The sequence below is a fragment of the Urocitellus parryii genome, chromosome X, assembly GCF_045843805.1.
Source record: "Urocitellus parryii isolate mUroPar1 chromosome X, mUroPar1.hap1, whole genome shotgun sequence".
Taxonomy (NCBI): Eukaryota; Metazoa; Chordata; class Mammalia; order Rodentia; family Sciuridae; genus Urocitellus; species Urocitellus parryii.
In genome coordinates, this window is record NC_135547.1 from 101,079,402 (window position 1) to 101,149,364 (window position 69,963).

Here is a 69,963-nt window from a genome sequence, read left to right on the forward strand (position 1 = left end):
ACTGAGCCACATCCCCAGCCCTTTTCATTTTTTATTTAGCTAAATTACTTAGGGCCTCGATAAATTGCTTAGGACTTCCCTAAATTGCAGAGGTTGGCTTTGAATTTGTAATCCTCCTTCCTCAGCTTCTCAAGCTGCTGGGATTACTGGTGTGCACCACCATGCCTGGCAAGAGCTCATTTGCTTTTTAACCAGGGCATACCACTCACTTGCAGAATACAGTGCAATTTCTTTATCCATTCTCCTGTTAATGTAGAAGAGATCTTCAAGTTCTTATTATTTTAATTCTGTCCAAATTTTAAAGTTTGGGCATGCCTATAATCCCAGTAACTCAGGAGGCTGAAGCAAGCAGATCACAAGTTCAAGGTCAGCCTCAATTTAGCAAGGCCCTAAGCAACTTAGCGAGACACTGATCAAAATAATTAAAAAAAACTGGAATATTTCAAATTTAAAACTCCATGGTTATGGGCTGGGAGTGTAACTCAATGATACAGTGCTTTCGTAGCATGCATGAGGCCCTGGCTTCAATCCCCAGCTCTGGCCGTTGTATATACTGGAATTTTCAATGCAATATACTTAGCCACTATGTAATCAAGGAATTTAAAGACAGAGCAACTCATTCCAAGTAGACCATTTAACAAACCTGATCCAAAATTTAAGTAGGCATCTCCAGTTTCTTCGTTTCACAGGGCCACGGGGGAAGTAGGCAACTGAGTTTCTTTTTCTCAAAATGTATTTTTAAATGTACAAGTGGCAAGTAAAATTTGTTGATTATTTTCTCCAAAGGAAAAAAAATGCAAAAACTCATTTTCTAAAGGCTATCTTCCCGTTCACTTCTTTGTGAGTTGGACATGAACTCAGTAAAGCAACAGGGACATTGGCCCCAGCAGAACTGAATGAAGCAAGTAGTTGATAACACAGATGTCTAAGTGTGATGGTTTAGCCATGGATGATGCAGAACTCCCAACTGGAAAACAGGATGATCAGTTATAGCTCTGCAGACCCTCAACAGCTAGATCTGGATTAACTGCCATATCAATAAAGTGTCCTGGTGTTTTTCTGCCAATACAAATACATGCAATACCACTGGGTGATCTTTAGACAGCTTGAATTTTTCTTCTCAGCCAACATAAGGGTATCTGAGATTTGCTCTAATATCTCTTAGGAAGGACAAATGTGATTCATTCCTCATGACCTGACTTATCTCCATGTGACCCTGAAGAGCAATGTTTAGCTTTTCCCACAAACGTGGGTGGGTTAGTGAATTTTATTGTTACATAACTGGAAATTACATATCTTAAAAGAGGAAGCGACATTTAGCAATCAAGTGATCTAACATAATGGAAAACTTAGTGATTACTTAATATTCTAAGGTAATTTTAAGATTTATAAAGACCCTTTGAGCTTGCTTTTTTTGCATAATTCAAGTTTGCTATCTTTGGAGTGGTCTCCTTGGAAGGATAAAGTTTCTCAATATAATACTTTGGACTTTTTTCCAAAAGACAGATAAACGCAGTCTTATCTGTTGTTAGTTTTCAGAATAAGATCCAGAAAATAAACCCAGAGTGGCCTCTGCTCATGTGCTCACTTTCCTAGTACTTCCTTTTATCTACATAGTGGTATATTGGGGATTTCGGTTTTTCTTATGGTTTGAAATTGATAATTCCTTGAAAATTGCTAGCACAAGTAGCAATAATTAACTGGAATACCCAATTGCTTAGAGTATTTCATTCCCCAACCACCATCACAAGATAGCAAAGACAATAGTTTTAAAAGACTCTCAGGCCATCTGGTGGATTATTATCCCTCTTATTAGAAATCTCTAGTGGTCAGATTTCCTATCCTTTGTCAGCAATTTGTGTTTTGCCCAACATCAATTATAGCTGAGAAATTCTATCCTCTTATGATTTGGCTTCTTACGGATGCAAATTCTCTCTCTCTCTCATACACACACACACACACACACACACACACACACACACACACACCACTGAACAATAATTGGCCATTTCCTGAAAGACAGAAATAGTTTACACATAAAATAAATATAATAACAAGTAAATTTAAAGTGAATCACTAGAACCTTCTTTTCTCTAAGCAACATAATTATACTTCTTGATAGATTCTCCCTTACCTGGAGAGTCAAAATTAGCGTGAATCAGGTTATTCAGTGTTTCTAAACTAAGATACCAAGACATTTGGTCTATGCCACCACTGTTATCCAGTGCATAGTTTGTACCTAGTATAATAACTTTGAGAATATTCTTGGTTACTTATACCTTATCTAATCTGCTAGTGGAGTATAAAGAACAGGGATGTTGTTGTCCGAACTTAGTTTTCTTATCAATAAAATTGTGACAAAATGCTACCTAGAGGTGTTGCTGAGGGATTAAATGAAATGAAGTGTGTATAAAATATCTGGCATAGTGGGAGGTGTTCACTCAACATTTGCTATTCCTATGATTGCTCATTGTTTGAGGTAATGTCCTTTCCCTCTATGGCAGCACCCATGGACTCCCTCGGGAAGCCACATCCGCAGGCCTCTACATTTCCTAGATAGTGAGGATCATATGGGGGGCTCATTTAGAACAGAACCATGAGTTCACACGTCCATAGTCGAACTTGATGACATTTAATTGTGAAGTTAGAACATGAAAGACCAGTGGAAATTGAAAAAAGAGGTCATACTGGGGCTCCTATGTCTTCCAAATTCTGTCCACAATGGGAAGTGACACTCCCTCATACCAGTACTATGGGGATTGTTGGGACATTGACACAAAACTTAGACCTCAGTTTCCCCTCCCCAATCTATACACTATGCAACATCTGGTATGTTATCTACTGAAACATAAGAGACTCTTCACCCTACCAGGGCGGAGAAAATCCCTGCTAGCTGTATTCACCCTTTAGTACCAATTTCAATAACACAGACACAGGGAGAGCTCATTATTTTTAATGGTTAACAACAGTTTTAATAGTTCATCCTGGGAACTATCTCCCAGCTCCTCTCTCCGAAAGAAATCTATTCACATGCAATGCCTGCAAGAATTCAAATTTCATAAACACAATATTGCAAAAGCAGAATTAAGAAAAGCCTTCATAACCTTGAGATTAAAAACAATGCTTCATTATTCTCTCAGCATGTGTTACTTAATGCTAAATACTAAACACTAAAAAAAGCTGTACTGGCAAGCTGATCACTGATGGCTGGGAACTTGGGAGAAGAATAGAGAAGGAAGCTCTTATAATGATAAGCACTTTTACATTCATTTTTCATCTCATAACCAGAATAACACAGGGCAGATCTATTTTGCTAACTGTGTTGTTGTCAAAGGTAGAAAACTCCAGAAAAATATTCTCAGAGCAATGACTGGAGCTGGTTTTACTTCTGACATCTAAGTTAGAAGGAACCAGTATGAGCAGTGCCTTTAAAACTGAGGTTTCTCTTCCTGCTCACACTTTGGTTTGAAAGCACTGCAACTATGCACGCAGTACCAGAGCCATAATAATAGTATAATAAATGTGTTGAACTTATACCTAGGCTGCTGGATTGAACTTTCTTCCAGTGGAAACCTTCTGTACACTTCTTAGAGGCAACATTCACACATCCAGGAAGGCCTTATTTATCACAACTGGCCCTCAATGCCCTGAAATCCTGGGGGACCAAAGGAACAGTAGCACTACAACGAACAACTTTCTTACTTAGTTCATTCCAGTCTCCTGAATATGCCCACTTGGCATCAAAATTTGTGACCAGAGTTTAAAAGATTCAATATCATATGTAATCAACATAAGATAAACCTATGTATGCCTCCTTCATTATATTCATTATATGCAAAATTAAGAAATCTGGGGTAGTTGGCTATGGTGGTGCAGGCCTGTAATTCCAGGGACTTGGGAGGCTGAGGAAGGAGGATCTCAAGTTTGAGGCCAGCCTCATCAACTTAGCAAAACCCTGTCTCAAAATAAAAAATAAGAACTGGGGATGTAGCTCAGTGATAGAGCACCCCTGGGTTCAATCCCCAGTATCAAAAGAAAGAAAAGAAAAGAAATCTGGTGTAAGAAGTGACCAATGTGAAATCAGCTGCCCCTTCTGTTTTTTGTTTTGTTTTTTGTTTGTTGTTGTTTTGTTTTGTTTTTTGTTTTTCTCATTCACCTGTTCTCTTCCTTACCCTTAAGGAATTCTTTTTTCCCCTCCCCCTGCTTTTTTCTCTCTCTTCCTCATTACCAAAGCTATATATAGTTCTAAATATCTGCAGCCCCAGGAAGTGGGGTAAATAAAGCAGTTTTTAGTTCCCAGAAATGGGAGCAGTTCTTTAAAAAGGCTCTGGTCTTACTAACAGTGATTTGGATCCTCTTTCTTGAACTCATGGATATCCAGAACATTCTATTGGATGTGAATTCAATATCAACACAGTTAACTGGGGATTTTAGTTTGTAGGAAGAGGAAAAGAAAGAAGAAGAGGAGGAGGAGGAGGAGGAGAAGGAGGGGGAGGAGGAGATGATGATGATACAATAAAAATAAACCATTAGTCACACACATAAGATCCACTGGGGTGTGTGTGTGTGTGTGTGTGTGTGTGTGTGTGTGTGTGTGTAAAAGTAAAACAAGGAGTGGACTGTATTTAAGCTAGATGCACATTATTAAATACATATTTGTCACAAATTTCAAGTTTGAAATTGACGAAGATTGACTGGAGGAGAATATTGCTATAAGTAAATCAGTGTGCTCTTCTTTCATAGGATAGGAACCAGAACTAGAGAAGCCAGGTTGAGTAAAGGCAAGAGACCAGTTCTCTGCCTCCGTTTCTCATTCCTTGCTTCAAATAGTAGCCTAAGGAACTCTCCAGGCCATTTACTGGTTAGTATCCTTAGTCTGTTCTCTACCCTCAGGAGAACCAGCATCCTTTGCTCCATAAGAGTAACAAAAGTTATTTCCTTAGGGAATTCTGTGTAAGTCCTTCTATTAGTTCTACTCTGACATTACCCGGTTCTTAATGTTTTTTCATTCATTTATTCATTCAACAAACTCTTCTTGAGTATCCACTCTCTGCCAAGCACCATGGCAAATGCTAAATAGTTGATTAACTTCAATCTCTGCAATATTCATTTGTAGGTTGAATCTCTGACTCAATTAGGCTGCTGTGTTGGAAAGCTGGAATATGCTGAGATGTCAAAACTGTCACTAGGAAGTATTAAATCACTCTCAGCATATCTCATTCCCCAGCTAACTGGAAAATTTTCAATATGGCAATATTGATTTTTTTTAAAAAGATGACTCAAAAGGGAAAGGATTGGTTTTCTGTTTCTTTGGAAGAGTCTAAAAACTGATTTTTGAGGCAGCCTGGTGTTGTGGGAAGGTTACCAAATTTGTAGTCAGATGGCCTAGACCCAGTCTCTGCAGATGGATGAGGAGAAAAGGCACTCTTCACTGGCTCCCCTGGTCCATAATCCTAAGGAACCTATTGAACCCTTTCAAGGCCCCATTGTTTTAGCCTAAAAATGAGTCAGGTATCATTGTCCCACCTCCTTCTGACAATATGGGAAGAAAGAGATGAAATAATGTTTGTAAAAGTAGTTTGCAAACCCTAAAGCGCCATAAAAATGTAACTTCTCACTCGCAAACAAGCATTGATATTCCTTTCATGGAATTCATTACATTATAGTTTCTTTTCCTCTTTTTTTTTTTTTTTTAAAGGAGGGAGCTTACATCCAACCAACATTATTTGGGCATTTGATCCAGAATAACCTATATTTTTTTCCTCATGGAAGAGTTAGAAGTTTTCCTTGTTGAAAATGAAATGCACTCCCCGAGGGCCAGAGTCAGAGTTGGAGATGCACTGTTTGTTGAGGGTTTTAGCCAAGGCTTCAGGACCACAGAGGAACACGCCTATTCTGGTACTTTTGGGGAAAGAAGGAAAAAAAAAAACAGTTTCAGACTTTGGAATAAGATGGACTATAAAGCAGGTGGGGGATTTCCTATCAATCTGAGGCCTCAGGGCTAAATCCTCTCTGCTCCTTTGTCTTTTCTACAAATGACAAGAGTTGGGCTGGGGTTGTGGCTCAGTAGTAGAGTGCTTGCCTAGCATGTGTGAGGCCCTGGGTTTAATCCTCAGCACCACATATAAATAAATAAAAAATAAAAGATCCATTGACAACTAAAATATATATTCATATATAACAAATGGCAAGAGTTCAGATTACTCTGCAGGTTGGAGACTCAGCCCTGCTTGTGGGGACAGCTGGATATTTCAAAAGGCAGTTGACTTCCCTAGAGAATGAATTCTAAGAAGTGTTTTTGGAAACTTCTACCATAGAGAAAATGGTGGTTAATTTGTGAGTCTGTGAGTTACTTCCTTTCAGGGCTCTGGGCCCCAAAACCCTTTCTGGCACCTTGAAATCAAGAGCAAACCATGTTTAGGTACCCCAACTCTGACAGGTTGGTGTATCTCCTCCCTCAAAGAATTTAAGGCTTTGCTCTTCAATGGTAGTTCCACATCAATAGTTTTTTTTTTTTTTTTTTTTTTTTGTACCAGGGATTGAACCCAGGGATGCTTAACTACTGAGCCCCATCCCCAGCCCTGTTTTGTATTTTATTTAGAGACAGGGTCTCACTGAGTTGCTTAGGGCCTCACTAAGTTGCTGAGGCTGGCTTTGAATTCTCGATCCTCCTGCCTCAGCCTCCCAAACTGCTGGGATTAAGGCATGTGCCCAGCTCTGGCATTGGCATTTTAAGAATGCAGATTTTTTTTTAATATTGTTTTTTTAGTTGTACGCAGACACAATACCTTTATTTTATTTATTTATTTTTATGTGGTGCTGAGGATCAAACTCAGTGCCTCACACATGTTAGGCGAGTGCTCTACCACTGAATCACAACCCCAGCCCCCCCAGAACCTGCACTTTAAAAATATAACCAGTTGAATTGTATGCTCATAATAGTGTAAGAAGCAATGATGGCATGTATATATTTATGGCCAGCTCTTGAGTTTTTCATGTGTTCAAGCAAGATGGGAGCTCTCAAGGTCTCGTGATGGGTAAAGCTTTAGTGAGGGCAGAAAGAACCTTGGGACAGCAATCAACTTACAATTTTAGATTCAGAAGCTACAATTGAAGAGGGCATGGTAGTAGCACGTGCCTGTAATCCCAGGGGAGAGGAGGAGGGAGAGGAGGAGAGAGAGGAGGGGGGAGAGGAGGGGGAGAGGAGGAGGGAGATGAGGAGGGAGAGGAGGAGGGAGGAGAAGCAGCAGCAACTATAACTGAAAGTGAAGAGTGCAGTGTCTCCTTAATTATAAGTGTAAATTATATGAATATTTAAAAGAAGTGGATACACTAGTGAGATTTAGGTAACAGAAACAAAACAAAACCATGACCCTGCTTGGGATAGGCAGTTAAGAAAGTCTGAGGGAGGGACCTGAGATTCTTATTTTCTATAACCCCCCAGGTAAGTTTGCTGTGATTTAAAGTTTCCCTCCTAAAGTCAAAGATATTAGGAATTTTCAGTTAGACATGAATTCAACCCCAGTATAGTAACATGGGTATCTTAGTTTCTAGAATATAGAAATGTAGGCATGCTTGGGAGCCACTGCTAAAGTAGATGAAAAGCCTCAAGAACACCCTGATGAGCCGGGCATGGTGGCACATGCCTGTAATCCCAGCTACTGGGGAGGCTGAGGCAGGAGGAATACAAATTTGAGGCCAGCCTCACCAATGTAGCAAGACCCTGTCTCAAAATAAAAAAGAAATGGGGTGTAGCTCAGTTGTAAAGCACCCCCCAGTATCAAAGGGAAAGGAAGGGGAGGGGAAAGGAGGGGAGGGGAGGGGAGGGGAGGGGGAAAGTGAAATGAACAGCCTGGTAGGGGGGTTCCTTACTTAGGATGTTGACTCGCAATTGTCTTGAACTCATTATCCCAGTTGGGCCGTCCATACAAAGTCTTTTGCTTCAAGCCTGTAATCACATCTTTCTCCTCATCATGGTGCACAGCAAAGTGATTGGCCTGCAGCAAAGGACATGAATTCAGGAAAAAGAAGCATGCTGTGACACACACACACAGGTACAGTTGCATAACCCAAGGCACCAAACTGGAGGCTAGATGAAAAACAAAGATAAACAAACTGGATTCTCTCTAGCAATTTCCCCTCCAGAAGGGGAGACCTTGAAGTATAAATATAAATAATATAATATGTAGAATCGGCTGTGATGAGTGCCAGGAAGAGACGCAGCATCCTAATGAGAACAAAGAAGGAAGGTCTAGAATGGGAGGCTAAGGGAAGGTTGAAGGCCAATAGCATTTGGGTCAGGCATTGAAGTGTGGGTACTGTCTCACTGTCTTTCTCTGGGTCTCTGACTCTGTCTCTGTCTTTCTCTCTCTCTCTGTCTCTCTCTCTGTCTCTCTCTCTCTCTGTCTCTCTCTCTCTCTCTCTCTGTGTGTGTGTGTGTGTGTGTGTGTGTGTACACCAGGAATTGAACTCAGGGGTGCTGAGGCTGGCTTCAAACTTGCAATCCTTCTGCCTCAGCCTCCCGAGTTGCTGGGATTATAGGCGTGCACTCCCCCCACACACTGTTTTACTCTTTCCTTTGTTTGAGCTTCTCTCCTCACCCTATGTACTCCACTCATTTGGGAGAATCACTAAGAACTGACATATTCACTGACTAAAATATAGTAATATTTCCATAACTTAACAGGACATCAAATCAAACCTGAAGCTGGGCTGTGTGCACATGCTCTTTTCGTGCTACTGTTCTAGGGAGCCTCAGCTTGAACAACAGGTATTTTTCATAAAACTGGCTAAAATTAAATGTATTTTTAAAATAAATCAGATATTAAATTCACCAGGCAGGGGATGGATGATGAGGATGGAGGGGATTTAGAAAGAGAGTCGCAGACAGATGCAGTGGTGCACACCTGTAATCCAACCTGCTCCAGGAAGCTGAGGCAGGAAGATCACAAGCTTGAGACCGGTCTGGGGAATTCAGTGAGAGCCCGTCTCAAAATTTAAAAAATGAAAAAGGGCTGATGATGTAGCTCATTGGTACAGCACTCATTGGTACACCCTGGCTCCCCAGTACTGCAAAAATAAGTGAATAGTAAAATGGTACAAACAATTTTAAAAAGAAAGGAAAATCAAAAGGTGGTCACTTTTTTTCATAATGCTATGGGACCAGTTTTCCAAAGCAAAATAATTTTTTTTTTCAATGCACATAAGTTTCCTATTTTAAAAAAATGTGTCTGGCTTTTTTAAATTGTAAAACTGTTATTGCTGGGCATGGTGGGGCACGCCTATAATCCCAGCTACTCGGGAGGCTGAGGCAGGAGGATCACAAGTTCAAAGGCCAGCCTCAGCAACTTAGCACGGCCCTAAGCAACTCAGTGAGACTCTGTCTCAAAAATGAAGAATTTTAAAAATAGCTAGTGATGTGACTCAGTGATAAAGCATCCCTGGGTTCACTTCCTGGTACCTAAATAAATAAAATAGCAAAACTGTAAAACAATTTATAAATCATAGATTTTTCCCCTGGGTTTCATTTTTGTCAAAGGGGTTTTACTGTTTTGTTTTTAAATTGCAGAAGTGGTATCTTTTTTTAAAAAAAAAAATTTTTAGTTGTAGTTGGACACAATACCCCTACTCCATTCATTTCTATGTAGTGCTGAGGATCGAACCCAGGGCCTCACACATGCTAGGCGAGTGCTCTACCACTGAGCCACAACTCCAGCCCCCAAAAATGGTATCTTAAAACTGCTTTTTCTGAAGCATCAGTTGTCATGGTCATGTGTCCCTGGATCTACATTTACTACAAGACTCTTCTAAGACTTGGAGAATCTATGATAGGCAATAATTTAAAAATTCAAATTAGCTGGACATGGTGGTGCTCACCTATAATCCCAGTGGCTCAAGAGGCTGAGGCAGGAAGATCACAAGTTCAAAAGCCAGCCTCTGCAACTTATTGAGGCCCTAAACAACTTAGTGAGACTCTGTCTCAAAATTTAAAATAAAAAGGCCTGGGGATGTGGCTCTGGCCAAGCATCCCTGGGTTCAATCCCCAGTACCAAAACAAAACAAAACCCAAATGAAATGGCACTCTTGACAGTAACAGGATGTAAGTGAAAGATGCCCAGGGTTGAGGAGCCAATGCCTAGCTAGAGCCAGCTGCTGTGCTCCAAATATGTCTCCTCCAAAATTTCAGGTGTCTCTAATGTTATAGCATTAAGAGGTAGGACCTCTAAGAGGTGATTGGGTCGAGAGGGCTCCTCCCTCATGAATGAGATTAAGAACCTTATAAGAGGCTTCATGTACTGTTGCAGGAGCTTGTCAATTGTAAGATGTTTACAGTGCCAAATCTCCTTGGGGGGCCTGGGGAGGTGGGAAAAATCACCCCCAGCTGAGAACTACTGGCTGATTTTATTATAGTGGCCTCTGAACAGTATTGAAAGCACACTTTCATTTGAAATACACACACACACACACACACACACACACGCACCACACATGTCTCACCTTCTTTAGCTATATAGGTTTATTTACTATTAATAATCATAAACTACTGGTAGTCACTAAGCATGCAGGCTCTGGAACATTCTGACTGTGCCACTTACTTGCCAGGTGCCTTTAGGCAAATGACTTAATCTATTCTGGGCCTTGGTTCTTCATCAGTAAAATGTGGATAATAATAGTAGCGATCTCATAGGGTTGTTGACAGCATAAAATTAGACAATCTGTCTAAACTTTAACCACAGTACCTGGTGTGCAGTTCAGTCTCTCTCTGTGTCTATAGGGGATTGGTTCTAAACCCCTCCTGCTTAGATACCCAAATCTGTGGTACTCAAATATTTTATATAAAATGGTGTAGTATTTGCATAGAAGTAGCACTTGGATCCAAGTTTGAGGCCAGTCTGGGCAAATTAGTGAGACCCTATCTCAAAAGTAAATAAAAAGGGTTGGGGATGTAGCTCAGTGGTAGAGGGTTCCTGGGTTCAACTCCCAGTACTGGAAAAATAAAAATAAGTCTATGCACATCCTCCCAATATACTTTAAATGATCTCTAGATTACTAATATTACCTAAAATAGTGTAAATGCTATGTACGTGTTGCATGCACACTGTATTATTTAGGGAACAATGACAAGAAAAAAAGCCTGTACATGTTGAAAACAGATCCAAGTTTTTTTCCAAATATTTATTATCAGTGGTTGGTTCAATCCACAGATGTAGAACCGATTCATAAGGAGGGCTGACTGCATATAGTTAACAACTATAAACATATCAAGTATGCATATTAAGTCATATGCATAAACATATGAATTAAAGGAACACAAACACATTTTTTCCTCATTGTCCCCTGGCAAATTTTGTGTCTGGTTTTGGACTCCCAGATGGGAGCATTGCATTAATAATGTCAAGGGCTTGGCCTTTATTCCCTCTTAGAATCCTTAGCTTTGAATCTAGTCTCAACAGTCTACCAGGTGGCGATGCTGAGTTAGAGTGAATGGGCTAGATCATTAGAATCCATTGACCATTCTTGGGGAAAAAAATAGTACACAGGACACACCAGTAACCAAGGGAAAGTGGGTAAGCCCTGGACACTAAAGGAAGGACTTGAGACCTGGATCTTTATCCTCACCTGAGACTCATCCCAGCCAGTGAGGTAGATGTTGTAACTGAGGAAATCAGCATTGTTCCTCTCCTGCATCTGGGACTCCAGCAGCTGCAGCAGGTCTGCAAACCACTCAAAAGCATGCGTATCCCGGCACAGCCAGTAGAAGTAGATCTGGAAAAGGACGGATCCCAGAGCAGATTGTATTGGCATGGGTTCCCGCAGCATGAACACATGCATTGCTACTATCCCCCTAATTTTTTTTCCTGATGCTCAGAATGCCTAGCAACAGGTTTTCAGCAAGCTCTGGACATTTCATAGGCTCTGGCAGGGCAGTAAATAACTAACTTGGCCTCAGAAATACGTAGTTAAGCTGGGTGCAGTGGTGCCTGCCTTTAATCTCATCGGCTCAGGAGGCTGAGGCAGGAGGATCTCGAGTTCAAAGCCAGCCTCAGCAAAAGCGAGGTGGTAAGAAACTTAGTAAGACCCTGTCTCTAAATAAAATATAAAATAGGGCTGGGGATGGGGCTCAGTGGTTGAGTGTCCCTGAGTTCAATCCCCAGTACCTGCCCCCCACAAAAAGAAAGGAAAATAAAAGAAAGAAAGAAATACATAGTTCAAAGTAAAAACAAGTCTCTAGTCCATCTATTGTCCATCTTGGGCTGGTTACTTCTTCTCCCCCAGAAGCCTTGACATCCCTTGTAGCTCCTCTCAGAAAGACATGAGGAAAGTAGACTAGCAGGAAAAAATAAATAGTTTTACCCATTCCTCCTCCACATAGAAAAGAGGTGAAGGGGAAGAATTCTAAACACAAAACCAAACAAAAAAATAACTATATAACATAAAAAAGTCAAGGTAGGCTCAATGTACCCTTCAGAATTTATCTTTATAGTTACTAGAGTGACTCAGCATTTATTGAGGATGTCCTTCATCAGGTAATTTACATGTAACACTCCCCTGGGAATTTATCCTGAGGAGACATCCATTAGAAACAAAAAGTTTCAGGTCTCCTGCCCTCAGCCTGCAAAAAAAAAAAAAAAAAAGTGTTAAAGGCCTAAAAAATTGATTCTATCTCAATATATAATCCCAGATGGACGAAAAATTAGTCTGCATCTTCCCAATGGAATAGGAGGGAATCGTTAAAAATCAACATGATGAAGTCTTAGAAAACATTATGATGTCTCTGAAAAATGTTTTCTGTGTTTTAAAAATCAGGATATGAAATTGTACATAGTTGAAATTTGCCAATTTCCAAAAATATGTAAGCCTGTAAAAAGAATATTACAAAAGAAGATAGACATCCACATTTACTATCATTTTTATTCAAACCTTATTTAAAAGGTTTGTCTCATGTATGACTATAAAGCCCTAAGAAAAAGGGGGGAGACATGGTGGCTCACACTTGTAACCCCAGCAGCCAGGAGGCTGAGGACAGAGGATCACAAATTCAAGGCCAGCCTCAGCAACTTAGGGAGGCCCTAGCAACTTATTGAGACCCTGTCTCAAAATTAAAGGGCTGGGGGTGGAGGCTGGGGATATGGCTCAGTGATGAAGTGTCCCTGGGTTCAATCCTTGGTACCAAAAAAAGGGGGGTTTGCATTGATGTAAATCAATTAATTTTAATCGCACTTTCATCCTCAAAAGTGAGGAATAAATGAAATGATTTTTGTGGGGGGTACGAGGCATTGAACTCAGGGGCACTTGACCACTGAGCCCCATCCCCAGCCCTATTTTGTATTTTATTTAGAGACAGGGTCTCACTGAGTTGCTTAGGGCCTCACTAAGTTGCTGAGGCTGGCTTTGAACTTGCCGTCCTCCTGCCTTTGCCTCATGAGCCGCTGGGATTACAGGTGCCCACCACTGCAACCAGCTGGAATGATTTTTAATAAACTCTTCTAAGACACACACAGAAAAAAAAAGAACATATACAAGAGGATGGAGGTATAGGTCAGTGGTGGAACACTTGCCTAGCCTGCACAGGCCCTGGGTTCAATCCCCAGCAGAAGGAGGAGGACTAGGAAGAAGAGGAGGAGAAGGAGGAGGAGAAAAAAGAGAAAGGGAAGGAGGAGGGTTAGGGCTGTAAATATTTCTTTCCCAAGTTTCTTTATTGGGAACATCCAGTAATGCTATATAAATACTGTATTAAATTACTTTGACCAATAGACCTGCTTCTAGAGAGCACATTTAACTTATCATATAGTCTAAGCCTGGGTCTCTGGAACCACGAAAGCTTTTCTTTACTTTCCATGTTCCCTGCCCACCTTGCCCTGAAGGGGATTTCACACTTCATTTGGCAATGAATGGCCACCCTAGGCCCTCTAAAACATGAAGGAACTTACCTTTTTGAGCCTCAGATTGGTGGCATTATTGCAGTATTTGTACCAGACCGACTTGAGAATGGATGCGAAGGGCGTGACCCCAATCCCTGCTCCCACCAACATCACCACCTCATAGCTGAACACGTCTTCACTGGCTGTACCGAAGGGTCCATCAACGGCTATCCTGAATGGGAGTGGAGAGGAGGTAGTTAAGGGATGTCCTGCTTTTCACAGTAAGATGGAGCTCTCATTCTACTGCAGATGTACAATATGGCAATTCCAACTGGGGCCATGTATCTATGACGCACTTTCTTCCATGAAATGATTAACAAGTAAACAACTTAGTGCAAACATTGGGGTTGAAAATAAGAAGAGGAATTTTAGCTAACTGAAAACATGGTAACTCACCACGGCTTTATTTTCACCTTCCCATCCTCCTTTCCTTCTTTTACACACACACACACACAAAAAAAAAAAAAAAAAAAACCAAAAACAACAACAACAACAAAAAAAAAAAACACATGCACACACATCTCTGTCTCTTGCCAGGACATCCTGCACTTGAAATTCCTACTTTTATTACACACTGATGTGAGAATTTTCTAATATTATAACATCCTATAGATTTGCTATTCCCACTTCTCTTTTGTCTATTGATTGAGCTATTCAACAAACTTTTCTTCAGCATCTGTTAAGCACCTGATACTATGTTAGGCATGTGGGGAGAGTGATGTAAAATCAATAATGCCTGGCATTTTCTCTCAAATAAATGGTGCTGATTAAAATTTAAGAATATTTTTGGCCAGGCACAGTGGCTCAGTGACTCAGGAGGCTGAAACGGGAGGATTGCAAGTTCAAGGCCAGCCTCAGCAACTTGGTGAGACCCTGTATCAAAATAAAAAATAAAAAGGGGGGCTGAGGTTGTGGCTCAGTGCTAGAGTGCTCGGGTTCAATCCTCAGCACCACATAAAAATAAATAAAATAAAGGTATTGTGTCCAAATGCAACTAAAAAAAAATACTTTTTAAAAATAAAATAAAAAGGGCTGGGAATATAGCTCAGTAGTAAAGTGCCCCTGAGTTCAATCCCTATATAATAATAATAATAATTATTATTATTATTATGATAATTTTGATACATTACAGCTCAGTTTGTAACTTGGTATTAACGAACTTAAAGGAATTTGAAAATATTTATTACTAATTTATTACTAATATTTGGTCCAAATATTTTTAATTTCACATAAATACATTAAAAATATGCATAAGCATACCACACACATGCAATGGGGAACACAGGGCTCGGTATATTCTTAGGACCTCTGTGTTTTGTCAGAGACTCAGGAGATAGCATAGTGAATGTGGGGGAAGAGGAGCTGTTGAATGCCATTTTCCTTGAACACCTATACCTTTGTAATATGTGCCTTGTACTCACTTAGGTAGTTTCCAGGCATCTTGAAACTCCTGCTTATCACAGCCACAAGCATTGAATAGTCCCTCTGTCCAGTCCCCAACGATGCGGATGTGGATGCTAAAGAAGTCTTCCTCAGGGGCAGAGGTCAGTGTGAAAGGGTGCCACTCCAGCTTGGACACCTTGGGGCACTTGACAAAAATGTACTGGCCCACCTCCATCTTGAATCCCTTCTTCTTCATCTGTAGCTCGATGGTTTTGAAAGGGTGAGTGACCACCTATGGAACAAAACATGTCTCTGTTAGTGACACTTTTCCCAAATATTTGCCCTTTCCGTGTCCATATGGATAAAAGGCTGAGCTAAGATGTTCCATCCAGGTCTCTACTTCAGGGCCAACATGGAAGGTTCTCTAATTGGTCACTCGGAATTGTCCTCAGCTGTAGCCCATAGCCAAAGATAGACTGCCAAAGGGATACAAAGATCTGGTTGTTTCTCCCAGATTTGGGACAACTCCAAGGGACCATCTCAACTCCAGCACCCCTTGTAGGATCAACTGAGGCCACAGTTGCCAGTATGTTGTAAGTCAGGGTCACCGTTTCCCTCTCCCCAATTCCATCTTTTGTACTTTCTTTACAGATGCAGTTCCTGAGAACACATCCCTATAAACTTTCTGCACACAATTCTCTGTCTCAGAGTCTTTACCAAGGAATCCAGCCTAAGTCATCAGCCTATTCTGATTTTCTCTCTCTCTCAGAAGTCAAGGAAGGTACAAAAAAAATAGGGGAGAAAAGGTGATAGTTTCCTGCTCAGCCTTCCTATCTCCCCAGGGGATGAGAGAGGGCCTTGAGAACTGGACAGAAGCAGATTCCACAGGCCATTATATACCAACACCCCCCAAAACCAAGTTAACTCTACTATCTGAACTTACCATGAATCACACCTGGAACCTGTCCTATTCCATGCAATACATTTTCCCTACTTGGGAAATACATGAGTCATCTCTCCCCAAGCCAGTTCCTTCCCATCCACCGCCATCTTCATTCTGCATATACCCAAATGTTCCTAACAGCTTAACTTATAATAGCAAAAAATGGAAACAATCCAGATGTCCATCAACTAGTAAGTAGATAACTATTTTTTTAAAAATAGAACACAATAAAGAGCCATGCAGAAAGTAACATGCTGTTTTTTGTCAAAGACCTATCTACACTCCCATGTTCATTGCAGCACTATTCCCAATAGCCAAGATACGGAATCAACCTAAGTTCCATCAACAGATGAATGGATAAAGAAAACATGGTACATACATACAATGGGAACCTATTCAGCCATATAAAGGAGAAAATCCTGTCATTTATAACAACATGGATCAATCTAGAGGATATTATGTTAAGTGAAATAAGCTAAACACAGAAAGACAAATACCACATGATTTCATGCATATGTAGAATCTAAAAAAGTTGATCTCTTGATCTCGTACAAGTTGGGAGTAGAATGGTGGGTACCAGAGGATGGAGTAAGTAGTGGGGAGGGAGAAATGGGCAAAGGTTGGTTAACAGATACTAAATCACAGAGAGGAGAAATAAGGCCAGACACAGTGGCGCAAGCCTGTAATCCCAGTGACTTGGGAAGCTGAGGCAGGATAACAGTTTGAGCCCAGTTTCAGTAGTTTAGCAAAACCCACCCTGTCTCAAAATAAAATAAAAGTGCTGGAGATGTAGCTCAATGGTAGAGTTCCCCTGGGTTTCATCTCTAGTACTACAAACAAACAAAAAAGCACAAATAAGTTCTGATGGTGACCATGAGTAACAATAATATACATTTCAAATTGCTAAAAGAGAGAATTTTTCTTTTTTCTCTGTGTGTGTGTGTTTTTTTTTTTGTGTGTGTGTGTGTGTGTGTGTAAATAGGGATTGAACCCAGGGTACTCTATCACTGAACTACATACTCCCAACCCTTTTTATTTATTTATTTTTTTATTTTGAGACAGAGTCTCACTAATTTGCTTAGGGCCTCACTAATTTGCCCAGTCTGGCCTCAAACTTGAGATCTTCTTGCCTCAGCCTTCTGAGTGGCTGATATTACAGTCATGTGTCACCATGCCCAACTAGAAGAGAGGATTTTGAATTTTCTCACCACAATAAAATGATACATGTTTGAAGTGAAGTATATTCTAATTACACTGATTTGATCATTACACAAAGTATAATATATCAAAACACTACATTTTACCTTCTAAATATGTACAATTATGTGTCACTTAAAAATAAAATTAAAATTAAAAAAAGAAAGAGTAATATACTGTTTCTTTCATGATTCCTAAAATACCTAAAAGAACTTCATGCTATACAACTAAAGATAAATCAAGGGTCATCAAAGGAAAGTAAAATCAATGGAAACAAAATAGTAAGTTTTTAATGTTATCTGATATTTCTGGGCTTTTCTTTTCATGGGTAAAGAGTTGTGGGAGAGTAGGAAATTCTTTTAATAAAAATTGTTGGTTGGCCCAGGTGTGGTGGCACATGCCTGTAATCCCAGTAACTCAGGAGGCTGAGGCAGGAGGATCACAGAGTCAAGGCCAGCCTGGGTAACTTAGCAAGACCCTGTCCCAAAATGAAAATTTAAATAAAACTTTTTTTAAAGGGCTGGGAATGTGGTTCTGTGGTAGAGTATCCCTGGGTTCAATCCCCAGTACCCATGCCATTCCCCACAAAAAGTTGGCTGGAGGCATAGCTCAGTGGTAAAGCATGTGTTTAGCATGTGTGGCCCTAGATTTTGTCCCCAATACCACACAAAGAATTGTCAAACATTTCCAAAGCTTGTGATTTAAATACATCTTATATGATATGGTTGTATCCAACTTCCCTTCTGCTTCAAAATACAGAGTTGGAAAGAATCATTTCAAATCCAGAAAATTATGTTGAAAATTGTTTGCCATGTCATCATTTTGTGTGAAGAAAAAATTTTTTGCCATATTGCAATTTTGCCATCACAGGCACAAATAGGATTTAACTAAGTAAGATACACTAGTGGACAGCATTCTCATTGAAGTATTTTGAGATAACACCTTGTTTCTTGTATTTGTTGGTCTGAGAAGAAAATGAATATCAATTTTCTTTACAGGAAAACAAGTTTTCCTTACAAGGATGGTTAAGAGACATATTTGTCAGGTTCACTCAGTTTTGTCCAGTAAGGGAAATTTTGTGGCAGCTTCTTTTGCTGATCTATGGGGTTTTTCTTATAATACAATATAAATAGCAAAAAAGGAGAACCGTTTGGTTTCCTATATTGCGAGACTTCCAATGCCAACAGGACTGGCTTTACTATGACCCTTCATAGACATCAAATGAAAAAAGTTTGGACAAAGGACAGAAGGAATGTGTATGTTTTGCAAAGATGACCCCATAGCAGGTCTTTGGTAAATACTTGTTGAGTTGAACTAAATTTCATTTGATAAGAATGATCTTGTGTAATGTTTCTGGAAATTGTAACAAGGAGTTTCCATTTATATTTAGTTAGCTGAATGTTTATCTATGGGGAAAAAAACCCATAGAAGAGTTTGTGGGGGAAAGCCCCTCTAGGCTTGGGGTTAGGAGACCAGATTTAAAGTGCAGCTTAATTAATTACTAACTTGCTTGAGACTTTGGGCACTTTGATATTCTGTAATTACATATAAAACACAGAAGAGGCAAAAATGACCCAAGAAATTATTTCAGCCTCAGTCAGACCTACCCTTGGTTCCTTAGTTCTTTTGTCATCTGAAAATTTTAAGACTCACTTCATTTCATTCTTCATTTTTAACTACCCAAATAATGCATCTTCTAGTGTCTCCAGTTAAAGGCCCAACCATTTGATGAATGGGCTAAGTACACTGAAGTAAACTATAGGTTTCCTCTCTGCTTTAAATTCATCAGAAGAAACTGGGGCAAAACGAACTGGGCAAAAGATAACTCATAGAGAGAGACAAAAGGAACTTGGGTAGAATTGTCCAATATAATCAGACACTGAGTACTAGTAATTCTTAACCCAACCAATACCTTGGTGATGACAACCTTCTGCTGAGATCGCCAAAACCGGACCAACCGCTCACAGAGATACAGGAACATGGGACCCACTATCCATTTCCAAGTCTGTAATCAGAGCAAAAATGAAAATGAGATATGTGAAAGAATAAAGCTAATAAAAGATTCAGAGAGAGAAAAAAATTTACAAGTCAGATTAATCTTCCTAGGATTGGCTAAACGTAGGATAAATAAATCTCTACAGCAGAATGTATGAAACATATCTGAAGTTTTGATATACTGTTGAACCTGTAAAAATGAATATTCTCACCAGACTTGGTGGTGCATGCCCACGATCCCAGCTACTCAGGAAACTGAGTCAGGAGGATGGAAAGCTCAAGGCCCCACTCAGCAACTTAGCGAGATGCTGTCTCAAAAAAAAAAAAAAAAACCTAAAAATGGCTGGGGATGTGGCTCAGTGGTAAAGCGCCTGTGGGTTCAATCCCGGGTACAAAAAAAATCTCCTTAGCCACATTGGAGAAATGTATCTATAGAATGAAACTTTCTAAGGAGGAACTACCCACAAGAATGAGATTTCCTCCTTCCTTCTCAGTGTCACAACTGCAGTTGCAATAACCCTACAGTAAAGCAAGGCTGGTTTCAGAATTAACATTTCTCTAAAGGATAACATTTCAACAACCCAATATTTTTATGCAACAGTGCAATTGCTTTCTCTCAGCCATGTAGTTAGGGAATAATCTTTTGCAAGATGACAAATTTTATGCAAGAGATTAGCTGTTTCTTCAATATCCTGATAAACTAGGAGCTGTGCAATGCACTTGCTGAATAGGAACAAACCCAAAGGTTTCTAGAATTCTCTAAATACCTTTCTGGTCAGATTATGCAGTGTTTCAGTATACTGGAATTATTCTATAGTATTGTTGGCTATATAAAAACATTTAGGCTAAGCAGATCTACCCTGAGACTCAGCTACTTGGATTCCCAGTTTAATAAAGTAGCAAAAAATTTTAGAATGCAATATCATCTGAAATATGACTTTCCAGAATGATTTCAAAGAGGAAAAAAAATCAGGGAATGCATCCCCTCCAATAGCTTCATATATGATCTTCCATTAAATTATTTGCTTATGAAAATTTGTTCCAGGTGAGAGCATGTTCCCATATTCAGACAAAGTTGGACAATATTTGCACCAGAGGTCAGGAATGTTCTGCTGCTAGTCTTCATTTTCATGAGACAGGTATTTAAAACAGTCTTGAGTCATCCATCTATTTCTTGGGTGCCAACACGGGGTGCCATTGAGTGGAACCAGGTTTGGGCATTGCTTTTAATAGCCCCAGAAAACCAGAAGCTCCTTTGAAGCAGATGTCTGCTAAGGTAGTAGTACTATGACTCTAGCTGTCATCGAGGAAATGTGCCTTCCCCAGCCCCTAAGAAGCCTGGCAATATGGTTCCCTTTTTATCCTTTCTATTGATGTTTGAATGTGGTGTGGGCAGTGCACTGATGTGTTTTGTTAATGAACAAAGATGCTCAAGGATAAGACTTCATAGCATGCTGCATCTGGGGGAAGGGTATTCCTATGCTAAGAGAGTAGGAAAAAGGGAGAAAATGGGATGCAAAATATGCTTTTATGTCATACTGTGTATAAGAAAAAAATAATAATCCTATCCAGAATCCCTTGTACAAATGATGATTCTTGTCCAGTTTTATAGCAATGGTGTTTTAATCAACTTTTTGCCACTGTGACCATAATATCTGACAAGAACAACTTGTAAGAGGGAAAGTTTATTTGGGCTCAAGGTTCCAGAGGTTTAGTACGTGGTCAACCAAGTCCATTGCTACAGAACATCATGGCAGAAGGGTATGGCAGAGGGAAGCTGTTCACCTCGTGGTGGTCAGGAAGCAGAAAGAGGAGAGAGTAGGGGCCACAGGGAAAAGGAACCATTCCAGACACACTCCATGACCCACCTCCTCCTGTCACACCCCACCCCCGCACCTACAGTTACCACCCCGTCAGTCCATTCAAAGTAGAACAGAGGGATTAGGTTGCAGCTCTCATAATCTAATCATTCCATCTCATGATTCTGTATTAACACAGGAGCACTGGGAAGACACCTCATATCCAAACCATAATAAATGGCTAGCACAAGAACCAATAAAGTATACTGTCTGTCAATGAGGGGAAAGATAGAAAAATTACAAGTCCCTCTTCTCACTTTATGGAGCAGAGATTTTGAGGAAACACGAAGAGGAGCCCTTCAGAACTCCTTATATAAAAAGGAAGTATTTTTTACCCTCAGTCACCAGTACCACACTCTTGCTCCGTCACATGGTGCCATTGGGTGTTTGTGTGAACCTAGCTTTCCAGCCTCCTTCAGGCCTGAAAGACTGGACCTCCTAATCCCTAAAGGCATTGCAGGGTGTCACATCATCAATTTTCTTCCCAGTTCTGAAAGCCTTATAGAAAGTCTTATTTCCTGGTATCTGAAGAGGCCTCTAGCTGCTTATAAGGGATTTATCAGCTCAGGATGGAATCCTTAACAGTCCTGGTGAAAAGCACTAACTGCTGTTTTTGTGGTCTTCACATCCAAAAGAAAAGAGATGGAACTTCTTGAACCCATAATCTTTTTTTGTTTCTTTGTTTTGGGTACTGGGAATTAAACCCAGGGCCCTTAACCACTGAGCCACATCCCCAGGCCTTTTTATTTTTTATTTTGAGACAGGGTCTTGCTATGTTGTTTAGTGCCTTACTAAGATATTGAGACTGGTCTTGAACCTGGTGATCCTCCTACCTCAGCCTTCTAAATCTCTGGGATTATAGGTGTGCCCCACCAGGTGCATGGCACCAAACAACAATTTTAAAACGCTACTTTGTCAAGTTTTCTTTCAGGACATTGATAACAGATAAATGCAAAAAAAAATTCTTTCAAGAAAGAAATTCTGTAAAATGACAAAATCATAGAATTTGGAGGGAAATGGATGGCATTAGAGCAGATTATGCTAAGTGAAGCTAGTCAATCTTTAAAAAACAAATACCAAATGACTCCTTTGATATAAGGGGAGTCAACAAGGACAGGGTAGGGACGAAGAGCTTGAGAAGAAGATTAACATTAAACAGGGATGAGAGGTGGGAGGGAAAGGGAGTGAGAAGGGGAATCGCATGGAAATGGAAGGAGACCCTCAGGGTTATATAAAACGACATATAAGAGGAAAGGAGGGGTAAGACAAGATAATACAAATGGAAGAAAGGATTTACAGTAGAAGGGGTAGAGAGAGAAAAGGGGAGGGGAGGGGAGGGGAGGGGGGATAGTAGAGAGTAGGACAGACAGCAGAATACATCAGACACGAGAAAGGCAATATGTCAATCAATGGAAGGGTAACTGATGTGATACAGCAATCTGTATACGGGGTAAAAGCGGGAGTTCATAATCCACGTGAATCAACCGTGTAATATGATGTATTAAGAACTATGTAATGTTTTGAACGACCAACAATAAATAATAAAAAAAAAACCATAAAAAAAGAAAGAATTCTAGCCAATAAATATAGTAGAGAAAACTAGATTTGACATCCTAGAAGTTCTGTGACATTTGTAACAGACAACTCTATGACATTTGTGCACATCTTAGACATAGTTTAAAGACTGACAGTAATAAAACTTTAATAGCAACAATGAGTTGTACATACCATAGGAGGATTCCCAGCGAAGTCCGGAACTGGGCAGCCTGGTTTTCCCCACTGTGTGAAATTGTCTTTACATGAATTTTTCCCAGTGTAATTCAAACTCTTGTCAGTCTCTCCACGTACAATCCGTCTAGAAGAAAAACATGCAACTAATTCATTTAGTAGCAAGAAATTAAGCTATCTGTGTTTTTAAATTCTGGGTTTTGAGGTTTTTTTTTTCTTTTTTATTTCTTTCAGTGCTGGGGATTGAACCCAGGGCCCCCCTTGCACTAGGCAATGAATATGTCCCCAGCCAGATATTCTGCATATTTTAAGTACCCCTAACATGGGTCCTGTAGTTTTTACTTAAAAGCTGTATCTTCTCATCACCCCCGAAATAGATTAGAAGAAAGAAAATACGCAATTTTTCCTTTTTTTTTTTTTTTTACATTATGTATTGAACCCAGGCATGCTCTACTACTGAGTCACATCCCGAGCCCTTTTAATTTTTTATTTTGAGATAGGGTCTTGCTAAGTTGCTGAGACTGTCCTTGAACTTGTGATCCTTCTTCCTCAGCCTCCCAAGTCTCTGGGATTAAGTCATACACCACCACATAACAGCAAAATATGTGATCCTAAGCAATGGGAAAAAAAGTGTTCAATGGCACAAAGAATGTCTGCATTTACCGTAGAGAGCAGATCTTGGATCATCAATATGAGTTTTCTTAAGGGGAGAATATGTGCTTCTGCCTTGAGATTATTTTCATTTACAAAAAATAGAAACCAAAAAACTTCAAATCTACAGGGTGGCTACTAGCCTAAACAGTGCCTTTGTGTATATTAGAAAAAAAGGCTCCCCTTCTGTGAGGGCAGTCCTGCAGGCAAAGGGATTAGCCAGCTACCTTGCCTCTCTTTGGTTGGGCACCCTTGTGTAGTGGACAACCTATTCAGTCATACATAGTGGCCCTGAGACTTAGCAGAAGTACTTTATTTGTGGGTACAAAAATCATATAACTGCCTGTAATCCCAGCAGCTTGGGAGGCTAAGGTAGGAGGATTGCAAGTTCATGACCAGCTCCTGCATCTTAGAGAGGCCTTAAGCAATTTAGTGAGGGCCTAAGCAATTTAGCAAGGCTCTGTCTCAAAATCAAAAATATGTGGCTCTGGCTGGGGATGTGGCTCAAGCGGTAGCGCGCTCGCCTGGCGTGCGTGCGGCCCGGGTTCGATCCTCAGCACCACATACAAAGGAAGATGTTGTGTCCGCCGAGAACTAAGAAAAAATAAATAAATGTTAAAATTGTCTCTCTCTCTCTCTCTGTCCCCCTCTCTCTCTCACTCTCTCTTTAAAAAAAAAAAAATATGTGGCTCAGTGGTTAAGCCCCTGGGTTCCATCCCCAGTACCAAAATAAATAAATTAATAGTCAATTGTTTTTGGAGAGTTGAGAGGTTTTTTGTTTTGTTTTGTTCTGCTTTATTTTTTGTTCTATGGATTTCTCAGTGCTTAGAAAGAGTTTATCAAGGATCAGAGTGAGGAAGTGGGTTAAGAATGCATGCAGAGGTTGCTCAAGGGTGCTTCTCCCCACCCTTCCCCTTTTCACACTTAAGTCTTGGCCACAGCTAGACTGACTTGGCTCTGGGCAGACTGTTTGAGTATCTACCTCCCCCACTCCTACTTTCCTGGAACTCTGTAGCCACCAGGGAACTTCCCTGGGCCTGCCTTGGCAAGCAGGTGGCGTGAAACAGTAGAAAAGGAAGCCTGGTATTAAAGAGGGTTCCTCCCGAGCAAGCTCTGTATCTCCATGAGGGTGTTCATCACAGTTCCCTTTAAGCCGCTATTATTCTAGGCCATTTACCAGCCAAGGTGGCCTGGCCTACATATTTTTTTTCTGCTTCCACATTTTTTATTGGTGCATTTTTAGTTGTATAAAATGATGGGATTCACACAAGCACAGAGTATAGCAATATAACTTGGCCCACACCCCTCCCCAGCACTTCCCCCTCCCTCCCCACGCCCCCCTTTTGATACCTTTCCTCTACTGCTCTCCCTTTGATTTTCATGAGATCCCTGCCCTTCACCTTTGTTTTCCTTTTTCCTCTCTAGCTTCCACATAGGAGAGCAAACATGTGACCCTGGACCTTTGGAATTTGGCTTATTTTGTTTAAAATAAAGGCTTCCATTTCTATCCATTTTCCTGCAAATGACAATTTCATTTTTTCTTAATGGATGAATAAAACTCCATTGTGTACCTATACCACGTTTTCTGTGTCCATTCATCCATTGATGGACACCTAGGCTGTTTCCATATTTTGGCTATTGTGAATTGTGTTGCAATAAGCATGGGTATGCATGCATCACGAGAGTATGATGACTTTAGTTCTTTTAGACAAATACCAAAGAGCATATAGCTAGGTCCTATGGTGGTTCCATGCCTAGTCTTTTGAGCAACCTCCACACTGACTTCCATAATGGTTATACCAATTTACAATCTCACCAACAGTGTTAAAGAGTTCCCTTTTCTCTATATCCTCTTCAATATTTATTACTATTTGTACTCTTGATGACAGCCATTCTGACTGATATGAGATTAAAATCTCAGTGTAGTTTTGATTTGCATTTCCCTAATTTGTATTTTTTCTTTTGAAAAATGTCTGTTTATTAATTGTTTTTTTTGGTGTTAAGTGTTTTTAATTATATATATATATATATATATATATATATATATATATATATATATCCTAACAGAAGAGTAGCTAGCAAAAATTTATCTTTTTGATCCTCAGATTCCTTGTCTACAATTACCATTCCCCAGAAATGGGGATAGTGAGAACAATTATTCATTTGGGGGGGATTAAAAGAAACATTTCATGCCAAATTCTTAGCATAGAGCCTGATAGAGAACAAATGTTCAATAGAAGTTCACTGCTACCTTTATTATATTAGAATGTTAGAAGGTAAGAACCACAGATTTTTCTGACTAATACTCCCCACAGTACCTGAGATAGGTCCTCATATGCAGTAGGCAACCAAGAAATAATGGTTGGCTTAAATCAAAACCCAATGAACTACAACAAACCTGTTCAACTAGCACATTGTTAACCACTCTGCCTTGGGAGTTTTTCTAATTCACTAGTGATTGAGCCACAGGAGACAATACTATAGACCATACCAGTGCTCTCAATATGTTTTTTGTTTGTTTATTTGTGTATTTTTGTTGTGTTTTTGTTTTGATTTTGGTTTTGGTACTGAGGATTGAACCTAGGGGTGCTTAACCACTGAGTCACACCCCAGCCCTTTTTATTTTTTATTTTGAGACAGGGTCTAGCTAAGGTGCTTAGAGCCTTCCTAAATTGCTGAGGCTGACCTTGAACTTGCAATCCTCCTACCTCAGCTTCTGGAGTCTCTAGGATTATAGGCAAGCACCACCTCATCTGGTTCAATATGTTTTATATACTAGCAAAAATACTCAGACTTGGTTGTATTTTTCAAGCTTGCTATAAATACCTGCACTGTAAATAGCAACTAGTTGTGTGTAAGAAACTACAAGTGTGCTGATTTCTATTGAACTGACCTCTGCAGACAGGCTGACCACACATAAGTAAGGAAGTCACCATGTCTAGTAGGGCACCACACCTGGAAATTGAATGACATAAAGTCCTTGGCTTTGGAATTAAAACTTACTCAGCTCCGTGGATGGCAAGACCAATGAAGAAGATCACAAAGAGATGGTGTGTGTACCAAAACACTTCAAAGTAAGATCTCCGGATGGTTTTGGTAGAGGAGGTGATAATTAAGATAAGACACAGTGTTATGACAATTCCAGTGATGCCTGCCAAGCGAGTCACAGCCACATACAGGCCTCCTTCAGGGTTCTGTAAAATATGCACACACACACACACACACACACACACACACACATACACACACACATTATTGTAGGCTCTCAGATGCAAGACTGCCCATTCACAAAGTGTCCAGTATACAGGACAATAGGTGTTTTCATCTCCCCCCCTTTTGGATAATATTAATCACCCCTCACAGAAACATATAGACACAGAGTAGATATCTCTAAATTTTAAAGGAAACTTACATGGTTGGGGAATCATAGAAAATATGAATTGATACCGGGGATTAAACCCAGGGACGCTTAATCATTGAGCCACATTCCCAGCCCGATTTTGTATTTTATTTAGAGACAGGGTCTCACTAAGTTGCTTAGGGCCTTGCTCAATTGCTGAGACTGGTTTTGAACTCACAATCCTCCTGTCTCAGCCTTCTGAGCCACTGGGATTACAGACGCACCACGGTACCCAGCTTAGACAGTTTTAAGGGAATATAAAATAAATCATTGACTAAAAGATGACCTAGAACTTCCTGAAGGTCTTTCTCCCTTTTATTTGGAAAAGGCCACAGTGCTTATAGACTTATAAATACATCTTAGGCTGGATTCCCCAGAAGTAGACCCTGAAATGAGGATCCATGAGCAAGAATTCATTATAGCCAGGTGCAGTGGTGCACCCCTGTAATCCCTGCGGCTCTGGGAGGCTGAGGCAGGAGAGTCTTGAGTTCAAAGCAAGTCTCAGCAATTTAGCGAGGCCCTAAGCAATTTAGCCAGACCCTGTCTCTAAATAAAGTATAAAAAGGGCTGGGGATGTGGCTCAGTGGTTAAGTGTCCCTGGGTTCAATTCTTGGTATCAAAAAATAAATAAATAAAAGAATTCATTATGAAGAATGGACCTCAAGGGAAACTATAAAGGGAACAAAGAATAGAACAAGATAAAACAAAAAGCTAAGCAAGGGGATGGTCTCAGAACAAGTTTCACGGGGGAAAGCTTCAGCTTGATCCCGCAGGGGAACTCTGGAGGAAGTTACACCTCGGAGTTTATCCTGAAGAAGCTGGACTACTGTGGTCTTCTCTCATCAGTTGTTGGCCAAGGGCTACCCAGGGAGAGATAACCAACCAGGCCCTTTCAGATGTCTGAACTTTTGGGCAAAGGGATGCTAGTAGTCCCAGGGCAGTTTTTGCAGAAGGAAACCCATGTACAGGTCATTGAACACACTCCGAGGAAGCACAGGTACAGTACAGGTGACTCAAGGAGATCTGGTCAGAGTGTGACAGTGTCAGCTCACCCTTGTGTTCATTTTGTGGCCCTTATTATTACTGGGCAAACAATGAACAATTAAAAGAATAATTATTCAAGATATCATAGGAAAAGAATTTGTTTTGTTTGATGCTGTTTAATTCTGTCCCTAAGAAGATCAGGCAATTTTTCTCTCATGTCACTTTGAGGATATGAATTTGAGCAAAATTAAATGTCTTCTCTTGTGATCTTTTCTGAACAGAAAAAAAAAACATGTTTGAAATTTAATGCATAGTTATGAGATTTAGCCATCTTCCCAAGCCATTGGGCATATGAAATTGGCTTGGAGCTTCTCTAATAAGCTTTGACATCTCCTGGGACAGGAGAAGTCCTTGCCTCTGGATACCCTCATGGCTGCCCAAGAAAACAGTGAACTTGGGCTGGGGTTGTGTCTCAGTGGTAGAGCACTTGCCTGGCATGCACGAGGCACTGGGTTTGATCCTCAGCACCACATAAATGTAAAATAAAGATATTTTTTTTTAAAAAAGAAAGAAAGCACTGAACTAACTCTTAGTGTACCAAGGAATGCAAAGTAGCAGACACAGGCCACCCCTCAGATGCTGTAGGTTAAAAAAGAACAAAAGATCACTGTCAACTGTCTGCCAGTGGCTGGCCTGATGGTAACACTTAGGCCAGGGTGCTCCCTAATTCATGAAAGTACTTTGTAGAACACCAACATCTGGGATAGGGAATAGTAATCTGGAGGAATAGTAATCTGGGGTGGGGGTCTGCAAATTAATCCAAGCAGGCCAGATTTGCCCTCTATCGGTTCTTTTTTTATTTTTATTTTTGCTTTTGTTACAAGGAATTGAACCCAGGGATGTTTAACCACTGAGCCACACCCCCAGCCCTTTCTATTGATTTCTTTATTTATATTTTGAGATGTTATTGTTCCAGCCAAGCTGAGTTCTTCACTCAGTGAAATCCTGTTTTAGGGGACTTCTAAATCAGGAAAAGAGAGGCTTACCTTAATTTTTTCTCGAGCAAAATTGAGATAATTTTCACCCTCTTTGTCTCCAATTTCAGAGAGTGCTATTGAATAAGGGTCAGAGTTATTGACTCGGGCATTCACACACCACTCCACGTTGAACAGATGTGCAATGGTATGGATTGCTAAAGAGGGCAGAGAAGAAAAACAAAGAGGGTGAGGCATTTGCACAAATGTAGTATGATCTGGGTTTCTGGCCATAGCCTCTGACTCTATGATAAGTCACAGAGACACAGAGGTGGCCTAGAATGCCACAAGAACTGACTCTTCATAACCCAGAGAGGCAAAGTTATTCTAGAGGTGAAACGGACTCCTTATGAAGTATGAAATTCCTTCCTTCAAAACTGGCTATTTTCCTGCCAATTTGATTCTCAATTTTTGTGGAGCAATAAGCAAGCAGTATAGCCTAGCCTCTTTCCCCAGGGTGCTAATGGTTAATACCATTAATAGTGGGTAAGCTCCTTTCTGCTTTGTGGTTATGGAGAAATCACTTAACCTCTCTGATCTTGGTTTCCTCATTTGTAAAATAAAGGTGTTGAGCTACATACTCCTAAAGATTCAATCAATTTCTGAGAATCTACTGAGGTAGGATAGAGGAAATGAGAGATAGAAAGGAGATATAAAGGAAGGACAAGAATATAGAATTTTAATTCAGAGTTCCACATACTTTTCCAGGCCTGCTACTTCCACCTTCCTGAGAAATCTGTAAATCTACCTGTACACTGATAATCAACCCTTCCAATAATTAGATTAAGCAAAGAGAGATATATGATATAATGAGGAACCTATAACTTAGGGTACTTTCCAGAGTTATCTATTGATCAGATAACAAAGATCACATTAGCCTAAGGATACAGAGATTGACCAGACCACAAGAACCCATCCTGAGATCACTGGACTGATATCATTCCTACATACCTTTCCATACCCGCCCCTCTCCAAGTTTCCTTTAAAGCAGAGCTGGGAACCCCCAAAATGCATCTCCTCCTTGAGATGGCCCCCATTATCCCTTGAATGTGCACCTATTTTCTTAAATAAACCTGTCTATGCCTCTGACTGGCACGTGCTAAAATTCTTTTCCATTATGTATGCCAAGAACCCCACTGGTCGGGGGTCGGGTTCTCCCTTCTCTCTGGATACTGCTCATACCCTTCTTCTCAGGCACGTCTTCTCCTGTGACACTACAAAATAGCCTCAGTCTCTGAGAGGGTTAGATATGCCCTCATTCTCTCTCCCTCCTTAATATATTTGTGCTCAAACAAGAGAATTCTTTATATATGCCTAATAGCTGGCCCATTCACCTGACTCCATAATTACCTCCAGAGAGAGATGACAAATGTGAGTGCTTTGGTACAAACCAATGGCCACCAGTATGAACCTCTTAAGGAAAAAACAAATTGCATTTCTTTATTTCACTTACACAGCATCTACCAGATGCCAAACACTGTTATAGGTGCATTATGATGACTTAATCCTTACCCTGACCTGTTGATGTAGATGCACTTAATAACAGCTCTAAAACCTTGCCCAGGGTCACCAATCCCTCAAAGCTGGCTTTGAATGAAACCTATTTTCTTACCAATTTGACTCCCAATCTTTGTAACAGGATTTTGGCAAACATTCCTTTTTTTGGGGGGGGGGCAGGGGCATACGGGGTATTGAACTCAGGGGCCCTCGACCACTGAGCCATGTCCCCAGCCCTATTTGTATTTTATTTAGAGACAGGGTCTCACTGAGTTGCTTAGCACCTCACTTTTGCTGAGGCTGGCTTTGAACTCGAGATCCTCCCACCTCAGCCTCCTGAGCTGCTGGAATTACAGGTGTGCGTGTGCCACTGCACCTGGCTCAGAAATTTATTTTGAAAGATTTCATTTGCTACGACTCAAAAAGCCTGTGTGATCTGGTAGGAAAAGAGGAACCCAGTCCAATGCCTATAAACTAAGCCTCTTTTACTCAGGGATAAACTTAAGGGCAGAGTAAAAGCCTGGTTTGTTCAGTACATGTCTACTGCCTGGCACATGAATTATTTACTAAATGAATTAATGGAGATTGGATAAGGTCCTAGGCACATCCTGTCTTGTACCACTACCACCTTAATAATTATAATAACAACATGTAATGTATGTACACACATATATCTAATATATATATATATATATATATATATATATATATGATAATAAAATAACAATAATGAAATGCTTAGCTGATAAGTGCTTTCTTAAGGGATTCTCAATTTATGAGCTAATATTCCCATAGGTTTACTATAAAAAACATCAACATGTATAGCCAGGCAATTCTGTAGGATAAATAAAAGCTGTCATATGTGACAGACTTTTTTTTTTTTTGGTACCAAGGATTGAACCCAAGAGTGTTCAAACACTGAGCCATATCCCCAGCTTCTCTGCTCCCCTGCCTTTTTTGAAACAGGGTCTCACTAAGTTGCCTACAGCCTTGCTAAGTTGCTGAGGCTTTGTACCTGTGATCCCCCTGCCTCAGCCTCCTGATCCTCTATGATTACAGGCATAGCACTCCCAGTAACAAACATTTTGATACTAAAAAAAATAATGAGAAAGTGTTAGGACACCAGGATTGACTTTTCCTATGGCACATTTTAATTTATAGGAAGATCCTAAAATGAAAAACTTTAAACCTAAAGGAATAAGTCCTAATTACCAGAAATAGTCATGAATACTTTTGAACAGAACTCATTAAAAAATACAGCATATCTGACCACAGCATAATCAACCTGTAAAGGCTGATCTCTTAACACGTAGGTTTTCAAGAACAGAGAGGAACTCTCTGCAGGGCACAGCGGCACATGCCTGTAATTCCAGCAGCTCGGGAGACTGAGGCAGGAGGATCATGAGTTCAAAGCCAGCCATAGCAATTTAGTGAGGCCCTAAGCAACTCAGGGAGACCCTGTCTCTAAAAAAAATACAAAATAGGACTGAGGATGTGGTTACGTGATCAAGTGCCCCTGAGTTCAATCCCTGGTACCAAAAAAAAAAAAAAAAAAAAAAAAAGAATAGAAAGAACTCTCTGATTCCAATTTTTCTGCCCAATTTCAATTGTCTTAATAAACTTACCAGTGTGAAGTGCTATCATCCATGCCACCATTTTATGAAAGGTGAGGTTTCTGTCCAGTTGTCTTCGAATTCTTGTTGAGCAGCACTTTGGATTAAGGAGAAAAGAGTGGAAAAGAAATTATTATCAAGAAGTCTTTGTAGGCCAGGTGTGGTGATGCATGCCTGTAATCCCAGTGGCTTGAGAGGCTGAGGCAGGAGGATCATAAGTTCAAGCCAGCCTCAGCAACTTATCGAGGCCTTAAGCAATGTAGTGAGAACCTGTCTCTAAATTAAAAAAAATAAATAAATTAAATTTAAAAGGCTGGGGATGTAGCTCAGTGGTTAAGTGCCCTTGGATTCAATCCCTGATGCAAAAAAAAAAAAAACAAAAGCAAACAAACATGAAGTCTTTGTCTGTGCCAGACATTTGACCTGTATCATCTCATTTAGTTTTCAGTACCACCCTATAAATTTTATCCTTCTAGTCATTTGATAGATGAGGAAACTAAAGCTCAGAGAGATATAATCATCTTCCCTATCAAACAGCCAGTAAGAAATGTGACTGGCTTAACAAATATGTTTCCTGTTCTCATACCAGTGATACAGTCTCACTTAGAATCCATTGTTTAATTGTATAAAAATGTGAATTTGGATAGAAAACATATCTAACCATGTAGTTTCCAGTTCCAATTAGTTTATGCAATAAGCAGAGAATGTAGAAGTTAATAAAGAGTAGGCCTGACCTCACACACCTGTGAATATACAGTCTAGAAGGGACACAGACAAGTGAAAAGTTGTACAGCAAGTGAATAGTTGAAAAAAAAAAAAAACAGCACTGTTTCTAGAACATCCACAGCTCGGGAAGAGTAAAAGGGGTCCACTTGCTTATGTTGGTCAGAGACATCACAAGGGAGGTCACTGAACAAATAATAATAGATAGAAATAACAAGAATAGTCTGGCATGGTGGCACACACCTATAATTCCAGTGGCTGAGATGCTGAAGCAGAAGGATTGCAAGTTTGAGGCCAGCCTCAGCAATTTAGCAAGACCCTGTCTCAAACTAAATAAATAAATAAAAGCCTAGAGATGTGCTCAGTGACTAAGTGCTCCTGGGTTCAATTCCCAGTAAAATAAGAAAAAAAAATCCATTAAGGAGATATCATTATTATCCTACACAACAGATGAGGAAATAAAGGCATAAAGAGATTTCCTTGCCTTAGGTCACACAGCCAATAAGTGGCGGAGATGAGACTTAAACTTGGGCTATCTGACAATAGAATTTATACCAATATACCAATATTTCATATCTCACATGATTACATTGACATTAAAAGTAGCATTTGGGGCCAGGAGTGGTGGCACACGCCCGTAATCCCAATGACTCTGGGAGGTTGAGGTAGGAGGATCGAAAGTTCAAGGCCAGCCTCAGCAAAAGCGAGGCACTTAGCAACTCAGTGAGACCCTGTCTCTAAATAAAATACAAAACAGGGCTGGGGATGTGGCTCAGTGATTGAGTGCCCCTGAGTTCAATCCCTGGTACCAAAAAGAGGGAGAGAGAGAGAGAGAGAGAGAGAGATAATGGGAGAGTAAAGCACCAAAATATCTTAGATATTTTAAATATCTGGATCTATTTGATTTAAATTAGTGGTGTTGGATATTTGGCTTACTTATCGTTAATAAAATGTTCTGATTTTATAGAAAAATATAACTGCATGGAAAATTGTGCTTCCTCCACTATGTCTCAGTGAGCCACACCCAGACAGGGCGAGTTGATTAAACCATGAGAGCTGACTCCTGGAAAAATTGAAGAAGTACTAGGAAGGAAGAGACCAATGATTTCAGAAAAAGAAGAAAAAAATTAGGTCTTATTAAGTGCTTTCTATGAGCCAGGTAGTTTATCATAATCATTACCTCATTTGATGCGATGACATAACATTATTGTGTTTTTTCGTGGTACTGGGGATCAAATCCGGGGCCTCACACATGCTCGGCAAGTACTCTACCACTGAGTTACAGCCTCAGCCCCTTATTGTCCTCTTTTTATAGAAAACAAAATTAAAATCTCACATTGACTGGGATATAAGTCTATTTGTCTATAAAAGGTTAATGCCCTTCTCCATCAAATCAAATGCAAGGATACAGTCACTATTGTGTTAAGTGCCTAAAAACCTAAGACAAGAATTTAAATGTAAGTACTTTATCTGGAAGGTAGTCACAATAAAGACAGTAGAATTAAAGCCTCAGGAGAAACCAATAAAGGGTGTTTTATCGTGTCAGTTACCACTAGCACATATCAGTGGGCTGAAATACATCAGGGAACTCTGGGAGACAATAGGTTTTGTCCAAAAGGTTTTCTGGTTTGGGGTTTGTTTGTTGTTTTTTGGTTTTTACCCAAGGGATTAGGAAACTTGGGTAATCATCCAACAAATTTCCCCCATCATTGGCTAAGGGATGCTCTCAGGGTTCAACTCCCTAGTATTTCAGACTTGCCCCAGGAGAGGGCTAAAGGAAAACCCCCAGGCAGAGAATGACAGGTGCTAGCAGGAGGCAGCTGCCTATTTATTGCAACTGCCAGTGCCTAGGGAAGATGGCAGAGCACCAACCTCATCAGCAGTGACTCAGTGTTCACCAGTAAACCGAGCAGTGACTCGAGCCATCAAAAGAAGATTTTCCTATCTGAAATAACTTATTTTACATTTCTGTTGGTTAAAAATTTAAAAAAAAAAACCTGCCCATCTTTGTTTTCTTGTATGGTTTCATTGTCTTTTGTGCTTTTTTCAAGTTGTTTTAATACTTTGTGTCCTTTACAGTTTTAAGGAAATACCCTTTCCAATTTTCCAACTGCCACATTCCTCCCTAGTTTCTAAGAGTCCTTGTAATATTATGACTTTATATCATCTTTCCCCCATGAGTTTGAATGGAACCTGGGACTATGAGGAAATATCACTCTCCTGATTTTGTTATAGGGCAAAAGGGATTTTTGCAGAAGTAACTAAAGTCCCAAATTGACTTTAAAAGAGAGATTATCTGGGTGGGCCTGACCTAATCACACAAACTCTTTACATCTGGGTCTAAAGTCTGAGATGTAGGAAGTCAGAAATTTGAAGCCCAAGAAGGATTTGCTGTGGTATTTCTGGCTTGAAGAAGAAAAGGGGCACATGACAGGGAATACAGGGGACTCTAAGATCCAAGAGTGGTCCCTGGATGACTGCCAGCAAAGAAACAGGGATCTCAAATGTGCCACCACAATGAATTGAATTCTGCCAACAAGAATGAGCTTGGAAGGGAATTTTTACACAGAATCTTCAGATGAAAATTCAGTCCAGCAGCCACTTTGATTTCAGTCCTGTGACACCCTGAGCAGAGAAGCCAGCCACAGGGTATTGGACTTCTGAACTATAGAACTATAAACTCATAAATGAGGGTTGTTTTAACCTACTGAACTTGTGGTTTGTTATACAGCAATAGATGACTAATACAGTCCCTACTAGAGGAGTGAAACCAGGCCAATCCAGAGGATGAGAGAATGGGAATTAGTCGGGTTGGAAAGCAGTACTGAATTACATTTGAGAGCAAAAGTTTTGCCTTCAGATATAACTATGTTACGTCCCAGCCCTACCACTTAGCCACATGGCACTAAACAGTGTACTCAGTCTCCAGTTTCCTTACCTGTGTAATTATTGTAGTTCTTCCTTATAGATCTGTTGCATAGATGCATTGAGAGGTATTTAATAGGTATTTGATGCCAGGCATGGTGGCACATGCCTGTAATCCCGGTGGCTCGGGGGTGGGGGGGTGGGGGCTGAGGCAGGACTATCGTGAATTCAAAGCCAGCCTCACCAAAAAGTGAGGCCCTAAGCAACTCAGTGAGACCCTGTCTCTAAATAAAAATACAAACTAGGGCTGGGGATGGGGCTCAGGGGTTGAGTCTCCTGAGTTCAATCCCTGGTTACCCCTTCCCCCGACACACACACAAAGAAATTGATGTTATTTTGTATCATTATTTAACTTTTCAGCTAGTATGGCCTGGCTCCCCAGTTAGAGGGTAAGCTTCTAACATAACAGCAGTATGTCAGATACTTTGAAAAATCCTTTAGTAATTATTTGGTTGCACAAATGAATTACATATTCACCTCCCTAGAACATAAGATTATTTATTCTAAGTTTGCAGACAGCATTTACTCCTGTATCTTCATTTGCCACACTATTTTATTTTCTACCCCCCAACAAAGTTTTTTGAAACTTTGTTTGAAGGAGTGAGCTCACTGGCTCCTGCATGATAAATTTGAAGGAGAAGAAATATGGTTTTGTTATGGTCCCTATACACTATCTCCATATTTCTATATTTATCATCATCAACAACATAGATGATCAAAAACGTGAAACAATACATGTTGATGGCTCTTGACAGCCTTCCCAACAAAAGCTTAGAGAAAAATCAACTGGAAAATAGAACAATAGAGAAGAGTGACAGAAATACAACATTCATTGTGCAATACTCTTATCTTTTTTAAAATTAATGTATTTTTTTAATTGTAGATGGACATGATACCGTTTTTGTTGTTGTTGTTTTTATGTGGTACTAAGGATCGAACCCAGTGCCTCACATGTGTGAGGCGAGTACTCTGACACTGAGCCACAACCCCAGCCCTAATGTATTTTTATATAACCAATATATCCAGCATATTATTATTTCAACATATAATCAATATAAAATATTCTCAGTGAGATAGTATGTATTTTTTCATGCTGTCTTTTTTATTGGTTTTTTAGTTATACATGACAGTAGAATCCATTTTGACATAATTATAAAAGCATGGACTATATCTTGTTCTAATTCAGACCCCAGGACCTCTCCTTCCCCTTCCCTCTCCCCACCCCATCTCCCTGCTCTCTATTGATCTTTCTGCCATTTACCCACAGTTATTTTTTAAAGTTAATTTCTTGTGGATGTACGTGGTGGTGAGATTCACTGTGAACTAGTTAAAATAAAAAACATTTTATTCAAAGGAAAAACAGATCTAATAGTTACCATTGGGCCAGTGGAATGGGTCCCATGGGGGCATTAATTTTTTTTTGGGGGGGGTATCAGGGATTGAAGTCAGGGGCACTCAACCACTGAGCCACATCCCCAGCCCTTTTTTTGTATTTTATTTAGAGACAGGGCCTCACTGAGTTGCTTAATGCCTTGCTTTTGCTAAGGCTGGCTTTGAACTCACAATCCTCCTGCTTCAGCCTCCAGAGCCACTGGGATTACAGGCATGCACCACCACACACAGCAGGACACTAATTCTTAATTCCTCCAGCTACCCACTCTGGTATGGTCAGTAATGGCAAAGCAAGCCCAAAGAGATTTGAGTCACTTCTGAATACCACCAACCAACCAAGCTGCCATCATGTCCCAGAGCTGTGCCACTGAACCTCTTTGCTTTCTATCATTGACTTCTAAAGGGAAGTTTCTCGGTTACTGTCACTGAGAGTCTTGCCCAATTTCAATACACTATCATGCTAATGCAAGGCAGATCATTGAGACACCTTGGAGATTTCTATGCTCTATTGAAACTGGACTTCCAAAAAAAAAAATGAGAAGTGGAACTGAAAAGAAGTGTATATTTAATGGGGTGTAACATGAGAGTCTGTAGCTCTATTTTATGTACATTTGGTGTTGCCACATGCACCATTAATGCATCTGAATTAGATATTTATATACAATGTGAGAGAAATGGCAAACAGCAGCCTTTCTTCTGCAGAACTCAGGCAAAGTAGCCAATAGGAACGTCTGCACCTGGTAGCAGTAGAATATATAATAAATATAAAGAACACCACTTTGTTTGAATAGCATTATTTATACTTTTGAAATCACATGTTTTATTCACTATTTGCTCCATAGGACTGTAAGCTCATTAACCTTGTGACCCATGGTCCTTACTTTTTTTTTTTTTTTGGTACTAGGAATTAAACCCAAAGGCACTTAACCACTGAGCCACATCCCCAGCCCTTTTTAATATTTTATTTTGAGACAGGGTCTTGCTAAGTTGCCTAAGGCCTCACTAAATGCATGAGGCTGGCTTTGAACTCATCATCCTCCTGTCTTAGCCTCCTGAGCTGCTGAGATGACAGGCATGTGCCAGTGCACCCAGCACTGTCCTTACTCTTTATTACCGTGTGCCCCCGGTGCTTAGCATGTAGATGGCACTTAACAAATATTTATTGGCTGACCATTCATTGATTGACAGGCTTAGTCAATTAGTATACTTTTACTAAAATATATTCATTATTTCTTTATTTTTTTCAGTGCAGGGAATTGAACTCACACATGTGCTCTAACACGGAGCTATGTCCCCAGCTAGAATTCCATGTTCGTTCTTACATTTGCATTATTTGACCTGTTTTTCAACTAAGACATCTATGAGACAGAAAGCATAAGGAACACGCTGGTGGAGGCCACAAGGCTAGAGATACAGCCACACTGAGATCTTCTGACACACACCCCCCACCACCACATTATATAAGGTAACAGGTAAGACCTAACCCTCTCACCTTCCTGTTTCTTTCTGATTTTAAGATTAGAACTGTCAACCAGACCTGCTTCAGTAGAAAAACAACTCAGGAGACAGAGGCAAGAGAATGGCAAGTTCGAGGCTAGCCTCGATCACCTAACAAGGTTCTGCCACAAAATCAGAAGAAGGGCTGGAAATATAGCTCAGTGGTAAAGTGCCCCTGGGTTTAATCCCCAGTGTCAAACAAGCAAACAATTTAAATTTACAACATCCTTGACATTTCTAGTCTAGGTTATTCTGAATGTTCACTCATATATATTTTGCATTTCTAAAACCGAAATACAGCAACAGGAAAGTTTCAAGAAATTTAGGGGGCAAAAAAAAAGTGAATAGCCAGGTGCAGTGTAATATGCCTATAATCCCAGTGGCTCAGGAAGCTGAGGCAAGAGAATCGTGAGTTCCAAGCCAGCCTCAGCAACAGCGAGGCGCTAAGCAACTCAGTGAGATCCTATCTCTAAATAAAATACAAAATAGGGCCAGGGATGTGACTCAGTATTTTTAATGCCCCTAAATTCAATCCCCGGTACCAAAAAAAAAGTGAATAGGCTCTGGGGCACAGTGATCTGGGTTTGAATCCCAAAACTCCCACTTAATTTTGTTCCCATCTCACTCATTTGATGTGCAGATTTACTGAGGTGAGTTCTATGAAGCAGCAATCCCCAGTACAAAGAGAGAGAGAGAGAGAGAGAGAGAGAGAGAGAGAGAGAGAGAAGAAGAAGAAGAAGAAGAAGAAGAAGAAGAAGAAGAAGAAGAAGAAGAAGAAGAAGTTGAAATAAGTATGTTGTATGTTGTAACTAATGTTGGAAATCACAATAGCTATTGAACCCAAGGACACTTTGCCACTGAGCCACATCCTCAGACCTTTATATTTTAAATTTTGAGACAAGGTCTCACTAAATTGCTTAGGGTCTTGCTAAGTTGCTGAGGCTGGCCTTGAACTTGCAATCCTCCTGCCTCAGCCTCCTGAGTCCTGGGATTATAGGTATGTGCCAATGCATCTGGTTGTACTCACTCATTTTAATCCCAATCTGTAAAGTTTCAGGTGCAAAGTTTGCATTGCAGGTAGGAAATTGTGGAAGGAAGGACATGCTCAACCAAATGCTGCTTGTTGCTACTTAAAATATATATATTCTTTTATATACTTAGATAAAGTATCTATCTGGTTACAGAGATGACCCTCCCTGCAATTTGAAGAGCAGCTCATTTCACCCCTGTCTTGGGAGATCCTCACTAAGATCTTCACTTCCAAGCTACAAGAAGCCTAAAAGCTGCCATTACAACATGTGCTGTCATGGGACATGGGACATGCTCAACGGCAGTGCAATTTGAGGTTGTGGGGTAATCAAGATTTCTTAACTTGGTCATCCTGGTGAAAACACTTCCTGTTTCTCAGATTTTACTTCCTCTAAATAGAAAGTATTCGAATGGGGGTAGGGAAAATGAAAAAGAATTTTGTCTCTGTAGAAACAAAAATCTACAGGCCATGGACTTCATTCGGCGAATGTTCATGGGGCATCTACTCTATATGGAACACTGTAGATGTTGGTAGGTGGTTCACCGGTCGACTTTCAAGCCAGTGGAATTTCAAGTCTGTGGTTTCAAGAGGTGGTTTGAAAATCCTTGTAATCAATGACTAATGTTATTGTTAATTGGGGATTTTGTTTGGAAGTCAGTTTGCAAGACAACATGGTGCCACATAGAGTTTGTGACTTAAATAAAGGAACTTCTTCACAGTATTCTCCAGAGGAAAAAGTCATGATTCTTTCTGGAGCATCTTGAAATGTTTGCCATAGGGCTGGGGACATAGCTCAGTTGGTAGAGTGATTACCTCACATGCACAAGACGCTGCCTGGGTTCAATCCCCAGCACCACAAAATAAATAAATAAACAAACAAACAAATAAATAAATAAATAAATGTCTGCCAACATTCTTTCTTTTTGTCTTTATTGTTCTTGTTCCACTGAAACAAAGATGAAGATATTAGATTTATTTTTTGCCACTTATTGATCTATTTATTTATTTGCAATGCTGGGGATGGAACCCAGGGCCTCTCACATGCTAAGCATGTGCTGTACTGCTGAGCTTCATTTCCATTCCCCAACTCTTATTTTATTTTATTTTTTTTGGTGCCAGGGATTGAACCCAGGGGTACCTAACCACTGAGCCTCATCCTCAGCCCTTTTTATTTTCTATTTTGAGACAGGGTCTCACTAGGTTGCTATGGCCTTGCTAAGTTGCTGAGGCTGGCTTTGAACTCATGATCCTCCTGCCTCAGACTCCCAAGCTTCTGGGACTACAGGCTTGTGTCACTGGTCCCAGCCCAACTCTTATTTTAATTTAGACTTGGAAGAGTTCAATTTGGGTAGTAGGTTTAAGATGGTATGGCATTTAAAAAAAAATTCCCATTGAACTTTATTCCTCTTTCTATACTCAGTACCTCAGATGATATGGCATTTTGTAAAGAGGTAAAATAATTTGTACCTACTTAATCTGTCTTAATAAATTAGGTGTTATAGGTTCTTAAAGAATTTTTTTCTTTGGATCAATGTGAATTTAATATAACTAGGGAAAAGCAGGCAAAATTTAAGGCAAATTAAACTTGTTATTGACAATTTAGTTTGCCTTTCTCCCTCCAAATATTCTGTGATTGCTAAATGAAGTAATCACTCCTCAGCTGGATATTTTAAATTCTGGTTCAGTAAAATCCCAGTTTTCCTCTCCAGCCTTGCCTCACACACCTGCCCTGTGTGATCCTCCATTCCCATAAAAGTACTTTGCTTGCCGCTCTCCTCCATTAATGATCTCAATAAGTATTTTTTATTTTTTTAAATTTCAATTTAATAAGTATTTTTTGAAAGCTTGTTGATATAAACACATACATTTTGTTAAAAGGAAAAACCAAGGCTGCTAGTCACTAATAGTCCTACCTAGGCTCCGATTCCTAATTTTCCCAACTACCTTCCTTGTTATGGTCAGGAATAGCAAAAGAATCCAAAGCAAAACCACACATCTTGCTGGACAGGATTTACAAGAATAAGATTTCCTCACCATTTTCTGCTCTTTTGCTCTTACCATTTTCTCCATGTAGAATGTCTTTGTCTCTCATTTACACCTCCGAAGTGTTTATTGACCCTCATATGCCCATTTCTAATGTGACCTTTCTTCATTCCTTGGCCACCTTATAGAATTTCTCTGTCCATTGATCCCCTATAGGTCTTTTTTGGGGGGATTGAAGGTACCAAGGATTGAACGCAGGGCTGCTTAAACACTGAGCCACATCCCCAGCCCTTTCTTTTTTATTTTTTATTTTGAGACAGGCTTCACTAAGTAGCTGAGACTCACTGAACTCGTGATCCTCCTGACTCAGTCTCCAGAATTGCTGGGATTACAGGCAATTCTTTTGCCTGGTCCCTGTAGATTCTTTTGTTTGATTTGGTTTGGTACTTGGGATTGAACACAGGGTGCTTTACCACTGTCACACATCCCAGCCCTTTTAACTTTTTATTTTGAAACAGGGTCTCCCTAAATTGCTGAGGGCCTACATTGCTGGGGCTGACTTTGAATTTGTGATCCTCCTGCCTCAGCCTCCTGAGTCACCAAGATTACAGGCATGCACCACTGCACCGGACTCCTCATAATTCGTTATTTATAACCAATCAAATTGTGCTTTGTAACATACTTTTTGAGTATATGTACAGATGATAAATTCATTGATTCTTACCTAGTAAGAAATTGTTGTCAGTTACAAATATTCTTCCCACTGATTTTTTTTTTTTTTTTTTTTTTTTTTTTGCCTTTTAATGGAGTACATTTAGAGGCCACTAAAGTGTTGGCATGAAAGTGAAAGGAGCCCTGGACATTTAGAAAGCTCTGTACTCCTTAATTCCAGCATTCCATGGACTCAATGATTCTTAGTCACATTTCATTGTAATGTGACTCTTTGCCCATGGACTCCATCTGCTTAGGATGTTATACACAAATATATTTTCTCTGACTTAAATTTTTTGGAATGACACTGAAAGATTATTTCCCAAATATCACATGACAGCATCATAAAGCCCTATTTATATATACATACATATTATATGTATTTATATACATATTATATGTATATGTGTATATATGTATGTGTGTATGTGTGTGCACATACACACGTGTGCTTACTTCATTGCTGTTGTTGAGATACAGTTTAGTTGGTTGCTTTTTTAAAATCTCTTTTCAGGGTGAAATGGTTGCCTTAGGGAGTTCCATCCACAAATAGCATAGGAAAACAAAACAAATCAAAAAACAAAAAATGGACATGGATTGGCTCATGAATATTCTATAGAACCTGGAAGCCTCACAGACCAGTGGTTTGCTGTTCCTAAGAAAGGGCATTTTGCATGATGGCTTTGAAAATTCCAGGAGCTCAGTAGAGTGTTTGCTCTTACCGCACTGGAACCCCTGAGGAAGGAGAGCAGATTTCTGCAGACAGGCAGCAGGATCAGCATGCAGTTGAAATTCAGGCAGGCTGCAGGGGCCCTGGCCAAGGCCAAAGCCGACTGGAAGAGGCAGAAGAGAGCAGAGTGACTCCTAGGAGCACAGGACGCCCCACCCCCACTTCCCCAGGATTCCCCGCATGACGCCACACCAGAGCTCCAAGAGATCTGGAAAGGAAGGTCCTTCAGACCAAAGGATTTTCTTTTAGGGCCTGCAAGGACCCTTTGTTTTAATCTTAAACTGGTCTCTTACCCAACCCAACGTTTTATTATGAAAAATAATAAAGTGGTCAAAATTTACTCTGAATACTTGTTTATTCACCTCCCAGATTGCACCTTTTACATTTTACATTTTACAATGCTTTTTTTTTTTCTTGGTACCAGGGATTGAACCCAGAGGCTCTTAGTCATTAAGCCACATCACCAGCCCTTTTTATTTTTATTTTGAGACAACCTCTTGCTAACTTGCTTAGGGCCTCGCTAAATTGTTGAGGCTGGCCTTGAACTTGCCATCCTCCTGTTTTAGCCTCCCAAGTTGCTGGGATTACAGGTGTGCACCACCACACTAGATATAAAACTGAACCTTTTAAAATTTTTAAACAGGACTTTCATAGCACTTAGATTTCAACAATAACTGAAGTTGCTTTGGTATGATGTTTCAGCATAATCATTAGCTTTATAATGTTTAAAGAAGTTACAACCAGGCACAGTGGCACAGGTTAGTAATTCCAACTACTTGGGAGGTTGAGCAGAAGGATCACAAGTTCTAGGCCAGCCTGGGCAATTTAGCAAGACTCTGTCTCAAAAATAAACAAATAGCCAGGCACGGTGGCACACACCTGTAATCCCAGCAGATCTGGGAGGCTGAGGTAGGAGGATCACAAGTTCAAAGCCAGCCTCAGCAACTTAGGCCCTAAGCAACTCAGCCAGACCCTATCTCAAAATAAAAAAACAAAAAAGTGGCTCAGTGTTTAAGCATCACTGGGTTCAAAACCAAGTACCAAGTAACTGACTGGGGATGTTGTTCCATGGTAGAGTGCCCCTAGGTTCAATCCTCAATATTTTCCCCCACAAAAAAAGGAAGTTGTTTCATATTTTGGAGGAAGAAAGCATCAATGTGAATAAGTTTAAAGCAATTATAATAATGTAGCAAATTGTGTTTTATAAGTATTTATACATGTGATTTATAATATACTGAATACTAATTAATTAATTGATAGTTTCATCATTAAATAACAAATGATGTGTTCTGGGAGCAGGCACAATAATAATTACTTTCATTCTTGATAAAGAGGTCGGACAGTTCAAGGAAACTGAGCTTTCTAAAGGACCCAAGGAAACTCAAGGGCCTCACTCGCTGGCCTACTGAAGAAATGGGACACTAAAGCAAGTTCCTCAAAGTTTCCTGGTGTAGACAGAGGCTGATTTTTCTGAAGGCCACTTCATCACATGTCACCAGGAGCAGGATTCTCTATACACAAAAGTGGTAGGAACCAGATGACTTGGAAAATATGGAAAATCTCACTTGTCTTACATGCATCATCCCTAGATGGATGGCTTCAACCTGGCCTCCCATGGTACCATGGTTCTTGGGAGGGAAAGGCTGCTGCTGGGACCCTTTACCACATCCTCATTTGTCACACTGACAGAAGCATTAAGAGACTCTTGCCCAAGAAGTTCCAATGGAGGGAGCGAGGCTGATGGTGATGTTTGGATTGGTCAGAATATATATTTTTTAAACATTAAAGGAAATAAAAATAAGAATGTCTGACTAGAAATGTGAACTGGTCAATATTGCACAAGACAGATATTATACTCACCCCAAGAAGTTTTCGAGTGTAATAGTACTTTTCTCCATTGTCATAAACTCTGTAGTACCAGACAAAGAGGAAGATGTTCATCCCCAGCCACACCAGCTGCACAAACAGAAAAAGTCACTTGAATTTCTCCTGTCTCAATAGGTAGATTCCACAAAAGATCAGAGTCAGACGAAGGTCAGGACTTCCCCAAGTCCAGCATTTGACAAAGATGGTTACAAAGCTAGGGGAAACCAGCTTAAAGCCCACAAGAGAGTCTGAAATTAACCTTTGCACCCTACATTGCTCCCCATGATTGTTTTACTACTTGGACAGTATGCCAAATTATCCATCTGTCCTCCCTTCTTTTTTCCACTTCTTTTCTTCTTCTTCTTTTTTATGGGGGAGGTACTGGGGATTGAATTCAGGGGCACTCGACCACTGAGCCACATCCCCAGCCCTATTTTGTATTTCTTTAGAGACAGGGTCTCACTGAGTTGCTTAGAACCTTGCTAAATTGCTGAGGCTGGCTTTGAACTTGTGATCCTCCTGCCTCAGCCTCTCTAGCCACTGGGATTACAGGTATGCAGCACTCCACCAGGCCCACCTCTTTTCTTCTTAAACTTAGATAGATAGCAGGGGTTGACTGGCAAATAACAATGGAAGGAAATACGTTACTGTTGCCATCCCCCTGTCAGTGGGACATTGTGTTCTGCTCTCACAGGTGCCAGTCACCTCTCTGCACCACACTGCATTGTACCCCAACTAGAGGGAGTCTCATCAGCTAAGATGCCAAGACTTCTATTCTACTTGGTAAGTTTTACTTAACTTTTAAAGGAGGAAATAGAGATCATGAGCAAGGGGTAAGAGACATGAGATTTAAAAGCAAAGAAAGCTTTCTAGTTTGTGACCTATTTTTTCGTACCCCAAATTGAGTTTATTAGTTGGTGACACTACCTAGTTATCTACCTTCAGCTCCATCATGATCTTTTCTTAACTATTAAATTACTAGTTATTAGCCAGGTGGTGCACACTTGTAATCCCAGTGACTCAGGAGGCTGAGACAGGAAGATCTTAAGTAAGACTGTCTCAAAGTTAAAAAAAATAAAAATAAAAAGGGCTGGAGAAGTGGCTCAGTGGTAGAGTACCCCTGGATTTAATCACCAAAAAATAAATTAATTAAATTAAATTAAAAATTTTAAAAAAGAATTGGGGACATGGCTCAGTGGTAGAACACCCCTGGGTACAATCCCCAGTACCACAGGGGAAAAAAACAAACTATTTATTCTTAATATTGACTACTAAGTGTCCATATATGCTTGAGAACAATCTTACTTTACAAAGAAGAAGGTGCAAAAGCAACTTTTCCATTTCCTGACTTTGTCATTCTTCCCAACTCTGGCTTTCTAAACAGTGCCTTCACTTTCAAGTACATGAGCACATAATTTCAAAGGCGGTCACTTCCTGGGGAAAATTATAGAGAAAGCTAAAAGTACAATTTCAACTTGTTTTCTCTAAGAGTACCCTGCTCTTAAAATGGTGATAAGAAGTCAGGTTTACAGTTTCAAATCTGCAGAGTTCGATATTGTATTAAAATGTTGGTTTGACATAAAATATAATTTCTAAAGCTATCTTTATATGTCACAACATGAAAATTGGAGTAATGATATACCTGAGATTTCTCTCGTGACCTATGCTTTTTTATTATCAACTCTTAGTCTTGGAACCAACCTTAATGATTAGCAATACCCTCGTCACTTTAAGCTGTCTTGGGTTTTACAATATTTCTTCTTATATGTACCAAAGCTCACCCTGAACAATGAGTTCTGGGTTGCAAAAGATTAGTTTTTTTGTTTTTTTTTTTTTTTTTTTTTTTTGGTACCAGGGATTGGAACCCCGGGGTGCTTCACCACTGAACCACATCTCAAGTCCTCTTTATTTATTTATTTATTTATTTATTTTGAGATAGCGTCTTCCTAAGTTGCTTAGGGCCTCGATAAGTTGCTGAGGCTGGCTTTGAACTTGGGGGTCCTCCTGTCTCAGCTTCTCAAGCTGCTGGGATTACAGGTGTGCACCGCTAAACTGGGCCAAGGATTTATTTGTTGCACCTGTCTACAAGTCTTTATCCACAAGTTAAAGAAACACACACATGTGCTACAAAACATAGTCTTAATAACAAAATATTTGTTGCTATATTTTATTTGTGCCTCTAATTATTTTTGTATCTCTAAAATTCAGAGTCCATAGATTTTGTGATAAATTCTTAACAAAAGTTCCATTCATAAGTGTTCCTTTTTTAACATCATGCCTCTATCAGCTATTCAAAAAGGAAATTTAGAAATCACATTTCTTTCTACCCAATTTGTCCATTACTGCTTTGCTGAGACCACCATCTAAGATATAGTTGTAGTCTTTGTAAAAAAGAAAAAGAAAAGAAAGAAATCAACATCTACTTGGAAATTAGTCATATCTCTACTTACAAAAATTGTGTCTCCAAAGAGTTTATACAGATATATATATATATATATATAGTTTATTATATATACACGCTATATATGTGAGTATAGACAATTTATTTCAATTATTTTCTCTTGAATTTTAGTTAACTTTATAAATAACTCAAGTTTAGACCACAGGAGAAAAAGAAGGTACTTATTTTTAAAAAGAAATTTGAGAACTTTGGGTTCAGTACCATTACTGAAGTAAAGGCCAATTTCTCATACATGTGCCATTCTTCTATTGCAAAAATGGTACAAAATTTCCATTGGCCATTTTTAAGTAGTTTAAACACAGAAAGTAGGAACATTTGCCTCTGAGTAATGAATAAACACTAAGAATGAAGGATCATTAGCAGGAACTCTCTTTTACACTCTCTGAAATGCTGGCAAACAGTACTCCTAAGAACTCAGAAATAACCCAGGAGAAATGAGCACCCGAGATACATTCTTTCTACTAAAGAATTTGGAAAATGAACTCAGTACTTCTAAGGATAGACATTTGTTCCCACACTCAATCAATTTATCAAAGAAACAAAACAATGTTGTTCTATTTTAGCTTCCAAGAGAACACAAACATGTCAGAGCATTCATAATTAATCTCTTGTTGGTACTTACAATGACAAAGATGGAGAGCCCCTCGTTGACAGCCCAGTTCCCCATGGTGACAGAGGTTCAGTATGTTGTGTCTGCCTTTTTTCTATACTGTGCTGCTTCTCCCCATGAGGAAATGAAAACAGCAGGCTTGGGGCAATATATTTCCTTTTGTGCTATCAGAAATTAGCTAATCATTGGTCAACTGAAAAGCCTGTTTCCATAACAAATTTAAATCTTTAAACCACAAAAAGTACAGATGATACGGCTCTAAAGATCCAATAACAACTAAGCATGTTATAAAATGAAACCAATTTCTATAATTGAGAGACAAATAGTACAATTCATAGGATGTGTTTTACAGCATGAACTCACATTTTACTAAGCAGTTATTTGCTTGAAATTTTCAAGTCACTCGACTAACCATTTCTTGGTAGCCACAACACAAGTGTAATTTCTTTTCTTTCTTTCTTTTTTTTAAAAAAATGTTTGGGCCTGTACTGGTGATGGAACCCAGGGACGCTCTACCACTGAGCCACATCTCCAGCCCCTCTTTTTAAAAACTTTTGAGAGACAGTCTCACTAAGTTGCTGAGGCTGGCCTCAAACTTGTCATCCTCCTGCCTCAGCTTCCTGAGTCACTGGAATTACAGGCATATACCACTGCACCTGGCTTGACTGGCTCTTTGAAAAAAGAGGGCATTTACAGCCTCTTTGAAAAAAGTAACAATAATGATGCTTGATATTTATAACTTTTGCAGGGAGGTACTGGGGATTGAGTCCAGAGGTGCTCTACCATGAGCCACATCCCCAGCAACCCACCCCCCCACCTTTTGTTTTTGGTTGCTCAAAACATTACAATGCTTTTGACATATCATATTTCATACATTTGATTCAAGTGGGTTATGAACTCCCATTTTTACCATGTGTACAGATTGCAGGATCACATTGGTTATACTTCCACGTTTATACATAATGCCCTATTAGTAATTGTTGTATTCTGCTACCTTTCCTATCCCCTTCCTATCCCCCCTCCCCTCCCCTCCCATCATCTCTCTCTACCCCATCTACTGTAACGCATTTCTCTCTTTCCCCCCCTTTCCCCTCACATCCTCTTCTATGTAATTTTGTATAACAATGAGGGTCTCCTTCCATCTTCCATGCAATTCCCCTTCTCTCTCCCTTTCCCTCCCACTTCTCATCCCCGCTTAATGGTGATCTTCTTCTCATGCTCTTTTTTTTTTTTTTTTTTTTTTTTTTGAGAAAGTTCTTTCTAAATTGCCAAGGCTGGCCTCAAATTCTCTCAGCCTCCCAAATTGGTGGGATTACAGACTTGTGCTACAGGACCAGGCTGGTGACTTATACTTGTAGAATGTGCCAGTTTTCTATCACACATACACACACACACACACACACACACACACACATGCATGTATCTATGATTTGAAATGTGCATGTAAATATATTTGTGTATACACACAGACACATATGCTCACACATGTACATCAATTCATTTGATTCTTGCAACTCAATCCCTATGAAATAGGTTCTATTCTTATAATTGTATTTACACATGAGAAAACCAAGACCCTGAGTAGTTAGGTTGCTTGGCCATAGTCATATAACCAGGAAATAGTGGAAGTTGGGATTTGAAACCTAAACAATGTGGCTTCAAAGTCTATACTTTTAACCATAATACCAGAAAAAAAAATCCTGTATTAAACCCACCCTAAATCACTCCATCTACAAATACAGGAAATGAAAATATAACAAAATGTTCAGTGACAATCATCTACCATGGCAAATATGGTATCCCCTGTGCTAAATGTACAAACATAGTCAGAACTAAGGTATGTCAGATATGGTAGATGCCAAAGCAAGATGTAGCAATCCACTCTCAGCTGCTACCCAGTCCTTAAGACAGGAAAGAGACAGGAGGGTAGGATGGTGCTGGGTATGACGGCACACGCCTATAATCTCAGTGACTTGGGAGGCTGAGGCAGGAAGATCACAAGTTCGAGGCCAACCTCAGTGGCTTAGCTAGACCCTCTATCAAAATAAAAAATAGAAAGGACTGGGCAGAGGTTTCAGGGGGTTGGGGGATGTAGCTCGGTGGTAAAGTGTGCCTGGGTTCAAACCCTAGTACCAACAAAAAAAAAAGAAAAAGGTAGTATGGTAACTTCCACTACAAGATCATAGTTAACTAATTGCACAAAGATGGTTGTACAGCACCTACAGCTAATAGGGAGATTTTAAAAAGAAATTGGCCAGGTGTTTGGTGCACACCTGTAATCCCAGCAGCTCAGGAGGCTGAGGCAGGAGGATCATGAGTTCGAAGCTAGCCTCAGCAACTCAGTGAGACCCTGTCCCTAAAAAAAAATCAAAATAGGGCTGAGGATGTGGCTCAGTGGTTGAGTGCCCCTGAGTTTAATCCCCAATATCCCCCTTCCCCGGTGGGGGGGGGAAGAAATTGGAGGAGTGGAAGGGAATTGGACCAGCTTCTGGAATTGACAAGTAGCAAAGTAGTATTGTTTTTCACTTTGTAATGTTCAGTAAAAGATATTCAACTCTGACCTTCTCTATTGGTCTTGGAGCACGGATAAACCACATAAAGGGAAGCTGTCCTGGTTCCATTCCACAAAGAGACGAATTCAAAGAAATACAGTGGAAACGTGTGCCAGTTATTTGCTTCTTTGCTCTCATTTATTCCTGACCTTTTCCCTGCCCTGCTGTGTTTCAGAGAGAATTGTATTTGGCAGCTTCGTTGGCCCTCTGACTTCTGGTATGTTTAGCTAAACTGGAGGAGAGGGAGCCTGGGAGAAGCCAGAATGCTGCTTCTCATAGCTTCCATTTCAAGTGGCTGCATTTCCACTGAGCCTCCAGCTCCCACCAGTCAGTCCCTCCCTCTGTGCCAAAAGCTCCTGCTGGCCAGTAACCATAGTAGTTCTGGATCTTGCCAAAGGTCCTGGCTGTTGAGCTGGAGTTTCATTGCCTCCCGCCTCCTTGAAGTTCCCCTCTAACCCTGAGGGTGGTAACCATTTCCTGTTGTTTATCTTAATGTTGCCCCTGCATGCCCTGTTGGGATTCTCCATTTTTCCATCATGCATACAACAATTTCCTGGTATGAAATTCCCTCTGTTGAAATACAGTGGTTTCTGTTCTTCTAACTGGACTTTGAAACAAAAATGATTCAGATGTGTACTCATTTTCTCATGTAATTTAAGAATTGAGGCATATATGCCTAAAGAGCAATAAACCCCCTTAAAAATCTGTTCTCCAAACTCATCTTCTGCCATTCTCAAACTCCTCTACAGGGATGACTGCCCTTCCACCAGCTCTTTGAAATAAAATGAAGTCTTCTCTTTAGTACCGCTTCTTGTTTTTTTTTTTTTTTCTTCTGTGTCCCTGCCTAATGGCTCATCTTTCTTTGTCCTATCTAAATATTCAAGCTTTTCCCACAGTTTTTCATCTACCTTCTGAAGCTTATATTATTTGGAGAAAACAACAAGAACAAGACCATGTTATAGTAGGAAATAGTGTTCCCTATTTTATATATATATATATATATATAAACCTATTTCTTCAGCTCAGGAGGGTGAGGCAGGAGGATCCTGAGTTCCAAGCCAGCCTCGGCAACTTATGGAGGTCCTAAGCAACTCAGCGAGACACTGTCTCTAAATAAAATATAAAAAAGGGCTTAGGATGTGGCTCTGTGGTTAAGCGCACTTGGGTTCAATCCCCAGCACAAAACTAAATAAATAAATAAACTATTTCCTAAACATTTTTCCCACTCCATTTCCTGTCCTCTGCAATTTCAGAAGAAACTTCAAAAAAGAAAGGTTCTTTTTCATGGGTAATCAACCATTCCCTCCGATGGCTTTTTTTTCTTTCATGAATGTTATCACAGGGCTGCGAGCAGTGATTTCCTGGGAGTCTTAAGAAGCTCAATTGGTTCACAGGTGGAAGAAGAGAGATCAGTTGCAATGAAGAGGAAAATCTTTCTTTGGAAAGTAACTTCCCTTTTGAGAACACTGTGTAAGAAAAATGTACTGTGCTCTGCTCTTAGAAAGGCAGGAAGGTTTATAAAGGAACAACAGGATGCATTGACTGGCATTGACTAGACAAGGAGATGAAGAAACTTGAACTTCAAGCAGTAGCTAAGGCTTACTTTCTCCCAGTCACTTTGATTTCCATTGTATCCTAAACTGTTAGTGTTAAGCTAGACAGTAGTGAACATCAGATACACTCACCAAGCTGTGTGCAGTGGTGCACACCTGTAATCCCAGTGATTGCAAGTTCAAGGCCAGCCTCAGCAATTTATCGAGGCCCTAAGAAACTCAGTGAGACCCTCTCTCTCTAAATAAAATATAAAATAGGGCTGGGATGTGGCTCAGTGGTAAAGTGCCTCTGGGTTCAATCCCCAGTACCAGGAAAAAAACAATTGTTAACACAAACAGAATGAGAATCAATAGTTAAGGAAGGAAAAGGGATGAGGATGTTTGGAGACAAATACAATGGCAGTGTTTGAATTCTTGAGTGCCATCTGCCTGAGACACTTGTTCATCTCAGTTATTCTTGAAGATTAGGTTTCCTGAGAAGCAGACTCTGAGATGACAGTAGTGTGCAGAAATTTTATTAGGGAATGTTTTGGGGAGATAAAGACCTGCAGAGGGAAGATAAGAAAGTAGGAGAGAGCTAAAGGGAAAATTGAATAACCATGTGGTCACACTAAGACCTCCACAATGCTGGAGAGAGACCTGAAGCTAGGATGACCCTCAGTGACTTTGGGAAATATGGTTTTCTTCACTGAGACAGTCGGGAAATAAATGCTTCATTTTTGAATTTGGACCTGGTGGCCAGGCTTTAGTATTTAACCCAGTTACTTAAGACAGAAATTCCCAACACTTACTACTTCCTACTTTAAAATTAAAAAAAAAAAAAAGTGTAGTTGTAGATGGACAGAATGCCTGTGTTTTATTTGTTTATTTTTATGTAGTGCTAAGAGTTGAACCCAGTACCTCACAAATGCTAAGCAAATACTCTACTTCTGAACTACAGTCCCAGCCCTCTACTTCTTACTTTTAAAAGAACACTTTCAACTGGATTTCTACTGTTAATTTTGAGGAGTGTTCTTACTAACTCATGCTTTTATGAAACCCACATTTATTCCATAACCAGAGTCTCAAAGTTTAATGAAAGTCCAACAGTATTGCGGGAATGGGATTCAGATACTTCATCTCCTGTTTGAAAGAAAAAAAAAAAAAACAAGGCAAAGAGAGAGAGAGAGAGAGAGACAGAGACAGAGACAGAGACAGAGAGACAGACTGACTCAGGTAGGAAGGGGAATTTGCCAATTTCTGCAAGTAAAGACATAAAAATGGTTTTAATTGGCATTTCACATAATAGAAAGTGAAAATATCTCGGGGCTGGGGATGTGGCTCAAGCGGTAGCATGCTCGCCTGGCATGCGTGTGGCCCGGGTTGGATCCTCAGCACCACATACAAACAAAGATGTTGTGTCCGCCGAGAACTAAAAAAAAAAAAAAAAAAGTAAATATTAAAAAAATCTCTCTCTCTCTCTCTCTCTAAAAAAAAAAAAAAAGAAAGAAAGAAAAAAGATAAAAGAAAGTGAAAATATCTCAAGCCAATTAGGGTGGTGCACACCTGTAGACCCAGTGACTCTAGAGGGTAAGGTAGGAGGATCACAAGTTCAAGATCAGCCTCAGTAACTTCAAGGGATCCTGTCTCCAAATAAAACAAACAACAACAATAAAATAAAGGGCCGAGGATGGGAATGTACCTCATCAGTAAAACACTCTTGGGTTCAATCTCCAGCACCCCATCCTTTAAAAAAAAAAAGTGAAAATGTCTAGTGATGAAGTTTTTATTTTTAACTCTTTTTTTAAAATATTTTTTTAGTTGTAGATGGACACAATATCTTTGTCTATTTTTATGTGGTGCTGAGGATGGAACCCAATGCCTCACACTTGCGAGGCAAGTGCTCTACCACTGAACTACAGCCCCAGCCCTATTTTTAATTCTTTTTTTTTAATATTTATTTTTAGTTGTAGTTGGACACATTACGTTTATTTTATTTATTTATTTTTATGTGGTGCTGAGGATCGAACCCAGGGCCTCGCAAGTGCTTAGACAAGTGCTCTACCGCTGAGCCACAACCCCAGACCCCTATTTTTAATTCTTAATGTTAAATGTGATTTGCATACATTAATTCATCAGAATGAGGAAGAAAATGGGGAAATGGTGCTAAATATTAATTTGAATTTAGAACTTTTCAGTATGCCTCCTGTGGTAAATTGGCTTACTTCCTTTTTTTCTGAAAACAATCTGTTTTTACAGGCTTCACTTAATCTTAGTAACAACACCTAACATTTATGAAGTACTTTAGGCATGCCTTGTTTGCTTTTCTCATTTATTTTTCACAACCACCACTCTATAAGGTATGTAAAACCATTACATTCATTCATAGTAGGAAGAATGCTAATCCCTGAAAGATGTCTAGGTATTAATCCTTAGAACCTGTGAATATGTCACCTTACATGGTTACAGAGGCTTTGTAGACGTGATTACATTAAGGAACTTGAGATGAGGAGATTATCATGAATTCTCTATATGGGCCCAATATAACCAGAAGGGTCCTTATTAGAGAGAGGCAGAAGGCCCAGCATCAGAGGAAGAGGATGGAAACAGAGGCCATGAGAAATAAAAGATGCTCTGCTACTGACTTTAAAGATGGAGGACGGGGCCAGGAGCCAAGAAATGGAGTTGTAGAATCCTTAAAAGACAAGGAAAGGTATTCTCCTCTAGAGCCACCAAAAAGAATGCAGATCTGCTGACACCTTGATTTTTGTTCAGTGGAACTGATTTTAGCCCTGTGACCTCCAGAAATGGAAGAAAATCAGTTTGTGTTGTTTTGAGTTGGTTGTACTGATTTGTTACAGCAGCAATAGGAAGCTGATACCATTTTACAGATGAGAGATACAATCCAGGGAGATAAAGTAACTTGCCTAGGGCTACATGAGTATTTGATGGCAGAGCTGTGATTTGATATGTCCTGGCTTGTCTGAGCCACCAGAACTACTCTATAAAAATAATTTCATGAACCTCAACTGCTGTCTGAAGACCCCTGGCTTGGACTCTGCCATGTTGGTTCTCAGTTTGCAGTACGTTATATAAGTCTTCTCCATAGGCTTATCAGAATAGCCCTTGTTTCCAGTATCCTGGCAGCCTAGATGTTGCTACAGTAACCACATGTATGCAGAGGCTCACTCAGGCTAAGGAGCCTGAAGATGTCTGTTGAACAAAAGTGTTAAGTTCCTACAACCAGTTTCTGTAAATTTCAACTGGATCTGACAAAAGGAAAGTTCTGTCTCTGTGTCTTTTACATCACTTTTCCTTGCCCCAGTATGTACCTGAGCTCTCATAGCCCCACATTGGGCAGGAGGTGAAGGCTCAATCTTGTAAAAATGTCAACTACTAACTTAGGTATTATCCAGGTAAGAGCTTCAACTGTCATCTTTCTTAGGAATGCTGGTACTGTAGTAGGTGTTTCTCTAAGAAAAAGGTTTATGCAAATCATTTATCTTTGAGGTCTAATACCCTTGATACTTCCAGCACATAACGTTTGGCTTCAAACAGAGTCTGACTGGCTGCTGTTGAGAAATTGAAGATGCTTCAAGCAAACACATATGTCCACACGCAAAAAGTCTGTTAGCATACATAACCATAGTACTATTGTCAAAATTAGAAAATATAAGCTGAGCACAGTGGCACACGCCTGTAATCCCAGCAGTTTGGGAAGCTGAGGCAGGAGGATCACAAATTCAAAGCCAGCCTCAGCAACTTATCGAGGCCCTGAGCAACTCAGTGAAACCCTGCCTTTAAATAAAATATAAAAAAAGGGCTGGGGATGTGGCTCAGTGGCCAAGTGCTCCTGAGTTCAATCCCTGATACCCAAAATAAATAAATAAATAAACAAATAAATAAAATTTTAATTAGAAAATATAACATGAATACAATATTATTATCTAATCAAAAGTTCATATTCATACTGCCAATTTTTTTTCCATTCTGATTCAGAATCCAATCTAAAGATCACACATGGAATCCAGTTGTCATGTATCTGTGACTTCATTTAATTTGGGCCAATTCCTCAGTCTTCTTCTTCTTTTTTTTTTTTTTCTTACATGGCATTGACATTTCTGAAGACTACAGAGTGGTTCTTTTGTAGTATGTTTCTCATTTGAGGTGAGTCTGATATTTGTTTATGAGTGGATTCATGCTATGCATTTTGGCACATTCTAGAAATGACATGAGTCATTCTCATTGCATCATATCAGAAGGCACATGAAGCTGGTTTGTTACATTACTAATGATGGTCTTCTCTTAGGTAATACTGAAAATGTAGGCAACTGATTCTCAAATGAAAGAAATAATATGGGGAGAAACTGCTAATGAAAATGTAATCAAATGTTAATAGCTAATAAGTCTGAATCAAGAGTACTCTGGATTTTTTGTAGTATCCTTGTAACTAAACCTTCTGTATGTTTGAAATTATTATTATTATTATTATTATTATTATTATTACCACCAGGGATTGAACTCAGGGGCACTCAACCACTGAGCCACATCCCCAGCCCTATTTGGTATTTTATTTAGAGACAGATAGCATCTCACTGAGTTGCTTAGTGCCTCACCATCGCTGAGGCTGGCTTTGAACATGCACTCCTCCTGCCTCAGCCTCCTGAGCTGCTGGGATTAGAAGTGTGCACCACCACGTCCAACTGAAATTATTTTCAAATAAAACAGTTTTTTTTTTTAAATCGGACATATCAGAAGTTATCTCCAGTGTGCACTCACTGCTCTAGGAATTGGGGGGCGAGGAATTAGTTTGGGGATGCTGCTGCTCTTTTGTTAGGGAAGACACTTCGATGGGCCTTTTGGTAATTCAAAGGTTTGGTAATTTCATGGTGTTTAGAATTGGTTCTCACAGAGATGAGAGAGATCCCAGAACAGGACAGAATTCCTGGCCCAAGAGAAGATATAATCAATAAAGGGTTTTTCTGTTCATGTGTTGATCTTAGAGATCAGAGGAACGCAATTAAGATTTTCCTTTTCTATATTATAATTCCTTTCTGTTTGTATATTCTCAGTAAAGCTAATTAACAAGCATACCAACACCAGCCCTGAGTGAATGATCACTATGCAGGATAAGGCAGAAGTTGGCCGTGGAGTAAAGCATACCACAGGGGACTGAGGCAGCAGGAAGGGGTGATTATGAGTGGGCAAAGATGACCTAGATAAATAAATAAATAAATACCCCAGGAGACAACCAGGAGGATAGAAGCAGTCTGAAACACCTTGGAGATATTTGGGAAAGACACTGGACTTTGCCCATTCTCTGGGCTTTGAGTTGTAGTGATTTGTAGGGTAAAGGGAAGATGACTGAGAACACTGGAGAACTTGATTATATGCAGGATAGCAGAGTTCATTTGCCACATATTGGTCACATGCAGTAAAAGTTAAAGATATTAGCTAGGCACAGTGGCGCACACCTGCAATCTTAGCGACTCAAGAGGCTGAGGAAGAAAGATCCCAAGTTGGAGGCCAGCCTCAACAACTTAGTGAGGCTCTAAGCAACTTAGCAAGACCTTGTCTCAAAATAAAAAATAAAAGGGCTGGGGATTTAGCTCAGTGGAAAAGCACTCCTAGGTTCAATCCCACCCCCCCAAAAAAAAAGTTTCAATGGTTTATTAAGGTTTAAAGGAAAGGATTAGTGTACCCACTTTTTACTCCAACTATTATTAGAATAACAATTTAGCAAGGCCAAGTCAGCCATTGCAGATGAGGTGGATCAAGAATAAGAATTTTCCCATCTGCATGTTTTCCACTATTATTTATGGTCTATTTATGCTTTTTTGTAAAAGCAAAAGTTAAAGCAAAAAATGAATATTTATTTTATTTTAATCAGTGAGATTATTAATTTGTGGTTCTCCATGAGATTTATAGAATTGCTTTTTGAGATCAAAATTAAAGAATTTCAAGACAATTAGTAGGACTTCAAATGAACCACAAAGTTTTACTTTCTCACAGATGTGAGAACACATCTGCACACACTAAACTTAAAACCAGAGGCATAACATGTGAATATTACTCTCAGTTCCAGAAAGTGAGCACATTCAGACTCAAACCAGACTTTTGTATAATTCAGAGACTGCACTCATTTTCCTTGCTAAACTTCTCAGGACTCAAAAGTTAACAACTGTAAACAAAGCAAACATTTTGATGGAAATGAAAACATATTTTATTTTTATTTTATTTTTTGGCACTGAGGAATGAGCCAACCACTGAGTCACATCCCCAGCCCTTATTATATTTTATTTTGAGAAGGGTCTCACTAAGTTGCTTAGGGCCTCACTAAGTTGCTGAGTCTGGCTTTGAACTCGTGATCCTTTTTCCATAGTCACCAAGCCACTGGGATTACAGATGTTTGCCACCATGCCCTACTGAAAACATTTTAAAAAATTGATGACTATAATGACATTTAAGATTTGTTTACTTTTGAAATTTAAATATCTACATTATACATATATAATTGGACAAATATCAGTCCTGTCAATTTGGTTCAGTTTTCAAAGTACGGATTGGACTTAAAAATTAAATATGCCCAGTCTGGCATGGTGGTGCACACTTGCCATCCCCAATGACTAGGGATACTGAGGCAGGAAGATCGCAAGTCCAAGGTCATCCTTGGCAACATAGGAAGACTGTCAGCAAACTAGAGAGACCTTATCCCAAAATAAAATAATAAAAAAGGCTGGGGATGTAGCTTAGCAGTAAAGCTCCTCTGGGTTTAATTCCCAGTACCAGAAAGAAATGAAGAAAGGATAGAAAGAAGAAAGAAAGAAAGAAAGGGGGAGGAGAGAGATAAAGACAGAAAGAAAGAAAGGAAGGAGGGAGGGAGGGAGGAAGAAAGGGGGGAGAGAGAGAGATGAAGAGAGGAAGGGAGGGAGGGAGGAAAGGAGAAACTTTCAAAAATAGCAAAGTGAGATGGGCATGGTGATATATTCCTGTAAACCTAGTGGCTTGGGAGGCTGAGGCGGGAGGATCGTGAGTTCAAAACTAGCCTCAGCAACTTAGGCCAGGCCCTGAGCAACTTAGTGAGATCCTGTCTCAAAATAAAAAATAAAAATGGCTGAGGAAGTGACTCAGTGGTTAAGTGCCCCTGGGTTCAATCTTTGGTACTAAAATAATAATAATAAAGTCAAGGATGATGTCAGCAAATATGGTAGTGTAATAGAATGAATTGTGTGGGTCCTAATCTGATACAACTAGTGACTTTATTACAAGAGGAAGAGGGCTGGGGGTGTATTTCAGTGCTAGGTCTCTCACCTAGCATGTACAATGGCCTTGGTTCCATCTCTGGTAATGCAAGAAAAAAAAAGAAGAAGAAGAAAAAGAGGAAGAGATACCAGAGAGCTCTCTCTCCGCACGCACACAGAGGCCACATGAGTTCATAGTGAGAAGGTGGCCAACTGTAAGCTAGGAGAGAGGCCTCAGCAGAAACCAATTCTGACAGCACCTTGGTCCTAATCTTCCAGTTCCAGAATTCTGAGAAAGTAAATTTTTGATTTTTAAGCCACCCAGTCTATGGTACTTTGTTTTTGACAGCCTGTGCTAATAGTTATACAAGTAAAGTAAAGAAATCTGAGGGGCTTGTCCATCCCCCAAATCATTGAAAAGTATAGGAAAAACAGGATAAACTTATCAGAATTCTGGAAGACAATGAATGTTTTATTCAATCGGGAGAAAAGGCCACCAAAACACAGTAGCTTTGTGGTATTTTAATGCACCCTTGTTTCATACCCCTTCCGGGTGGGGCAGTGGTCTTGAGGACAGCAGCCATTTTGTTCTCCTGGTTCTGAGGGGAGCAAAAAGTAAACATCATACCCAAGGCATAGTGTTTGTCTTCTGTGACCTGTATAGGGATGGGTTCTCTGAAGAACAGACATAGGATGCTTCAATATGTTTCAAATAATTCAGGGTTCTCTCGGGGTGGAGAGAATTAAGTGAAATTCTTCTTCAAAAACATTGAAAATCAAGTCACTGCCACCAACAAAACCCTAAAAAAAAAAAAAAAAATTGGATAAAAAAAATAGACAACTGAAATTCCCTTAGGAAAAGTTGGGGTATGAGACTCTTTGGGGCAGGGAAAATAAGGGCTTAGAAGAGCTCCCATGTGGACCAAGTAAACTAGAAGTCCACACGCAGGACCAGGGCAGGGTATGTGCTCAGAAAAAACATCAGAAGACCACAGGTTTCCATCTTTGGCTGATTTCTAGGCTCAGAGAAATCAGGCAGTGAAAGTTAAGTCAGAACCAATCTTCAACAACCTGGAGAATATGTTTCTCTTCTTTTATTTTATCTTTTCTTCTTATATTTTCCTTCTCATTTATTTTAAAAGTTTTGCCTCTAGTTATTTAAGGAAATCTCTGTCAAAGGGTAGCTGACCATTCGGTAAGAACAGACCTCATATAGGACTCACGGCAAAGAATATAATCTTGCCGGCTGCAGTGGAACAGGACTGTAATCCCAGGAGCTTGGAAGGCTGAGGCAGGAGGATCAAGAGTTCAAAGCCAGCCTCAGCAACTCAGCGAGACCCTTTCCCTAAATATTTTTAAAAGGGCTGGGGATGTGGTTCTGTGTTTGAGTGCCCCTGGGTTCAATCCCCAGTACCAAAAAAAAAAAAAAAAAAAAAAAAAAAAAAAAAGAAAGAAAGAAAGAAAGAAAAGAAAAAAGAAAGAAAAAGAAAAGAAAACAAAGAAAGAATACGATCTTTACAAAAATAGTTTAGAAAGTCACTAAACAAACAAACAACAGCAGACAACAACAAAAAAAAATCCTGAAGAGGGAAAAGAATCTGAGCTAACCACTTCATAATATTCAAAATGTCCAATTTCCAGCAAAACATTACAAGGCATGCAAAGATTAAAAAAAATAAAAAACTTATTTTCCATGCACAGGAAAAAGAAAGAAATTAACAGACAATGTCCCTGAGGGAGCTTAGTTACTGGACTCACTATATAAAGACTTTAAATCAACAATCTTAAAATATTCTCATAGAGCTAAAGGGAACTATAGATAAAGAAAGAAAGGAAAATGATCTCAACAGTCTACCAATAAGAGATAGAAATCATAAAAAGGGAACCAAGTAAAAATTGGGAAGTCTAAGAAATACAATCACGGAAATTAAAATATACTAGAGGGATTAAGCAGCAGATCTGAGCACACAGAAAAAAAAAGAAAGAAAGAAAGAATTGGTGGACTTAACTATAGATCAAATGAAATGATCTCATTTGAGGGACAGTAAGAAACAAGAACAAAGAAAAGTTTAAGACACCTGCAGTACACCATCAAACATAATAAATACACACACAGTGGAAAACCTAAAAGAAAGAAGGATAAAAAATATCCAAAGAAATAATAGTCAACAAATTCCCAAATTTGATAAAAGGTATGAATCTATATATCCAACAATCTCAAGAAGCTCAAAAATCCCCAAGAGGGATGATATATTTAAAGTGCTAACAGAAGAAAATCTGTCCACCAAGAATCCTGTGCCCAACAAAACTATTCTTCAAAAATGGAACAATAAATCCCTAGCAACACACACACACACACACACAAAAAAAAAAAGATAATGAAGAGCTGAAGGAATGAATTACTAATAGACCTACCTGTCAAGAAATATTAAAAAGAGTCCTTTAGGCTGAAATAAAAGAACACTAACTTGAAGCCATATGAAGAAAGAAGAACATCAATAAATGTGATCACATAAATAAATAGAAATTTAGTACTAATGTATTGTTTTTACTGAATGCTTTTTTTTTACTGCTTAAATTTTTTTGTACTTTCATGTAAGTTTCATTTTAACTTTAAAAGTTAGTGTAGATGGAGAAATACACACAAATATATACATATATGTAAGCCATATATATATAACATACAAAAGTATACATATAAAAATATTACATGTTAACAATTATCTAAGAAAAGGGGCTGAATGAAATCTTGGTTTTTCTGACTATGTCTTGTTTTATTAATTTGACTTAAGTAAGAAATGTTTTATAAAAAAAAAAAAGAAAAAGAAATGTTTTATGTAATTGTTACACAAAACTAATTTATATTTGAAAAGGAAAATCTACTAATCAAAGTGAAATAAGTGAACCTATGCAACAGAACTCCCTTTTGATGGAAAACAAGAAGAACTTCATGTGTTTTGCACAAAGCCCTTGCCACCAAGTGCATTTTTTTAAATAAAGTATTTTCTAGTTGTTGATGCACCTTTATTTTATTCATTTATTGATATGTGGTGGTGCTGAGAATTGAACCCAGTGCCTCACACATGCCGGGCAAGTGCTCTACCGCTGAGTCACAACCCCAGCCCCAAATGCATTTTCTTTTGATTTTGCTTTGTTGTGGGAAAAGGAAGGACCAAATTAAGAGAAATATCCAGAATCCTAGTTTCTTAAAAATGCCACACAAAAACCAGATTGAGCATTTCTGTTGTATAAGCCCAAATATTAAGTAAAGGCAGTCATTATTGCAAATTATTAGTAGATCAAAGGATAATAGTTCTGGAGATTTCTTTTTGGGTAACAAAGATTGAACTCAGGGATGCTTTTACCACTGAAGGACATCTCTAACCCTTTTTATTTTTATTTTTTTAATTTCTTTTTGTTGTTGTTTTGAGACAGGCTCTCCCTAAGTGGCTTAGGTCTTTGCTAAATTGTTAAGGCTGGTTTTGAATTTGTAATCCTCTTGTTTCATCCTCCAGAGTCACTGAGGATTAGAGGCATGAGTCACCATACCTGTTTTTTGGTTTGTTGTTGTTGTTGTTTTGTTTTGTTTGGGTATTGGGGGTTGAATCCAGGAGCACTTTACCACTGAGGTACATCCCCAGTTCTTTTTACTTATTATTTTTAGACATGGTCTCACTAAATTGCTGAGGGTCTCACTAAATTGCCCAGGTTCACTTTGAACTTGTAATTCCTGCTTTAGCCCCCAAAGTAGTTGGGATTACAGGTGTGTGCCTCCTTGCCTGGCTGTTCCAGTGCTTTTGATCCAAAATTGCTTAAGAGTATTTCAGGAGCCCAAGACAACTACCCAGAAATGGAGTAGCTAAGAAATATCAATTTTCTTCTACTCAACATGGAGAGTGGAAGGATGGTCAGTTCAGGCTCTGATTGAGAATATTTAAAATTAGTGAGGCTGGGATTGTAGCTCAGTGGTAGAGCGCTTGCCTAGCACGTGTGAGGCACTGGGTTTGAACCTCACCACTACATAAAGATAGATAGATAGATAGATAGATAGATAGATAGATAGATAGATAGATAATAGATAGATAGATAAAATAAAGGTATTATGTCCATGTACAACTAAAAGAAATTAAAATAATATTAGTGAAAAAAATCATCGGTCTCATTTCCTCTCTGACAGAAGTTGAAAGGAGAGTGGGCTCCAGTAATAAAATATGAAGAGTCTAGACAATGGCGTATTAATAAATGTTTAGTAACTGGCTGTCTAAGTTTGGGAAGTGAACCCTGATTTGTAGCATTTACTAATTTCTGTGGTGTGTATAATTCTATCATGGCAGATTCCAAGGATACACATGTTTAATATTCAGTTCATAAAATTTCTGACGATTTAACAATTTGCTTTCATGAGCCAATATGAGATGACTTTGGCATAACACAGTGTAAGAATAAGATAAGGTCCAGGATATAAGATGAAAAATAAAATTTCTAAAGGGTATTTGTGAAAAGAAAAAAGGGACATTTTATTTCTAAAATATATAAAAGAGAAAAGAGAGACACTTAGGAAATTAGCATTAGGAAAGAAGGAAAATAGAGTCAGTGTCAAGGCCCAGACATTGACCAGTTCTAGGAAATGATGAAGAGAAAAGTAGCCAAGAATAGGTAAAGACGGAGAATTTCATAAAAACAAGCAGAGAAAAAAAAAATCAAGTCACTATTTTGGTTGAACAAATTTATTTTAAGAGACTTTTTGGGGGGGTGGGTACAGGGGATTGAACTCAGGAGAGCTTAACCACTGAGCCACATTCCCAGCCCCCCCTTTTAAAATATATGTATATTTTTTTAGTTGTAGTTGGACACAATACCTTTATTTTATTTATTTATTTTTATGTGGTGCTGAGGATCGAACCCACGGCCTCACAGATGCTAGGCGAGCACTCTACTGTTGAGCCAAAACCCCAGCCCCCTCCCAGCCTTTTTTTATACTTTATTTACAGATGGAGTCTCACTAAGTTGCTAAGTGCCTCGCTGAGTTGCTGAGGCTGGCTTTGAACTCACGATCCTCCTGCCTCAGCCTCCCAAGCCGCTGGGATTACAGGTGTGGGCCACCATACCCAGCTGGTCTTCACATTCTTCATGGAACTCATAGCATAGTGGATTATGCAGAAATGTTCACATGCAACTAACAAACAGGATGGAATGTGGCCTAACAGGGGACATTTATAATGTACTTGTTCCATATTCAGTAACTCATAACATTTGGTTTCTACATTGCTTTCAATCTTGTTCATATCAGCTTGTGTCTAAAATGAAAAATGGTCTGGTCCAATCCATTTTCATCCAATCCATTAGAAGATTCATATGGGTCATGAAATGTTTTCTTTTCTTGGGAGGGAAAAGAAGACAAAGATAAATGAATATACTTAACTGCTTTCAGTGAATTCTAGGGCTTTGGGGCTATTTTAATCTTTATTTTCTTGGAGCCTGTGACTCCTCATTCCTCATTTCTTTTCTATAGTTGATGGAAGTTGAATCAGAGAAGGAATGGAAGGAAACTTATCCAAAGCACACTATTCAATGCTCAATGTGTTATTTGGCAAAAAACCAAGCAAACCTCCCTGAGTAATCCTGGAATGGAACTTAGGCCTTTTTCTCATTAACACTATTAGTGATAAGGAGACAAACCCAGCCTGTTACACAACTACACTATAGCAAGCACCACTTTTACTTGAGGTGTGTTCCAATCTCCAAACCTGCCATCCACAGATCCATAGAAATTGTCCCTTGAACGTCATGTTTGAACGTAACCCTATCCCAAAACATAGCTGGTTGTTTAATGGCTTAACATTAACCCAAGCTGGGACAACTAAATTACTTTCCCTAGGATTTTTGAATACTATATCTGTGTCCCAGTGAGTGGCTGAACCAGTTATATTTAAACTTGGGGGTAATGGGTTGGCCATAAGTTTGTGAGTCACGAAAAGCAAAGAAAGCTTATTTCATGTGGAAAGAAATGCTACTTATTTACTAAGAGAAATAGACATGGAGAAATTTTGGAGAGAAAGTCACAAAACTGTTTGAATTTCTGGTCCCATCTGACTTCATAATTTCTCTTAGAGACAAATAACTAGTCCATGACAAAGCCCATATTCCATCTCGGTGTATCACCATTACATTCATAATATAGTAAGATCTCATTTGATTGAAAGCCACTAAATCTATTTATAATGTGATTGTTCCATATTCAGTGACTTATGACATTTTGTTTATACACTGAAGTGGTATTTAACTATGTCCTGGAGACAAGCGAAGCTTTCCTAGGAGAATTGATAACAAGAATGAGATCTGATACATGAGTAGGATCAATGGCTGTAAAAAGCCAATCAGAAGAGTGTGCTGCTATGGGTTTACCTGGGTCTTCCAAAAAAGATATATTGATGTCCTAAACACCAGCACCTCGGAATGTGAATTTATTTGGAAATAAGGTGATTGCAGGTGAAAGGAGATAAGGTTATGCTGGTGTAGGATGAACCCTTCATCCAATACGACTGATGTCCTTATGAAAAGAGGATGTGCAGACACGAGAGGAGAACAGCATGTGATGATAGAGGGACACAAAAATATTGCAACTGCAAGCTTAGAAATGCCCAGGATTGCCAGCAACTGCTAGAAGCCAGGAAGAAGCAAGGATGAACACTTATTTCAGAGGGAGTATGGCCCTGGTGTCACCTTGATCTCCGACTTCTAACTCCTAGAAGTATGAGCCAATAAATTTCTGTTTGTGAAGCCACCCAGTAGCCAGGTGTGATGGTGCACAGCTATAAATCCAGCTATTCAGGAGGCTGAGGTAGGAGGATCACAATTCCAGACCAACCTGAACAATTTAGAAAGATTCTGTCTCAAAACATACAGTATAAAGGGCTGGGTATATAGATAGCTCAGTGGTAAAGTTCAATTCCCAGTGGGAAAAAGAATAAATAAAGAAAGGAAGGAAATATTTATTGAGCTGGGTGTGGTGGCTCATGCCAGTAATCCCAGCTACTTGGGAGGCTTAAGCAAGAGGATCAAAAGTTCATGGTCAGCCTCTGCAATTTAGTGAGACCTGGTCTCAAAAACTAAAAAGAACTGAGAATATAACTCAGTGGTAAAGTGCCTCTGGGTTTAATCCCCAGTGCAAAGGAAGGAAGAAAATTTCATTGAATAAAGAAGATAAAGTGATCAGAGTTGTGTCTTAGAAGAGCACTATAATTTTAGTAGGAAATAGATTCAAGAAGAATATTGTGGGCAGGAAAAAAAAAAAAAACAGGCTGCAGAATTTGTCCAGGTGAGCATATAAGTTGCCTATTGCCATGTGAGAAAATAATCAAAACTTAGTGACTTAAAATGACATGCAAATATTATTTCTCACAAGTGTGCAGATCAGTTGATAGATGGCTAATCTAAACTGGGTGCATCTGGGCGTGTACTACAAACTGAGAGTCAGCTGACCTGGACCGGGTTTAGCTGGGAATGACTCCATACCTCCTGGGAACAATGGGGAAACGTGGGCACATCCTCCTCACAGAGATGGAAGATTGCCCACAGAAGACAAGCCAAAACACTCTGTCAAGCCTCTGCCAGCATCAAGTCTGCTAACATCCCATTGGTACATCACATGGTTGAGTTCAATTTCAAAGAACAGGAAAATTCTTTTTGCCCCTCAATGGGAGAATATGTAAAGTCACATACTAAAGGGCGTACATATAGGAAGGGGTGAAAATTTGATATCACTAGTGCAATCCCACTGTCACATGGGAAATTACCTTGATTAGAATGGTGGCCTTCAAGTACATTACCAGACAAGCCATCCCAGAGGGCATAGAAAAGACTTAGAGATCATAGTAAGGAATCACAGTTTATCAAATAAAATTTAACATGGATCATAACAATCAAAGGTAGCACATGCCTGTAATCCCAGAAACTCAAGAGGCTAAGGCAGGAGGATCAAAAGTTCAAAGCTAGCCTCAGCAATTTGGTGAGGCCCTAAGCAACTCAGTGAGACCCTGTCTCTAAATAAAATACCAAATAGGGCTGGGGATGTGGCTCAGTGGTTAAGCACCCCTGACTTGAATCCCTGCTATCAAATAATAATAATAGTAGTAATAAAGAAGAGGAAGAGAGAGATCTCTCTTCTCTGAGCACATGCACACCGAAAAAGATCATGTGAGGCCACAGTAAGAAGGTAGCCATCTACAAACCAGGAAAAGAGCCCTCACCAGAACCAGACCATGCCGGCACACTGATCTTGAAGTTCCAGTCTCTAAAATGATGAGAAAAAAATTTCTGTTTAAGCCATCTAGTCTATGGCACTTTATTTTTTTTTAACATGTGGCACTGAATATTTAATTCATAAAATAAAAATAAGTTAGTGACATATTGGAATCAATGTTCAAATAATTACATCAAATATGATAACAGTAAAATTCTTTGAAAAGCACAATTTGCTGGTAAGATTGCCTTAATATAGTTGTAAAATTACAAGCAAACTGGGGATTGGCAGGTAGTGTTTAACTACCTAGATATAAAAAAAAAATTAGGAATAAGAGTGGAGGATAATGATAATAAATACTGACCTAAAGTCTAGTTATTACAGAAATATTCTTAATTTATTTATTTTAATTAGGTATACATGACAGCAGAATGCATTTTGATAATGTTCCCAGTACAGAGTTAGTGCAACATAAAATTTGAATGTTCACATTGTTTCTCTTTTAGTCATTCTGGACTTATGTAAGTGTTTGATAATCATATTTATGACTCTTTGATCAGGTTGTATGGCACTTTATTATAGCAGTCCAAACTGACTAAGATACTCACTTATGCCAAACACATCTTATGGATTCCATGTTTGTCACTTGTTTTCTTCTACGGCAAAATTGAATATTCTCAAACAGTACAGCAAATATACATTACGCCATCACTTTGAGAGAGTGTATGAGTGTGGATTAGACTAGAGAAAATGGCAAAGAAGACAAATGGAAGAATTTGGAAGTAATAGGCACTTTTACAAAGAAATAACATTAGATGGTGCTAAGGGACAGAATGGAGTCAAGACCAACCTCAGGTTAGGATATCTGAGTTAATATCATTCCCTGAAAGAAGTTCACAGGAAGAAAATCTGTCACATGGAGAAAGAAAATGAATTCAGTTTTGCACAGGACTGAGTTTAGATTAATTGGGGAGAGGAGTTCTCCAAGGGGAAGTGCTAGCGAGCTAATTGGATGAACAAATATGGAGGACGATGATGAAGTCTTCCTGGCGACTTGGGAGTGAGTGTGATCAGTAAGTCGAAGGTAAACAAAGTAATGAGTTCGTGCAGCAGTAAGAAAGGAGGAGGCATGGAGGAAGAACATTTCTTGGGAATCCTGGATTGGGGGACAGTAGGAGAGGAGGAATCTGAGGTAGAGAAGAGAAAAAGCCATCAGAGAAGAGAATGCAGATCTGGAGATACACGGGGCTTGGCAGCCATAGAAATCTCAGGTACCAGTCATTTGATAGTAAGAATTAAGTACAAAACAGGCTGATAAGTGACCCCTGGGGTTAACAATAGGAAGTTATAAGTGACCTCAGTAAGGGGTTTCACTAGAGAGCACAGAGAAGAGCCAGATGTTATGAGTTGAGGTGAGGGAGTGAGTCACCTCAGAGTGGCTAAGGCCGTGATAGGGAAGAGAGAGTTTGGCTGGAAAAAAGAAGGCATGCGGGCCCCAGAAGATTCGGTTTCACTTTCTAAAAATAGGAAATTGTAAATATTGTAGAGAAGGAGTATGGACAAAGGGAGCAGCTAAACATGTAAGAACTTGGATAGAGCAAGTTCTCTAAGCACAGGGAGGGAAGACAATCAAATGAATATGACACAGGAAGAGGGGCCTCTTCTTTCTTGAAAGGGGGAAGGAGGGTGCAGATGCAGGAGGGTTTGAAGAGCTGGTGGCAGGAGAGTAGGGACTTCCTTTTTGTGGTTTCCATTTTCTTTGTGAAAGAGAGGGCAGAGCCATCTGTTGAAAGTGAAAAGGTGGGCAGATATTTCAGGAAATAGATGTTAGTTTTTGATACTGTATTTGCTGTTCAGAAGGGACGATTTGACTGTAGAAATACAAAATGGTTTCCAGGCCTAATTAAAGACCCAGTTGAGTGAGCTGGGAAAGCACATATTAAATAGTGGTATGAGTCTGTGGGTAACTTTGGCAGCTTTCCTTATCAACCCAGGTGCAAATATACAGGAAGGCAGAGGAGTTGATCACAGTTGCATTGTACCTGACATGTGGGACAGGAACCCAGCATGAGAAAATTCAGGGTAAATCCAAGAAAATAACTGAAGGGATAGATGAGAGAGTTTAAGTTGGGTAGAACATCAAGTAAACACAAGAGGGAAGCAAAGCTAAAGGGTCAAAATAAACTCAAGGTCAGGATGAGGTTGAAGACCAGATGTCTTGAGCCTGAGTGAATGAGGAAGCCAGAAGAACAGGAGGTCATG

General features: G+C 39.5%; 1 protein-coding gene and 1 pseudogene across 1 annotated transcript; both read right to left on the reverse strand.

Annotated features, from left to right (window-relative positions):
- Nucleotides 1–5,733: 5,733 nt before the first annotated feature.
- Nucleotides 5,734–48,229, reverse strand: Cybb (cytochrome b-245 beta chain). Its single transcript, XM_026387577.2, has 13 exons — nt 48,147–48,229; nt 45,058–45,153; nt 43,190–43,300; nt 32,219–32,303; nt 29,109–29,254; nt 26,682–26,872; nt 23,028–23,154; nt 19,358–19,450; nt 15,344–15,597; nt 13,932–14,094; nt 11,620–11,766; nt 7,873–7,997; nt 5,734–5,901 (listed from the first exon to the last, which is right to left on the reverse strand). Exons 1-13 carry the CDS (start codon nt 48,189–48,191, stop codon nt 5,775–5,777), a joined length of 1,710 nt encoding a protein of 569 aa, XP_026243362.1. The 5' UTR covers nt 48,192–48,229; the 3' UTR covers nt 5,734–5,774.
- On the reverse strand, nt 46,814–46,888 carry LOC113181913 (small nucleolar RNA SNORA40; annotated as a pseudogene).
- Nucleotides 48,230–69,963: the final 21,734 nt, after the last annotated feature.

Bases quoted from the DNA above. Each gene is read 5' to 3' on its own strand.
- Cybb (XM_026387577.2), bottom strand. From the start codon at position 48,191: ATGGGGAACTGGGCTGTCAACGAGGGGCTCTCCATCTTTGTCATT. The intron at 19,451-23,027 runs GTATGTACAACT...CTCTGATTACAG, and splicing joins TCGCTGGGAATCCTCCTATG to ACTTGGAAATGGATAGTGGG. The intron at 7,998-11,619 runs GTGAGGATAAAG...CCTTTGCTGCAG, and splicing joins CTGGCTGGGATGAGTCTCAG to GCCAATCACTTTGCTGTGCA.